This window comes from Cornus florida, unplaced genomic scaffold, assembly GCF_030987335.1.
Source record: "Cornus florida cultivar Cherokee Brave unplaced genomic scaffold, ASM3098733v1 CherokeeBrave_3.0.0_Hap2_Chr02, whole genome shotgun sequence".
Lineage (NCBI taxonomy): Eukaryota > Viridiplantae > Streptophyta > Magnoliopsida > Cornales > Cornaceae > Cornus > Cornus florida.
Genome location: NW_026775572.1, coordinates 33,320,461 through 33,392,549, shown reverse-complemented (window position 1 = coordinate 33,392,549; position 72,089 = coordinate 33,320,461). Strand labels below are relative to the sequence as shown.

The 72,089-nt window shown below is 36.9% G+C and overlaps 1 protein-coding gene, 1 long non-coding RNA gene and 2 pseudogenes across 2 annotated transcripts; 2 read left to right on the top strand and 2 right to left on the bottom strand.

Moving 5' to 3' along the window:
• The first annotated feature begins 11,453 nt into the window (after positions 1-11,453).
• Positions 11,454-11,552, top strand: LOC132298049 (small nucleolar RNA R71; annotated as a pseudogene).
• Positions 11,553-45,019: 33,467 nt separating this feature from the next.
• Positions 45,020-46,942, bottom strand: LOC132296014 (probable LRR receptor-like serine/threonine-protein kinase At3g47570; annotated as a pseudogene).
• Positions 46,943-47,082: 140 nt separating this feature from the next.
• Positions 47,083-48,147, bottom strand: LOC132296013 (LRR receptor-like serine/threonine-protein kinase EFR). Its single transcript, XM_059794265.1, has one exon. The coding sequence runs from the start codon at positions 48,145-48,147 to the stop codon at positions 47,083-47,085; it is 1,065 nt and encodes a 354-aa protein (XP_059650248.1).
• A 922-nt stretch (positions 48,148-49,069) lies between these two features.
• LOC132294603 (uncharacterized) lies at positions 49,070-62,542 on the top strand. Its single transcript, XR_009478121.1, has 5 exons — positions 49,070-49,399; positions 50,727-50,872; positions 61,514-61,565; positions 61,673-61,764; positions 62,260-62,542. It is a non-coding gene; the product is annotated as an uncharacterized LOC132294603 (long non-coding RNA).
• The last annotated feature ends 9,547 nt before the right edge of the window (positions 62,543-72,089 follow it).

Sequence of the window (72,089 nt, the reverse complement as noted above, 5' to 3'; positions counted from 1 at the left end):
AATTGTTCCAATAGTCTTTTAATCCATAACACCTCACAAATTCCATAAGCAACTGATCTAAACTCAACCTCTGCACTGCTTCTTGCTACTACATTATTTTTTACTCCGCCAGGTGATAAGGTTACCTCCAATAAAGGTGCAGTAGCCAGAAGTTGACCGTCTATCAATAGCACTCCCAGCCTAATCCGCATCAGTATCGGCTTTAACTTGCAAATGCCCATGGCTTTTTAACAGTAGACCTCTTCCAGAGTCCCCTTTAAGTATCTGAGAATTCTGTAGACTGCATTAAAGTGTTCTCGTACAGGTGAATGCATGCACTGGCTAACTATTGTGATACCCCTCGGATCCAAGACACGGGTTGATCAGGCCCAGGCCCAAACCAGAGGGAAATATCAAACAATTAAAGTATTTTAAAGCGAACACGGAATACAAAATGAAATAAGAAATAATTAACAGCTGGAAGAAACTAAAATAAAATCCTTTAAAAAATAAATACTTAAATCCGGTAATCCAAAACTTTCAGTAGTTTAAACAACTCGGGAATCCATCTCTAGTGGACCCCTAATAAAACTCCAAACTGAAATGAAACTACTAAAAGAACATTCGGAGTAAACCATGGAGAGAAGTCATATGTCGTCGGAAGAGTGAGTAGTAATCTCTGCTCAGCACGGTCAGGTCTACGTCTAGAACTGACGAGTACCTAAAAAATAGAAATGGGTCAGGCCCACGAACAAGTTCTATCTTACTACAATCCAAGCAGAGACTAGATACGCTTATACATTCTAACCAACTCAACAATAGCTATATAATCCGTATATATATATATATATATATATATATATATATATATATATATATATATCCACACTATGGGACTCTCACTGGACTATGATGAGGGTCTCAACCTAAGTAGAAGGCAACATGTAAAACGCACCTGAGTAGGCATGACTACCTAAGCCTAACAGGGTATACCTCAACCAACACAGTCAGCTACGCATCCTACTGCATATACACTCCCTAACCGTCGACTCTAAGACTCAAGCTCATATCGCGGTACCATAAAAATATATTTAAAGTCCTATCCTATCAATCCACAAGAAATCCAATTAGTTATTCAGCATATACAACTTCTTTGACTTAACATAGATAACAAGCAATCCAGTTAGTCATTCAGCTTGTGCAACTTCTTTGACTTAAGTATAAGTAGGATTTATTTTAGAATCCATTCCCTTATTCCGTGTAGGTAGGATTTAGTATTTTGAAACTAATCCAAACCTAGGCATGCCACCGTCCCATACCGGTGCATGTAATCCAACATCCAGTAGTTGATAATACTAATAACGAAAGTAAATACCAACTAGTCAATAACAAATATAACAAGAATCCATCACAAGTATGACAAGAATAAGCATATGACATGCTTGTTCTGTACTACCGATACATGATTCTCCAATAAGTTTAAAACACAGAGAATAGGTATACTCCATCCTGTAATCCACCATGAGCATAATAATAACAATATTAGAATTAACATGCTCACTTTAAACCATTCCAGATATCCAATAAGTTAATAAGATACAATACTGTATAGTTAGCAACTAAGTTCCCATTAAGTATAACAGAGAATTATCATAATTGGCATGCTTATTTTTATAACACTGTAACATGATTTAATCCATAAATTCCTTAAGTCAATTGCTAATTTAAATATGAGCAACTTGACTCATTCGCATCCAAGCCAACACTCAAACTTTCTGTAAAATTTCCTACTGTTTTCTATATTGGCTTCCTATGGTATCTTACATACTACCATGCCTTCTGAAGCTTTAATAATGGTTTAGACATCACCGTACTCCCCTAGAACAACTCCTAATTCAACCTGGAACTTTAAAAATCCAACCACAGTAGCCCAGAACTCGCAGAAAACCAAAAAGCTGAAAAACCTTGAAGGAGCCTGCTCCAACCAAGTTGGAGCCGCCTCCAAACAAGATGGATGACTGATTCCCAGGTATGCCGCACTACCACCAAGTTTGAGAGTGTGATATTTAAGGCGAGGGTCAAGAGTTTTACATTTATAGAAGCCACTACGACCTTTCACTAAAAATATAGCTAGGGCGAGTAGGGATCGTCCCAAGGGATTGTGAGGGTCGGACAAGGTTGTGGAATCGCTATTAAAGCTAGTTAGTCGAGTGATCAAACAATTGGTTGGTTGGTTGATTAGACTAGAGAGCAATTAAATTAAACTAAGTGATAACAAAATAATGCAATTAAGAGCAAATAAGAGAGAAAAGAGTCTTAGGGTTTAGCGATCTCCACCAAGCAATGCATTTCTATACCATTGACAAGTGATTAATGAGGGCAAATGGTGTGTTGCAATATTGGTGTGTGTGTGTTTGGTTGATTCAACAAGCAAGGATGACTAGTTAAGCATGTATTGTCTAAACATCATGTGAAAGGCACAATATATCTAAGCAATGAAGCATATATTGTCTAAACAACATGTGAAAGGCACAATAGATCAAAACAAGTCATTAATCCTTTCATTAACCTCACAATCCAAATACAACACAAGGATAGGGACATATGTTACTTGCATTCAAAAGCTTGGATCATCAAATAACAAGCATAGATTGTCCTCCCATTTAACACTACACTACAACTACACTACATCTACACTACATCTACACTACTAGTATGAAAATAAACTAGGGGAGAGGCATAATCCATCAAGGAATAAGTATGAACCATCAAGAAAATCACAAGAGCATTCCATTAAGCACTATGTTTTGACAATCTCTAAATCTATAGTATCAATACAAATAGACATGCATCAATAACACAAAATCTAGAGACAAGCATATGAACATCTTTTCTAGCATACATAGACATATGGATAGAATAAAATGATTAATTGGAAGCATTAAACCACATAAATCATTAAATAAATAAGATCTCTATATATCAAAGTGCCAAAACATTAATTACAACACTAATCCCTCAACAATACACAAGATTAAGATATAGAAAGCATGCTTGGGGCTAACTCTATCCCCAAGAGGATATGTAGCCACTCATGGTGATGTTGCTCCAACCCTCAAGGGCTAACTCCATGGTAAGCTGCTCCTTATTGATGAAGAACTCCAATGGTGTCTCTAGCCTCCTCCTCTTTTCTTCTATACTAAGAATAGCCTCTAAAGTTGTATCTACCAAATACTAAGTCTCCCTTCAAAAAGTGCATCATATTCCTTTTATAGGTAGGTTAAGTGACACACTAAATGAGCTAGGGTCGTGTAAAGAATATTCTCTAATGATTGGATAGAGGACGGATTGAATAAGCTAGCTTTTTCACTTTTTCGCACTGGAGGAAGTTCGATTGATCGAACCTTGGACTTTGATCGATCGAACTGGCTAAGATCCATCGAACTGAGGCTGGATCGATCCAACAAGTTAAGCTATTTGGGAAAAGATAAATCCGAGATATTTTGGGAGATATTTTTGGAGAAAGGACAAAAGTAATTAGTGGGTGGTACAGCTGTGGATGAGATTAATCATTTGAATAAGGACAAAAGTGTTCGATCGATTGAAAGGTGGTGTTGGATCGATTAAACTTTGGACTTTTTGCTTTTGGGTCAAGGTTTGGATCTATCTTGAAATGCTGAGATCGATCAGTGTTCGATCGATCGAACCTTGAAGTTGGATCGATCGAACTTTACTGCTTCCCACCTTTGGCTTCATTTGCTTCTTTCTTTCTCCACTTTGCTCCTTTCTTTGTTTAATCCCAGAATTGCTTCAATTAAGCTCTTATTTGGCTGAGTTAGCTTATTTTCGGGATAAGTGCCTAAAAATGAAAATTTTATGAAATCAATCTAAAATGGTAAAGTAAGATAGATAAAGGTACTAGAATGCCTAAGCTTAAGGGGTTTAAATATGTACTTTTCAGCGCTCATCACACCCCCAAACTTAAATATTACTAGTCCCTAGCAATGAACTAGAAAGTAAAAGAATGAAATGAACAACTATACAAGTATGAACTAGAAAATAATAAATGGATAACGCCACTTTCATAGGGAACACGATTGCACTTAGCATATACAACAAGCCTTTTAAACCCCTAGGTTACCCCTAGTAGACGAGTGAAGTCTCGTGAGGATTTCCAGAAATGGTACCCACAAACATTAAGCTCATTCTTTCAAAAGAGGTACCAATATTGCAAACAAGCATTGGGAGAAAACTACCTCAAGTATGCAATTTTTCAAACATTTTCAAGCAATCTCCCAAAATCTCAACATCAAGCAAGCAAGTATGGTCCTCCACACATCAAAAAATGATCATGCAAATCAAAACAACTCTAGAATCCTTTTTGAGTGGACCGGCATCAAATGTGTTTCTATCTTAGCCAACTAGAGAAATGATCACATCTTTACCATCAAACTAGCACACAAATCTAGTACCGATCATCAGGACAAAAAGTGGACCTTTTATTAAAACTTTATTCATCTAGGTGCACTTATTCTTTTCACTCGATTTTTTTTTTTTTTTTTTTCTTTTTTTAGGATAAAAAATGGAAGCATGGTGCAATGTGTTGATCTATTAAGCTTTCTAGTGATTCATGAGATCGAGCGTTAGGTCAATGACTCCCAAACCAGGCGGCTTTAGGGCATTAGGCATTCAAATACCCCTACGGACTTACAAGCTCAAATCAACTATGCTACAAATCAATACAACAACCATCTAATCATTTCCCACTTTTCACCATTTAGGAGAAGTCCTCACTTTTTTATTACTTTTTCAACTTTCTTTTTTTATTTTTTATTTTTTTATTATTATTTTTTTATATTCAATTTCAATTATTAACCTAGAGTTTGTGCTTTCCACCTTTCGGCGCGAGAAGTTCAGTGTTTGATGAGGCTAGAATCCCGGCTACTTAGTGAAAAAGGGGTTGTTATCCACCTTTATCAAGAATGAAAGCTTTCAATGCACTACTAGCTCAATTGGGATATAACCAATTCAATAATCAACAAAGCATGTATCCCATAAATGAATGCTAGTGTGCTCCTGTGCTAGTGTAGAATCCTAGAGTGAATCTCAAAATAATCACAAAATCAAGATGATGTGGACCATAAGTGCAAGCAAGATATCAATCTTTTGAAAAATTTACTCCTAAATGGCTTCCACAAGGCATACAAGGAGTATTGGACTCTCAAGTCAAGCAATTTTTAAATTTTAAGCAATATAGTCCTCAAAAGATCAAAATCATCGCTAGATATGGACCAATCAAAGAAATATCCCTCAAATACACAAGTCATGCTCAAAATATTGAAATTTAAAGCTAACACTGCAAAGCACCATTCCCCCCAAACTTAAATGGCACAATGTCCTCAATGTGCAAGAGAACAAAGGAAAGAGTATACTAGTGCAACTAAGCAAGAATGATCAGGACTGAAGTATCCAAAGTGGGTGGCATGGCCCCCCCCAAACTTGGGATTAACTGTGGTCCTGAAAATTGGCACTTGGATAAACTCATCAGATAACAAAATGGGATAATCGGTGTAAAGTGGACATACAAGTGTAAATGGGATAAACATATAAAGAAATGAGAGAGGTATAAGAGTGGTCCTGAAAATTGGGTAGCACTCTCTCACTGAAGTCACTGTGATGCACCTGATGGAGTCAAACATACAGATATGAGAATATAATCATATGACATCCATAGCAAAAACAGATATATATAAAACAGATAAAGTGCAGGTACAACACAAATATCAAAGCAGACAGACCGGCTACAAAAATAATAGTACTGTATAGTGACAAAAATAAAGTATCAATAGTAGAGAGGGATCATGAGGTAGAAGGAACTGGAAACTCAGGAGGATGAGGTAGGACAAGTAAGTCGGGCTCCGCGGATATCTCTGGATAGATCTCGGAACATAGTCGCGACATCCGTGCGGAAGGCAACAAAATCTGCTCTGTGGGCTATAAGATCAACTCGTATGGCAACACCATCCTCAAGAGTCTGCAGGCGTACTCCAAAGCCGGGGGTCAGATCTGGAGCCTCAGGTATAGATGAATCAGAAGAAAACTCCTGAGTTTGCTCCTGGTCGTGAATAGGCGACCCAGCTGGAGAGTACTGCTCCGTGTCGTCTGCAGGGCGCTCTAAGTCAAAATCTATATACTCAGCAACTAGATCAACTGGTGCATCATCCACTGCGGGATCTGCTGCTGCTGCTACCTGAGCTGCTGCCTCTGCCTCCTCCTCAGCCTCTAGCTCTTCTACAGCCACTACTGCGTGGTCCTGCAGTCTAATAATAATGGCGTTGTAGCTCTTGGTCCAGTCCTTCTTCAGAAAGTGACAGGAACCTCTCTCGGGGTGCTCCCGAGGATGAATCGGGTAGCGCTGGTCTATAAGAATCTGGGTGATGAGGTGGCTGAATGGGAGAGACTGAGCCCGTCCGGGCATCTCCTTGCTAATGTACTCATCATATAGCTTCCTCATCACGCTCTAGATAAGCATGAGAATAGAAAGCTAGTGAACGGTACAGAAGGCGTAGAGGGATGTCAAATAATCTCCCCTGCTCTAAATCTTATGCCCTGTCATATATATGTTCTGGAAGAGTACGAAATCAATAAACCAAAGGTCATCTGGAAGGAATGTCCGAGTGGCGAAAGTCTCGCCACCGGCATTGTGACCTGTAAAAAAAACTGCCATGTCGGCATAAGAAGGCCTGTATAGCTTCGGATATGTCTCCTGAAGCTCTGGAAGACAGCGGTGTGGGCAGTGGTAAGAGCGGGCTAGTGAGTCCACTATGATGGTGATCTGATGGCCATCTACAGAAGTGACCAGCTCTACTGTGGTACGCGGGGATGGTCGGAGGTTCCGGTAGAAGAACTGTACCAGCCGCGGGTAGACTGGCTCTGTGACTGGGACAAGAATAGCTGCCAGGCCCCTCTGAATGATATCATGGTAGGCCGATCGGGTCAGCACCGATCTGGAGAAAAAGGCCGTGCCGAACACTGACTTATGGTAGACTGCCATATGCGCATATCTAGGCACGGGCCTTTCACGCTCCTGAGCTGGCTGGTGTGGTGGAGATGGTACGGGTGAATGCTCAGTTCTAGCACGTGGTGGAGATGGTGATAGTGTAAATGCATGATGAGCCGCAGAGGTAGATGGAATATGATCAACCTCTGCCTCTGCCTTGTGAGATGGTGACTGAGGTGGGGTAGCCAGTGCTGGCTCGTGCTGTGCATGAGAGGGCTCTGCTGGCTCCTCTGTCCATGGTATGATATGGCACTGAGGCCTGTGTTGCCTGTTGGCAATGGTCTTCTTCTTAACCATGGCCTACAAAAAGAAAAAGAAAAACTTACAATGGGAGTTAGTGCCAGAATAAGAAATTTTAAGCACAATATAGAAACATGCATGTCAAATAAGATAGACAAAACATAAATGACATGTATCTATGCAAGTGGCAGGATGTGAAACATGTTAAACAATGTAAATATGAAATGCATCCAATGTGGAATATCACAGGCATTGAGCATATATGAGATAGCATGAACATAAGATATGAAGAATGAAGTGTGTGTGTGAGATCTGTGCAATTTGATCGATCAGAAAAAGAAGTGAGATTGATCACAAAAGTTAGATCGATAGAAAATAAGTGAGATCGATCTCACAACTTCGATCGATCTGAGATATGAGTTCGATCGATCTCTCAAGATCGATCTGAGATACAAGTTTGATCAATCGAACTGTGCGACGAATGTAAACAGTCACAGATCTGTGACTTTGGAAGCATGGGGCCCACACAAACATATTCGTGGGCCCATCAACATAACACATCATCAAATCCCATCACCCAATCATAGCCCATTCTCCCAAAATCAATTCGAAAATTAAAAATATAATAACATATATACACATACATATACATATATATATATATAAACATGCTTCAGGGTCATCAATGGTGGATTTCATCATAAAAATGGCCTGGATTCAACACATAGAGTATGTATGGATGAGATTGAAGCTTAAACGAACATAAGATGCTCAAATCTTACCTCAAATCGAAGGGAGAGAAGTGGATGCGAAGATTAGATGAGAAATCCGAGGTGAGGGAGAGCGTGTAGCTTGGATCTCGCCAAAGATGAGGAAGATGGAAAGTGGATGCGGTGACGATAAGGGAAGCAAGGGTTTGGAGGGTTGGATCGATCTTGAGACCCTCCAGGTCTATTTTAAAAACATTCCTGACAGAGTTCGATCGATCGAACTTCAACTGAGATCGATCGAACTTTGATGAACTCTCCTCAAAGTATTTTTAGATTTTTGAAATTTTTGAAAAATGCAAAACTAAAATTAAAAATTAGAATAAAAATAAAAAATTGTAAAATAAAATAAAATAGAATAAAATATTTTTGGATTTTGGTTTTTGTTTTTGTTTTTTTTTTTTCTTTTTAATTCAATAATCAATAATAATTAAAAGCTAAATAAATTAAAATATTTTTTGAATTTTGGAAAACTTTTTGAAAAATAAAATAAAATGAAATGAAAATTAAACAAAATAAAATAAAAATGAAAATATTTTTGGATTTTTGAAATTTGAAAAGTCAAAACAAAGTCAAACATAAAATGGAGAATTGAGATCGATCGGAACAAGAGTTCGATCAATCAGACAGAGAGCAAAAATATGCAGGTTTTTGGTTCAGAAAATTGGCTAAGTGTTGGAACTTGAAGATCGATCGAACTTGGAAGTTGGATCGATCGAAAAAGTTTAGATCGATTTTGGAATGTTTCGATCAATGAGACAGAGAGCAAAAATATATAGGTTGATGCAAGCTCAAATTTTTTTCTAAGTGTTGAATCATGAGATCGATCAAAGTTTGAAGTTAGATCGATTGAAGGTATCCTAATCGATCTAAGAATAAGTTCGAACGATGGGACAGAGAGGTAATTTGGATGCAGGTTTCTGTAGGTCGAAAATTTTTCTAAATGTTGGATGCAGAATGGAGTTCAATCGATCGAACTCAGGTTTGAGATCGATCGAACTATACAGAATGCTCAATAATGATATGAAAGCTCATACAATCCTAATCTCAGTTCTTATCAATGCATATGAACCAAAAACAAGTATCTAGACTTCGCAAGAAATGAAATTTAAGACAGAAATGGGGGAGGAATAGGGTTTTGACACCCTACGAATGCTTTTCCTAGTCTTTAACGTCTCTAGCAAGACATTAGGCTCTTTTAGCCCGGATCAAAGATCTTATAATGCATCCCCTCCTTGTTGGGGTGATAGATGTTTTGAACTCCACCCAACAAATGGTTCTTTGAAGAACTTGTTGAATTAAGCTCAAAAGAAACTTTTGATTCTTTGTCTATGCAATCACAACTTTTGGGCTTTCATGCCCTTTCAAAGCAAGAATTTGAAACAAGACTTTTAGAATGCAAGGTTGAAGATGATCCTTTGGAAGTTTTGGTCTTACATAAAAGCTCACTTCCTTGACATTGAAGATCATGACATTTATCTACAACATTAACCTCACCTTCATATTTGTCAAATGAATTGGGTGTGGGATTAAAGATATTCAACTTCACCTTCATGTGGCCAAATGAGATCTTCATTATCCCCGTCCTACAATTGATGTTGGCATTAGTGGTTGCCAAGAAAGGACGGCCAAGGATAACGGGAATTTGGCTCTTAGGATTGGGGACCGGTTCCGTGTCAATGACAACGAAATCAACCGGGAAGAATAATTTATCAATTTTAATCAAAACATCCTTAAGGATACCCCTAGGCTTCTTGATAGATCGGTCGGCAAGTTGCAAAACTACCGACATCGGTTTTAGTTCACCTAGGCCCAATTTGACATAAACCGAGTATGGAAGAAGGTTAACACTTGCTCCTAAGTCAATAAGCGCCCGATTAATGATATGATCACCAATAATGCATGATGTAGTGGGTGAACCGGGGTCCTTAAACTTTGGCAAAGTATTATGTTGCAAAATTAAGCTTACTTGCTCGGTCAAAACCACTTTTCTTAGTGCTTGGCTCTTGTTCTTCCGCTTTTGGGTGCACAAGTCTTTCAAGAATTTGGCATAAGCCGGAATTTATTTGATTGCTTCCAAAAGTGGAAGATTGACTTTTACATGCCTAAACAATTCCATGATTTCATTGGTTTTTGCCTTTTGCTTGTCTTTTGAAATGGATCCTTTTAAGGCATCCGAAAATGGAACTTTTGGTTCAAACACTTTTTCAGAATTTTCTTTTAAACTCTTTTTAATATAGGAAGTTTTTAAATCATTTTGTCTCAAATCATTTTTCAGCAAAAATTTTTCAACATTATTTTTCAAAACTTCTTTTTCAAACACATTTTTCAAGATTTTCTCATTCACAAGATCATGTATCTGCAATGAAGGAGGAATGGGATGTGAAACGGGACGGGTGAAAACTTGAGGTTGCACCGGTTCACTCTCTTTATTGGACATTTCAACTTGATTGTCCACAATCCTACCACTCCATAAGGTAGTCACCGCATTAACATGTTCAATAGTGTGGCCTTCCGATGAGGAATGGGTTTCCATAACACATTGTTGCTTAGGTGGGGCATTAATAGGCATCTTTCCCTTCTCTCTTGCATTGAGAGTGCTTGTTATTTGCCCTACTTGGGTTTCTAGTTTCGCAATAGATTGAAAGTGAGAATGAAGCAATTGAGTGTTAGCTTCTAAAGTGCCCAAAACATTCAAAACTTTTTCTTCAAAGGTGGGACTTCTAGTATTTCCTTGGGAATAAGATTGGTTGGGAAAATGAGAATTAACAAATTGATTCCCTTGTGATTGATAAGGTCTATAACCTTGGGATCCTTGGTTTTGAAGTGGAGGTGGAATGTACTTCCTTTGAAAACCGTCTTGGGAAGGGTTTGAGCCCTCTCCTTGGTTTTTCCAAGAGAAATTCGGATGGTTCCTCCAACTTGGATTATAGTGAGTACCATAAGGATTGTTCCCTTGGTTCACAAAAGCTGCATTGACTTGTTTATTAGGTTCATTTTGTATTTGTCCGTGAGGACAATGAGAAGTAGAATGAAGAACACTAGAACAAGTCATACATGTTTCATTTGATGGATGATGAGAATGGTTAGGGAAGGAAGATACTTGGTTAGCCGAGTTTTGGTTAATCAAAAATTAATCAAACCTTTGAGATAAAGATTTCATTTCGGCGGCTATTTCATTTGAATGGTCGACTTGATGTAAGCCAACACTCTTCCTACCTTGTGAATTTCTACAATTCTTGGATGATAATGTTCTATGCAAAGAATTTTCACTCATGCTCTCATAAAAACGTCATATGTCATCCTCATGCCTATCAATGTATGAGCTACCCATGGAAGCATCAACCATACCCTTATAATTGTCCGATAAGCTCTCAAAGAAATATTGAACTAATTGCCATTTGGGTATGTCATGATGTGGACACTTCCTAAGCAACTCATTGAAGAGTTCCCATGCCTCATGAAACGTTTCTCCATCCCCATGTGAAAATTCTCGAATTGAGGTTCTCATGACATTGGTTTTAGAAACCGGATAGTACTTCTTCAAGAACTCTTGTTGCATTTCTGCCCAAGAAGTGATTGAAAAAGGCCTAAGATTGTTAAACCAATACTTTTCCTTGTCTTTTAAGGTGAATGGAAAAAGTTTGAGTCTTAAGACCTCTTCCGGCATGTCCGTATATTTTACGGTGCAACATACTTCAAGAAACTCATCCAAATGCTTATAAGGTTCTTCACTTGGAAGTCCATGATAGTTAGGAAGCATTTGAATGGTTTATGGCTTAATTTCATAATGATGCGCTCTAAATGGAGGCAATTGGATGCATGTAGGTGCATTATACTCATTAGGCACATAATGGTCTCTTAAAGCAAGAGGTGGATTAGCTACTTCAGGTGCAACATGAACACCTTGGTTTTGAATTCCTTGATTAATGATGGGAGGTTGTGGAATATACATTGCCCTTAGCATTCCATATGGAACTTGGCCTTGTTGTTGTGGTGGTTGGTGAATGAATGGCCTAGGCATGCCTAATGGTACTTGTATGTTCTCATTGTGCACATTAGGATGAAGAATACCTTATTGGTCTATGTGACCAAGGTTCTCAACATGATCATTGATAAGCGCCGAATATTGCATATTCAAGCACCCTTAATTGCATTATTTAAGTCCATTGTTTGCTTATTTAATGTAGATTATCCCCATTTGTGTGTTTGTATATATTTTCAGGTCCTTTTGCCAAAAAGGAGTACAAATAAGACTTTGTGGATTTTAGACCATCAAAAGGCACAAGGCTGAATTTCTGGCAGCAGTGGAGTCAGGACTTTGCTTGCCATTTTGACCTTGAAAACTCAAGAACTGGACTTCCATTATAAAATGATATATTTAGAGCTCTGAATTACCTTTCTAAATCTTCAAACGGTTTGTCATTCAGAGCTCGGAGCAGAGAGTTATGGCCTTGTTACCAGAGGTACGCAGAACTGCCTGGCAGCAATGAAATTCTGCCTTGATCTTCATTTTCGACCAACCATCCTTGAGAATTGGATCTCCACCAAAACATGAAGTATTTAAAGCTCTGAATTAGCTCTCCAAATCTTCAAACAGTTCATCATTCAAAGTTTGGAGCGCAAAGTTATGGCTATTTCATCAAAGTAGGTCTGGGCGGAGCAAGTGAAGCGTAGAGCTTTTTACACTAAATTCGAGTGCTCGAGGCCTTGCTTCGAGTGCTCGAATTTTCGGCAGAATGCCCTTCGGAAATGGCTCATTTCAGCCCACTTGCACCTTGGTTTCTTCATTTTGTTTTCCTCTTTAATGAAGTGGTTGGAGATGTTGGTTGGTAGCCTCTTGGAGTGGATAAGATATCTAATAAAGGGAAGCAAGGCCACACAAAATCATTAAGCTACATTTTGCAAGATAGAGGAGAGAGAAGAGAGCAAGAAAAGGAGGGGTTCTTCAAGCTCCAAGAAGGTTGCACGAAAATGGCCATGAAGATGGAGCTTCTTCCTTCTTCTAGCTTGGCAATGGGTAACTAACTCCCTATCTAGGGAGGTGATGAAGCCCTACTTTGTAAGCATGTCTTAGTTTTGGTTTAATCTTGAGAAATATGTATATATATGGCACTTTCATGGTCTAGAGCTTGTATTTGATATAATGAACATAAACTCTTATAAATGATCATGTTGAATATATTATCTTCTTTTAGAGTGTATGTTCTCATGGTTGTATTGCTTTCATTTCCATAGTGACAATGGAAACAAGATTGTGAAAGTGTTTTTATTGGCATGTATTTGAGAATCTTGTTAATCCATAGCTTAGGGTCCCCCTTTGATGGATTTATTCTTGATTCTTAGCTCCATATGCTATCACCATAGTTATTGAGGGGTTTGATAGTCCCTAGCTTAGTGAATATGTGAAGCTACAATTTCATTTAGGTAGTCAAACATGTATAACTTTGAGGGATTATGCTTAAATCTTGATTCTATGAAATTCTTGGAGATAGTGTAGTAATTTTGTATTGCTACATATCATTGCCACATATCTAATTTATTTCCCAAGTTAACCACATACTAGCATATTAATAGAGTAGGTAGTGGATTCATCTCCCTAATCTTTTCTACTTGTATCTCACTTCTTTACATTCCTTGCAATCTACTAGTTTATGCATCTTTACATTTCTAGTTTAGTGACAAACAAACAAACCCTTATTACCCCTTATCATTCTAAGAATGATTCTAGACATTTAGGTTGCCTTAGACTAGCGCAGTCCCAGTGGTTCAACTTACCCGACCAATAGCCCTATTTTACAATGATTCGTGCTATTGCGAAGGTTGATGTATGATTGACCAACCGATCAATCATTATTATGGTCATCCATTGATAGATTGGTTCTATTTGAACTTCATCTTCCCTTAGGATTTCTAATGATGGATTCAAGATGCAAATCTAAAGGGACACGAGTTGGTCTCAATGAACGACGTCCATGCATGCATAATGCAAAACACAACAAGCACAAAGAATGACAAACACTATGCCTTCACAACAATTTCAATTAGATTTCTTCCACAAACACTTAATTCATACTCCCATGCTTTAACAACAATGATGTAAAGAACAATTAAAAACAAGCTTCCACGTAGGCCGATGATTTAACTAAGGGATTAAGTAAAGAAAGTCTGACAAAGGTCCTTTAGCACTTCAACTCCAAATTTAAAGCTTAGCTTAGCAAATTTTTAGAATTTTTAGCTTTTTTCCTTGCTTGCTTAGTTTGAATGCTCCTTTGCTTGCTCCTCTCCAACAATACACCTAGTCAAGTAAAAACAACACACTAAGTAACCAAAAAGAAAAGTAAAAGTAAAATAAAGACACAATCAAAAGAATACTAATCCTAATTGATTCTACAAATCCGACGTTGCCAAATCAAATCAATCCCCGGCAACGGCGCCAAAAACTGACTGATTCCCGGGTATGCCGCACTACCACCAAGTTTGAGAGTGTGATATTTAAGGCGAGGGCCAAGAGTTTTACATTTATAGAAGCCACTACTACCTTTCAGTATAAATATAGCTAGGGCGAGTAAGGCTCGTACCAAGGAATTGTGAGGGTCGGACAAAGTTGTGGAATCGCTATTAGGGCTAGCAGGTCGAGTGATCAAACAATTGGTTGGTTGATTGATTAGACTATAGAGCAACTGAATTAAACTAAGTGATAACAAAATAATGCAATTAAGAGCAAATAAGAGAGAGAAGAGTCTTGGGGTATAGAGATCACCACCAAACAATGCATTTCTATACCAATGACAAGTGATTAATGAGTGCAAATGGTGTGTTGCAATATTGGTGTGTGTGTGTGTTTGGTTGATTCAACAAACAAGGATGACTAGTTAAGTATGTATTGTCTAAACATCATGTGAAAGACACAATATATCTAAGCAATGAAGCATATATTGTCTAAACAACATGTGAAAGGCACAATAGATCAAAACAAGTCATTAATCCTTTCATTAACCTCACAATCCAAATACACCACAAGGATAGAGACATATGCTACTTGTATTCAAAAGCTTGGATCATCAAACAACAAGCATGGATTGTCCTCCCATTTAACACTATACTATAACTACACTACATCTACACTACTAGCATGAAAATAAACTAGGGGAGAGGCACAATCCATCAAGACACAATCCATCAAGGAATAAGTATGAACCATCAAGAAAATCACAAGAGCATTCCATTAAGCACTATGTTTTGACAATCTCTAAATCTATAGTATCAATACACATAGACATGTATAAATAACACAAAATTTAGAGACAAGCACATGAACATCTATTCTAGCATACATAGACATATGGATAGAATGAAAAGATCAATTGGAAGCATTAAACCACATAAATTATTAAATAAACAAGATCTATATATATTAAAGTGCCAAAACATTAATTACAACACTAATCCCTCAATAATACACAAGATTAAGATATAAAAAGCATGTTTGGGGCTAACTCTAGCCCCAAGAGGATGTCTAGCCACTCATGGTGATGTTGCTCCAACCCTCAAGGGCTAACTCCATGGTTGAAATCTGCTCCTTGTTCCTCCTCTTTTCTGCTACACTAAGAATAGCCTCTAAAGTTGTATCTACCAAATGCTAAGTCTCCCTTCAAAAAGTGCATCATATTCCTTTTATAGGTAGGTCAAGTGACACACTAAATGAGCTAGGGTCGTGCAAAGAATATTCTCTAATGATTGGATAGAGGACGGATTGAATAAGCTGGCTTTTTAACTTTTTTGCATTGGAGGAAGTTCGATCGATCAAACCTTGGACTTTGATCGATCGAACTGGCTGAGATCCATCGAACTGAGGCTGGATCGATCTAACTAGTTGAGCTTTTTGGGAAAAGATAAATCCGAGATATTTTGAGAGATATTTTTGGGAAAAGGACAAAAGTGGTTAGTGGGTGGTACAGTTGTGGATGAGATCAATCATTTGAATAAGGACAAAAGTGTTAGATCGATCGAAGGGTGGTGTTGGATCGATCGAACTTTGGACTTTTTGCTTTTGGGTCAAGGTTTGGATCTATCTTGAAATGCTGAGATCGATCAGTGTTCGATCGATTGAACCTTGAAGTTGGATCGATCGAACTTTGCTGCTTCCCACCTTTGGCTTCATTTGCTTCTTTCTTTCTCCAATTTGCTCCTTGCTTTGTTTAATCCCAGAATTGCTTCAATTAAGCTCTTATTTGGCTGAGTTAGCTTATTTTCGGGATAAGTGCCTGAAAATGGAAATATTACGAAATCAATCTGAAACGGTAAAGTAAGATAGATAAAGTTACTAGAATGCCTAAGCTTAAATATGCACTTTTCAGCGCTTATCAATGGAGCCAGCTCTAAACATGTTAGAGCCACCTACAAGGCATTCAAAGCCAGCTCCATGATTCGATGGAGCCGCCTCCTTCCTCCTCTCTTCCTATCTGCTTGTTTTCTTCAACTGCGTCCTCTCCGGTGACATCCAGTTCATCTGTCCTAAATTGCTAAGGCTGCTACTAGTTTAAGTTATGCCCCAGTGTGATCCAAAAATAGTTTAATGCTTTAGTTATTCACTGGCAACAATCGAAACAAGAATTATTCAACAAGTTAGAATGAGCAGTTTACCATTCAAGAACACGCACTGTTCTAAGTAAATCAATCATGCGAACCAGAGTAATATTAAGGCTTCCCAGAGTGTTATAAACTAATTCAACTCTTTATACATCAGTTTACATGAATATACATCAATATTAATGCAAGGAAGAATTTAAAACAACATTATGAAATTTGTGAACACATTCAGTTTTAAACATCACAGACCACAACCGAGATTAATTTTTAAATCTTTTAACATTCCTGGAATTGTGTTAGACATGCAAAGAACACGAGCTAAAGAAAAACAGTTAAGATTAGAACTTGCCTGTAAGATCGTGAATTAAAATCTTTACGTCGTCTTCCTAGATTTCTCGGCGGTTCCTACAGTTCCCGACCCTTCTGTTGCCCTCTGTTTCTCTCAGTCTCACTATATACGTTAATAGGGTTTTTGATGTGTAAAACCTTAAGCCAACGTCCAATGATATATTTATATAAGCTTAAGGAAACCCTAGTTCTATTATATTAGGATATAGAACCCTCAACTAAATATAACCCTAGTTGGCTAAACCGTGAAACATAAAAACCCTAGAGTTATAATGAATACGAAAACCCTAAATAACAATTTAATAATTAATAAAACTAATTAAATCAATTAAACAATCAAGACATTTAAATAAAAGAAATACTACAATTCCCAATTCCCATGAAACAATTAAATCAAATTTCCACGCAAGCATATATGTAAGACAGAAAATAATCAAAACAAATACGCAATTGCATAATTCAAATAAATACCATAATTAAAACAAATAGGCAACCAGCCAAATAAACACATAAAATGCAAAAATTACAATAAAACCATAAAATAAACTACTGAGACTATCCTTTTAAAATTAGGGGTATTACATTCTTCCTCCCTAACAAAAGGAATTCCGTCCTCGGAATTCGGTCTTACCTTCTTCCAATATTTCAAGAAACTGCGAGTGAACTACCTCTTTCCGTTCCCAAGTAGACTCGGCCTCATTGTGATGACTCCACCGAACACTAACCAAAAGAATAACCTTATTACGAAAGATTTGATCCTGACGGTCGACAACACGACACGGTGCCTCCAAATATGTTTCATCCGGCTGCAACTTAATCTCCCCAACATCGATATGCTGATATCGATCCTCATCTTGCAGAAATTCCCACAACATGGAAACATGAAACACGTTGTGTACGCGATCCAAATTATCCGGATGTGCTAACCGATAAGCAATAGCTCCAACTCGATCCGTAATCATGAATGAACCAAAAAACTACAGAGACAACTTCCCTTTCTTCCTAAAGCGCATTACACCCTTCATAGGCAACACTTTGAGTAGAAACTGATTCCTAACCTGAAACTCCAGTGCTCGTGTGCGACGATTCGCATAACTCTTCTTCCTATTCTGGGCAGTGCACATGCGATCCCTAATAAAAGCTATCTTCTCAAAAGTATACTTGATGAACTCAGGACCCAAGAATCTACTCTCGCCAACCTCCATCCAACAAACAGACGATCGACATGGTCGGCCGTATAACGCCTCAAATGGTGCCATCCCAATAGTGTTCTGAAAACTATTGTTATAAGCAAACTCCACAAGCGATAAATAATCCTCCCAGTGGCCCTTGAAATCAAGAACACACGACTGAAGCATATCCTCCAGAATTTGATTAACCCTCTCAGTCTGTCCATCAGTCCGAGGATGATAAGTAGTACTAAGGTGTAAATTAGTACCCAAAGCCTGCTAAAAACTCTTCCAGAATCCGGATACAAAACTTGAATCCCTATCCGATATAATAGACAATGGAATTCCATGCAGCTTTACAATCTCGAAAATGTAAAGTCTCGCCAACTGCTCTGACGTGAATCTGTCCATGATAACCCAAATAGAATTGTGATCCTTAAAGAAACTAGGCAATCCCGCCACAAAATCTATTGAAATGCTTTCCCATTTCCACTCTGGTATCGGCAGTGGCTGTAGAGCTCTTGGCGGCCTCTGATGATCAATCTTGACCATCTAACAAGTACTACATCAGGAGACAAAAATAGCAATGTCTCTTCGTACCTGCCCACCAAAACTGCCGCTTCATATCCTAATACATTTTGTCTCCTCCTGGATGAACAAAAAACTAAGAGTGGTGGATCTCAGTCATTATATCCTTCCTTAGCTCATCAGCATAAGGTACCACTAACCGTCCCTTGTACCGCAAACCTCCATCAATCCCAACATAGTAAAATGGGACCTCATCGGAAGCTATCTCTGTAACTTTGTCAATGCACTGCTGATTCATGAGTTGTGCCTTCAAAACCTTGTGAATTATAGAAGGTGTAACTACCATGCAAGCCATAAAAGTATCCAACAATTCATCTACCTTCTTCAAAGCATTCCACTCAGTGGTGACTAAAGCAGAAAGACTACCAATAGGTCGGCGACTAAGTGTATCTGCCACTATATTCATTTTCCCTGGATGGCACTGTATAGAAAAATGATAGTCTTTCACAAACTCTAACCATTGGCGTTGTCTCATATTTAGCTCCCGCTGAGTGAACAAGTACTGTAGGCTCTTGTGATCGCTGAATAATCTGAAGGACTCACCCAACAGATAATGCCTCCAAATGCATAAGGAAATACCACAGCTGCTAATTCTAAATCACGTGTTGGATAATTAAGCTCATAAGGCTTAAGTTTTCGAGATCCATACAAAATCGGTCGCTCCTCCTGCATCAAAACACATCCAAGACCCTGCAATAAAGCATCTGTGTAGATAAGATACTCTATCCCACTCTATGGGGTAGACAAAACTGGTGCAAAAGTCAACTTAATCTTCAGCTCATCAAAAGATTTCTGACAATATTCATCCCACGTAAACCGTACACCCTTTTTGGTCAGATGAGTGAATGGTCCCGCTATCTTTGAGAACCCCTGGATGAACCTACAGTAATATCCTGCCAATCTGAGGAAACTCCGAATCTCGGTAGGTGAAGTAGGTTGTCCCCACTCAACCACTGCTAAAACCTTGGCTGGATCTACCGCTATCCCCCTTTCTGACACTACATGACCCAAAAATTTCACTTCCCGCTGCCAAAATTCACACTTCTCAAACTTGGAGTATACCTGGTGTTCACGAAGCGTCTGCAACACTATACAAAAATGTCTAGCATGATCGTCCTCTGACTTAGAATAAATCAAGATGTCATCAATGAAGACAATGACAAACTAATCTAAATAAGCCTTGAAGACTCTATTCATCAAATCCATGAAAACCGCTGGTGCATATATTAGTCAACCCAAAAGGCATCACCCGAAACTCATAAGATCCGTATCTTATGAGAAACGTCATTCTCGGAACATCCTTTTCCCGAACCCAAAGTTAATGATATCCAGACCGCAGATCAATCTTAGAGAAATACGTAGCTCCTTTTAACTAATCAAAAAGATCATCGATCCTGGGTAACGGATACTTGTTACAAATAGTAACTTTGTTTAATTCCCTGTAATCTATACACAGCTAAGTGAACCATCCTTCTTCTTCATAAACAGAACTGGTGCTCCCCAGGGTGAAGTACTTCTACGAATAAAACCCTAGCTGAGTAATTGCTGAATTTGATCTCTCAGCTCTCGCATCTCCACTAGTGTCATCCTATACGGTGCCCTAGCAATAGGCATAGTGCCTGGAGCTAAGTCAATCACAAAGTCGATCTCGTGACTAAGCGGCAACCCTGGAATCTCCTGAAATACATCCGGGAAATCCTGTACAATTGGTATGTTACCCAACGATACAGTAACCCCCTCCTCTGTTTCCTCCTCCACATGGAACAAATAGGTGCTAGTGACCCCGTTAGAACGTGGCATAGTGACGACGTATATATCCTAACCAGGTATGGTTAAAACAACAGACCTATCATAACAATCAACTTGGGCATGGTAATGAAATAACCAACCCACCCCAAGTAACACAGCATAAATGTGTACGTCCAAAACCAAAAGATTGGCTAGAAATCTGAGCTACCCATATCTAGTGTCACAGGCCCATCACTCTCATGAAAAGTGGTAGTATTGCCTAACGGTGTAAAAATATCCTGAGGCTATTGCATATATGTGTCACCAACTAATCTATGAAAAACCCATGTTTCTGAATACTCCGTAAAGCAAAACACATAAAGTAAACAAAATACTCCGCAATCTTCCCATTTATAGATTATCGTTCTATTATAGGAATTCCTCCTTTTAAACCAAACCTACCATATTGATTTACACTAGTTCTTTTATTAACTCATTGGTAATCATCATATCTCAACACAACGTACCTACAAGAAAATATTTGTTTGCCCATTCAAACCTAATCACGCTACTGTGATATTCATCTATCAACGCAGCATACACATCCTAATATAGTCTAATAAAACCACATGTGTATATATCACAAAAATGCTATCTCAAAACCCAATAAAGATAGCCAAAACCGGTAGTTCACTTTAGTAAGAACTTTTCCAAACCATAAACTGTCAAACGAATAATTGTAAGATATTCTTTAACAAAATACCAATGTATGTGAGTAAATCCGTACTATGCTTTTAGTAATATCTCCACTACTACTAGTAATTAAAAATACTCTTAAAAGAGCATTCATCCTTGAACGCCGGTGCCCTCCATCTTGGATGCTCTGGTATCTCCTCCAACAGATAATGCCTCCAAATGCGTAAGGCAAAGACCATAGCTGCTAATTCCAAATCATGTGTTGGATAATTAAGCTTATGAGGCTTAAGCTTTCGAGATCCATACAAAATCGGTCGCTCCTCCTGTATCAAAACACATCCAAGACCCTGCAACGAAGCATCTGTGTAGACAAGATACTCTATTCCGCTCTGTGGGGTAGACAAAACCGGTGCAGAAGTCAAGTTAGTCTTCAGATCATTAAAAGCATTCTGACAATATTCATCCCACACAAACCGTACACCCTTTTTGGTCAGATGAGTGAGTGGTCCCGCTATCTTCGAGAACCCCTGGATGAACTTACGATAATATCCTGCCAATTCGAGGAAACTCCGAATCTCGGTAGGTGAAGTAGGTTGTCCCCACTCAACCACTGCTAAAACCTTGGCTGGATCTACCGCTATCCCCCTTTCTGACACTACATGACCCAAAAATTTCACTTCCCGCTGCCAAAATTCACACTTCTCAAACTTGGAGTATACCTGGTGTTCACGAAGCGTCTGCAACACTATACAAAAATGTCTAGCATGATCGTCCTCTGACTTAGAATAAATCAAGATGTCATCAATGAAGACAATGACAAACTGATCTAAATAATCCCTGAAGACCCTATTCATCAAATCCATGAAAACCGCTGGTGCATTAGTCCACCCAAAAAGCATCACCCGAAACTCATAAGATCCGTATCTTGTGAGAAATGCCGTCCTCGGAACATCCTGCTCCCGAACGCGAAGTTGATGATATCCAGACCGCAAATCAATCTTAGAGAAGTACGTAGCTCCCTTTAACTGATAAAAAAGATCATCGATCCTGGGTAACGGATACTTGTTACGAATAGTAACCTTATTCAATTCCCTGTAATCTATATACAGCCGAAGTGAACTATCCTTCTTCTTCACAAACAAAACTGGTGCTCCTCAAGATGAAGTACTCCTATGAATAAAACCCTGGCTGAGTAATTGCTGAATTTGATCCCTCAGCTCTCACATCTCCATTGGTGCCATCCTATACGGTGCCCTAGCAATAGGCGTAGTGCCTGAAGCTAAGTCAATCACAAAGTCGATCTCGCAACTAGGCGGCAACCCTAGAATCTCTTGAAATATATCTAGGAAATCCTGTACAATTGGTATGTTACCTAAAGATACAGTAACCCCCTCATCCATTTCCTCCTCCACATGGAAAAAATAGGTGCTAGTGACCCCATTAGAACGTGGCGTAGCGACGACGTACATATCCTGACCAGGTATGGTAAAAACAATAGACCTATCGTAACAATCAACTTGGGCATGGTAATGAAATAACCAACCTACCCCAAGTAACACAGCATAAGTGTGTATCTCCAGGACCAAAAGATTGGCTAGAAATCTGAGTCTACCCATATCTAGTGTCACCGGCCCATCACTTTCATGAAAAGTGGCAGTATTGCCTAACGGTGTAAAAATATCCTGAGAGCTATTGCATATATGTGTCACCAACCAATCTATGAAAAACCCATGTTTCTGAATACTTCGTAGAGCAAAACATATAAAGTAAACAAAATACTCCGCAATCTTCCCATTTATAGATTATCGTTCTATTCTAGGAATTCCTCCTTCTAAACCAAACCTACCATATTGATTTACACCAGTTCTTTTATTAACTCCTTAGTAATCATCCTATCTCAACACAACGTACCTACAAGCAAATATTTGTTTGCCCGTTCAAACCTAATCACGCTACTGTGATATTCATCTATCAACGCAGCATACACATCCCAATATAGTTTAATAAAATCACATGTGTATATATCACAAAAATACTATCTCAAAACCCAATAAAGATAGCCAAAACCGCTAGTTCACTTTAGTAAGAATTTTTCCAAACCATAAATTGTCAAATGAATAATTGTAAGATATTCTTTAACAATATACCAATGTACATGAGTAAATCCGTACTATGCTTTTAGTAATATCTCCACTACTACTAGTAATTAAAAATACTCTTAAAAGAGCATTCATCCTTGAACGTCGGTGCCCTCTATCTTAGATGCTCCGGTATCTCCACCATCCTGATCTTCTTCGGGGTTTTCTTCTCCACTTGGCCAACTTCAAGCACCACCGAAGTTGTGTTAGGTCCACAGTATAGTGGCCAATCTCGCACACCTGAAACCTTCTTTGCTTTATACTTCGAAGCAACTCTTATTGGAACCAATTTCTTAGTCTCCAATTCTGGCTTCTTGGTCGGCCTTCACATGGGAAACGTCGGAGTAACCTTCTTCTTTCTTGGGTTCTTCTTTGCTTTTATCGAGGACCGCATCCTTTTCCTAGTGGCAAACATTCTAAAATTACAGAATAAACTTGACATCAGTACCTTCTAAACGAACCGTAAAGGAATTCAGTGAATCCTAAACTTAAGCTCTAATCAAGAGAAAACGCTACGCGGAAGTTTTAATACAAAATACCCTAAAGACACTTGAACCTAGAGTGCTCTAATACCAACTGTGATACCCCTCGGATCCGAGACATGGGTTGATCAGGCCCAGGGCCAAACCCGAGGGAAATATCAAATAATTAAAGTATTTTAAAACGAACACGGAATACAAAATGAAATAAGAACTAATTAACAACTGGAAGAAACTAAAATAAAATCCTTTAAAAAATAAATACTTAAATCCTGTAATCCAAAACCTTCAGTAGTTTAAACAACTCGGGAATCCATCTCTAGTGGACACCTAATAAAAATCCAAACTGAAATGAAACTACTCAAAGAGCATCCAGAGTAAACCATGGAGAGAATTCCTACGTCGCCGAAAAAGTGAGTAGTAATCTCTGCTCAGCACGGTCAGGTCTAAGTCTAGAACTAACGAGTACCTAAAAAATAGAAGTGGGTCAGACCCACGAACAAGTTCTATCCTTCTACAATCCAAGCAGAGACTCGATACGCATATACATTCTAACCAACTCAACAATAGTTATATAATCCGTATATATATATATATATATATATATATATATATATATATATATCCATACTATGGAACTCTCATTGGACTATGATGAGGGTCTCAACCTGAGTAGAAGGAAACATGCAAAACGCACCTGAGTGGGCATGACTACCTAAGCCTAACAGGGTATACCTCAACCAATATAGCCAGCTACGCATCCTACTGCATAGACGCTCTCTAACCGTCGACTCTAAGACTCAAGCTCATATCGCGGTACCATAAAAATATATTTAAAGTCTTATCCTATCCATCCACAAGAAATCCAGTTAGTTATTCAGCTTGTGCAGCTTCTTTGACTTAACATAGCTAACAAGCAATCCAGTTAGTCATTCAGCTTGTGCAGCTTCTTTGACTTAAGTATAAGTAGGATTTATTTTAGAATCCATTTCCTTATTCCGTGTAGGTAGGATTTAGTATTTTGAAACAAATCCAAACTTAGGCATGCCACCATCCCATACCGGTGCATGTAATCAAACATCCAGCAGTTTATAAGACTAATAACGAAAGTAAATACCAACTAGTCCGTAACAAATATAACAAGAATCCATCATAAGTATGATAAGAATATGCATATGACATGCTTGTTCTGTACTACAGATATATGAGTCTCCAATAAGTTTAAAACACAGAGAATAGGTATACTCCATCCTGTAATCCACCATGAGCATAATAGTAACAATATCATAATTAACATGCTCACGTTAAACCATTCCATATATCCAGTAAGTTGATAAGATACAATACTGTATAGTTGGCAACTAAGTTCCCATTAAGCATAACAGAGAATTATCATAATTGGCATGCTTATTTTTATAACACTGTAACATGATTTAATCCATAAATTCCTTAAGTCAATTGCTAATTTAAACATGAGTAACTTGACTCATTCACATCCAAGCCAACACTCAAACTTTCTGTAGAATTTCTTACTATTTTCTATATTGGCTTCCTATGGTATCTTACATATTACCATGCCTTCTAAAGCTTTAATAAGGGTTTAGACATCACTGTACTCCCCTAGAATAACTCTTAATTCAACCTGGAACTTTAAAAATCCAACCACAGTAGCCCAGAACTCGCAGAAAACCAAAAAACTGAAAAACCTTGAAGAAGCCTGCTCCAAACAAGTTGGAGCCGCCTCCAAACAAGATGGAGCCGGCTCCAAACATGTTGGAGCCACCTCCAAGGCATTTAGAGCCTGCTCCATGATTCCATGGAGCTGCCTCCTTCCTCCTCTCTTCTTATCTGCTTGTTTTCTTCAACTGCGTCCTCTCTGGTGACGTCCAGTTCATCCGTCCTAAATTGCTAAGGTTGCTACTAGTTTAAGTTATGCCCCAGTGTGATCCAAAAATAGTTTAATGCTTTAGTTATTCACCAGCAACAATCGAAACAAGAATTATGCAACAAGAAGTTAGAACGAACAGTTTACCATTCAAGAGCACGCACTATTTTAAGTAAATCAATCATGTGAACCAGAGTAATATTAAGGCTTCTCAGAGTGTTATAAACTAATTCAACTCTTTATACATCAGTTTACATTAATATACATCAATATTAATGTAAGGAAGAATTTAAAACAACATTATGAAATTTGTGAACACATTCAGTTTTAAACATCACAAACCACAACTAAGATTAATTTTTAAATCTTTCAACATTCCTGGAATTGTGTTGGACATGCAAAGAACCCGAGCTAAAAAAAAAAGAGTTAGGATTAGAACTTGCCTGTAAGATCGTGAATTAAAATCTTTACGCCGTCTTCCTAGATTTCTCGGCGGTTCCTACAGTTCTCGACCCTTCTGTTGCCCTCTGTTTGTCTCAGTCTCACTATATACGTGAATAGGGTTTTTGATGTGTAAAACTCTAAGCCAACGTCCAATGATATATTTATATAAGCTTATGGAAACCCTAATTCTATTATATTAGGATATAGAACCCTCAACTAAATATAACCCTAGTTGGCTAAACCGTGAAACAAAAAAACCCTAGAGTTATAATGAATACGAAAACCCTAAATAACAATTTAATAATTAATAAAACAAATTAAATCAATTAAAACAATCATGACATTTAAATAAAAGAAATACTACAATTCCCATGAAACAATTAAATCAAATTTCCACACAAGCACATATGTAAGACAGAAAATAATCAAAACAAATACGCAGTTGCATAATTCAAATAAATACCACAACTAAAACAAATAGGCAACTAGCCAAATAAACACATAAAAATGCAAAAATTACAATAAAACCATAAAATAAACTACCGAGACTATATTTTTTAAAATTAGGGGTATTACAACTATGCTGACTGCAAAAGCTATATCTAGACGTGTATATGACAAGTAGATCAGTCTTCCAACAAGTCTTTGATACTGCTCTCTATTAAGAACTTCTTTATCTTTAAAAGGCTGCAGCTTAAGGTTGGGCTCAATGGGTGTCTCGGCTGGTTTACATCCTTGCAGATCTATCTCACTAAGTAAATCAAGAACATATTTACGTTGATTCACAAATATACCTTTTTTGGATCTAGCAAACTCCATTCCAAGAAAGTATTTTAATACACCCAAATCCTTGATCTCAAAGTCAGCTGCAAGTCTCTTTTTTAGTCTCTCCAATTCTTTATTGTCATTACCTGTCAAGACTATATCATCCACATAGACAATTAAGACTACAACCTTGCCTTCTCTACTGTGTTTGTAGAACATAGTATGGTCAGCTTGGCTCTGAAAGTAGCCACAATTCTTCACAGCTCTCCTAAATCTCTCAAACCAAGCTCTAGGGGACTGTTTAAGACCATATAAATATTTTTTCAGTCTACAAACTTTATTAGGTCCCAAATTTCTCTCAAAACCAGGTGGTGGATTTATAAAGACTTCCTTCTCAAGATCTACATTTAAAAAGGCATTTTTTACATCTGACTGGTGTAATGGCCAGCTGAAACTCACAGCCAAAGTTAACAAAATTCTGATTGAGTTTATCTTGGTTACAGGAGTAAATGTTTCCTGATAACCAATTCCATAGGTTTAGGTAAACCCTTTTGCTACTAGTCTTGCCTTGTACCTCTTTATGCTACCATCAGCTTTACATTTCACAGTAAAAACCCATTTGCAGTATATTGTTCTTTTCTCCTTAGGTAAATCAACTATCTCCCCAGTACAACTTCTTTTAAGAGCATTCATCTCTTTCAAAACTGCTAACTTCTAATTCGGATCATCAAGAGCTTCCTGAATGTTTCTCGGGACAAACAAGTGTGAGATTTTTGAGTTAAAAGCCCTATGAGTATGAGAGAGTTTCTCATAAGAAAGGTATTTGGCAATGGGATATTTTGGATCTGAATATTTGATTCGAATACCTTTCCTAACAGCTATAGGAATATGAAGGTCTGATGGTTCTTGGTTAGGAGAAACAACAGGAACTGAAGATGAGTTTGGAACAGAATTACCTGTGATGCCTGGAGGTCCAGTTCCCGGAGGTCGAGGTTGATCATTTCTAAGAGGAATAGGTTGACTTTGACTCTTTTGATGAGGTATTCTCCGAGTATAAACCAGAAGCTCAGTATTGGGAACTTTTGTGCCCGATTGTAGTGATTCTTCCCCTGTTTCAGATACAGTAATGTTTGGCACTATATGACTAAGATTCCCTTAATTGTTTTCATTGGTTTTATCACATTGTTCCTGACTTTGAATTTCAGGAATAACAGTAGGATAAGGTGAAGTAGTCAAAATCACATTTGGTAAAGAAGTATGAGATAAATTGTAATACCCCTGGATTTCTGGATACGGGTTGGCCAGGCCCACGCCCGATTACCCGAGGATACCAAACCAATTAGCAAAAAACGAACACAGAATACAATTAAGAAAACAGGAATAAATAAATTGCTGAAAAGAAACTAGAATGATAACCCAAATACTGAAACCTCAGAATAAAATTTTATTAATAAAGAATTATTCTGATACATCCAAATTCTCCATTTCTAATACAACTCGGGAATCCATCTGGTGGACCCCTAATAAACTCCAACATTGAAATCAACAACTGAAGAACTCCAATGCTAAATCCCAAATAAACTCCTACGTCGTTGGTAGAATGAGTAGTCGTCTCTGCTCAGCACGAACCAGCTCTAAGACCTGGAACCGTCCGTTACCTGAAAAATAATAGTGGGTCAGGCCCATGAACAAGTTTTATCCTAACTACAATCCAAACAGAGACTCGATACGCAGATACATCCTAGATGTCTCAACTATATCTATATAGTCCGTAATAGATAAATATATATCCACACTACATGACTCTCACTAAACTATGCTGAGGGTCTCAACCTGAATAGAAGGCAACATGCAATACGTACCTGAGTGGGCATGACTACCTAAGCCTAACAGGGTATACCTTAACCAATATAGCTAGCTACGCATCCTACTGCATATACGCACCCTAACCGTCGACTGATTTTTTTTTTTTTTCCTGAATGGGGGGATTTTATAAATAAGAATATACATTACAATAATTGAAAGGAGGTATACCTCCTTTTGACAAACTCAAGAGCTAGAATAAGCCCATTTCCAGTAGATGCTAGACATCAACAAAAACTTCATAAAGAGGAAGAAAATACAATCAAAAGATCCTCTAATCTAATATTGAGGAAAGTTAGAACATCCCAAATAATAGATTGCATAACAAAATTAGCACTATCTTTGCAGTTATGATGAAAAGCAGAGTTGCGCATAGACCAAATTTTCCAAATAGTTACTGAAAAAACAACACACAAGATCTTGGACTTCATTGATTTAACACCAGTTTGCAACACAAACCATTCGACCAATTGATCCATTGACTGAAAACCATTATATTCCAATTGAAGAATGCTGAACATATTACTCCAAACTTCTTTAGCATACACACAGGTGCAGAATAAATGATCATTGGTATCCAAATTACCAAAACAATTATGGCAAATGGCAGTTACCATGATTCCTCGTTTCTAAAGATTGACAAAGGATAAATTCTTATTATGCAGGATGATACAAACCCCAGCTGCAATCCTTGGTCTGCAATGCTTCCAAATTAATCTACTCCAGATCACAGGTTGCTTTCTTGATCTACATATCTCCCAAGCAGCCTTCAATGAAAACAAACCATGTTTCCATATAATTGAATCTTCTCCAGCCTTAATAACAAAATTTTGAATGAAGTTCCTCACCTCAGCAGAAAAATCAGTAGGTACAGCCCATGTCCCATTTGCAATGAAAGCAGCAACACATTCTGTTCCATTAATTTGCCTAAACAAAGTAGCTCCAAACTGTTGAATTAAAGTTAAATTTCCACACCAAGGATCTGTCAACAATTTGAACTTCAAACCATCCCCAACCTTGAATTCAACATTATCTAGAACCAACTGTCTAACTTCTAAAATCTGTTTCCAAATTGGAGAATCCCCGAACCTTGGACTCACATTCCAAAAAGAAGATCTTCGTAAATAGACTACCTGTAACCATCGACTATGACACTAAAGCTCAGATCGCGGTACCATAATAATATATTTAAAATCCGTTGCTATCCATCCATAGGAAATCCAGTAAGTCATTCAGCTTATTCAACTGCACAGACTTGTATAAGAGATCTAGTAAGTCGTTTAGCTTATTCAACCGCACAGACTTAAATATAAGGAGAATTATGTTTTTATAATCCGCACCCTTATTCTAAACCAATGTAGTGCCACTCAACTGTTCGTCGCTCGAGACACAATATTTAATCAGGATTTAAAAATTTTAATTAAATCCCTATCCTTCCTGATACAGAAATATAAACAACCATCCAGTATGATGTTCAACTGTTTTAGTTGACAGGACATGAAACCATGTAGGATTTAACTATTTTAGTTAATCCATTCCATATGTATGAATGGGTAGGAATTAGCGCTGTGACCTAATCCGTCCCACCGTATGACACCGTCCCATACCGGTGCATACATACAAATGATCCATAAATGATGCAACATTTTATACTGTACACCAAATAAAGTCCACATTATCCATATAGTTGATAAACACAGCATTTGAAACAAGTCATCAACTAAAAATCCAGAATCCATCCATGTAATTAAATGAGACAAAGTTTACTAATTCGTCAAGTTAAATTCCAGCATCCATCCAGGTAATTGGCAGAAAATATATATTTAATTCTTCAATAATTCCAAGCCAACATCCAATTAGACTGATAACTAGGTTCTTTCAATCTAATGCCAAACCCTAATCCAAGTAATTGCAATGTAATGCTTAATATTACAACAATTAAAATTCCAAGCTTAAATCCATGCATTGCAGAAAGGAATTTAGCATTTCAACCATTAATATCCAATTATGCACAGACCAAACTTGTTAATTAAATAATCCTAGTGAGCAACCAAAACAAGATTTAAAAATATAAACATATTCTGTTAAATAGCTAAAATTAAATTAGGCAATTGAACTCCTTCCATCTGTTAACCACCTGTACCGTGGTACACTTTCCTACGGTTAAATCCATGAGTACTAAGACCTTAATTTATTAAAAGTGGCTCTAATACATCATGATATAAAGTTTGGAATCCATGTTCCAACCCTTTTTGGTTGCTAGACACAGTTTGCACAATTACATCCTTCCGGCCCGTTAAGTCCGTAACCTGCCTCTGACTTGCTTTAGATTTTCCTATGGTTTACAACATTAGTATATAGATAGATTAATGCATCCTAGGCCCTTAATAATCCATGAATTAAGGTTTAAAACCATCACAGTAACCCAAACACAGCTGAAAACAACCCAGTTTGAACCAACAGTGCATAACTAAACTTCTGTAATGCACAAAACCACAGAGCCTTCTCTAAAAAAAACTGGAGAAGGCTCTAAGCTACCTAGAGACGTCTCCAACTAAGAGAGAGCCTTCTCTAAGTTTCAAGAGCCTTCTCTAAGTGGATTGAGCCTTCTCTAAGTTTTCAAGAGACTTCTCTAAGTTTTTTAAGCTTCTCTAACACACGCTATAACACCCAAAACCACAGAGCCTGCTCTAAAATCCTGGAGCAAGCTCAAATCAGCCTAGAGCCGGCTCCCCTTGCCTAGAGCCGACTCTCTCCATGGGAGAGCCGACTCTCTCTCCTTTAAGAGCCTCGGTTTGTTTATTCGCCGTTTCCGATGATCTGCTCCATCTCCGACCCTTTCCTACCCCTCTGTTGCTTCTTAAACCTGGTCTTAAGAGTCCTAGAAACATCCAATAACATCCCTATGACTTGTTCACAATAGTTCAATTCAATTACGGTGATTAAATTCGTTACCGATTTAACATGCTTTTAACGCAGACTAAAACACAGAGATACAAGAACTATAACAGAACAATTCCATGCATACAGATATCTGAATTGGCATATAACAAGCATGTAAAAAAAAATTAGTGATCCATTAAAACCCTAGAGACAGTCTAAGGATGCACAGAACACAGGCAACGAGAGAGAAAAAGGAAAGAACTTGCCTAAACCGTCTCTGAATTTTCCGATGAACTCTCCGACGACTGTTCCACCTCTGTTGCTCTTGGTTTTATCCACGAGCCAACCACTACTCCTCCTCCTCCTTGGTTCAACCCTAGCCTAAGGCAAAACCCTAGACTTCCTTCCTTTATCTCTCTCTGTAATTCTCCCAATAACTCTCTGTTATTCTCTTTGTTTTCTCTCTGTACGTGTATAGGTTCTCAACCCTTTTTTTGAAGAAATACTACAATATATATATAGGCACTAATAAAAACCTTAATCCACCATGGAAAACCTAATTGAGGCCTAGTTTAGTCAACGTGAGGTAGTAAAAGACTAAACCCTAAATAACATTACAATTTAAATGCACTAATAATTTAAACCTAACTAACTTATTTAACTAAACTCACTAAACATTTAAACAATTACAAATGTATTTAATTCAATTACAGAAAAAATAAATAAACACATAAATCATTTAAAATCATTTAACAAATAAATTTAATTCATAAACATTTAAATTCACCCAACACTTAATTTAATGCACAAAAACACCTAGCCACGTAAATACCAAAAACAAATAAAATAAATAATGAAAACAATAAAATAAATATTAAAATTCCAATTATAAACCTTTTAAAACAAGGGGTATTCCCAAAAAATTTCTTCTATCACCTTATTCTCCCCTCGAAGAGAATTTTTGTTAAAGTAAGATGTATTTTCAAAGAAAGAGACATCCATACTCACATAAAATTTTCTTGTTTGGGGATTATAGCACTTATATCTATTTTGATTAGAAACATACTCTATGAAAACACATTTTTCAGCTCGAGGATCAAGTTTGGATCGAGTATTATTGGGTATATGAACAAAAGCTATGCAGCAAAAAATCTTTAAAGGTAAATCCGAGTATATCCTTGATAATGGAAAAAAAATTTTGAAACATTTAACTGGCGTGCTATATTTTAAAACACGTGTAGGCATTCTGTTAATCAAATACGAAGCTGTTAAAATAGCTTCCCCCCAAAGATATTTTGGAACATTAATTGAAAACATTATAGCACGAGCCACTTCAAGTAAATGTTTATTTTTTCTTTCAGCAATTTCATTTTGTTGAGGTGTATTCACACAAGTAGACTAATGATGGATACCCTTTTCTTTCAAAAAAACTCCCAAAATTTCATTAAAATACTCGGTTCCATTATCGGTGTGAAAAATGCTAATTTTTGCTTGAAACTGAATTTCAACCTCAGACTTTTCATTCATCAAATAAACCCAACATAAACGGGTATAATCATCTATAAAAGTAACAAATCATTTTTTCTTAGAGGTAGTAATGACTCTTGAAGGTCCCCAAATATCACTATGTATTAAATAAAATGGTTTTGAAGAAGTATAAGGTTTTGGCAAATAAGTAATACGATGACTCTTAGATAAGCAACAACTTTCACAATATAACGATAAACAATCCAAACCTTTAAATAAAGTAAGAAACAAATGTTTAAGAGATGGAAAGCTAGGATGTCCTAGTCTTAAATGGCAAAACATTATTTGTTCATAAATAGAGTTAGAACTAATACTTCTAAGGCCCTGAGCCTTTTTATTACTGGAGAAGTCCCCATCAAAGTAGTAAAGTCCATCTATTATCTTAGCACTGCCAATCTTCTTCCCCGAGCTCCGATCCTAAAATTCACAGTAAAAATCACAGAAAATTACACGACAATTAGAGTCTTTGGTTAGTTTACTCACAGATAAAAGGTTACAGGCTAGTTTAGGGACATGGAAAACAGATTTAAGATTTATATTCTCGGATAATTTCATCAAACCTTTTCATGCAACAGGTGAGAAACTACCATCTGCAATTCTAATTTTTTCAAGACCAGAACATGGTGAGTAAGTGCTAAAAAGATTGGAAAGGTTGGTCATATGATCAGAGGCTCTAGAATCGATGATCCATGGAGTAGAATTTAAACAACAAGAAAGGGCATTAAGTGCACTACCTGCTTGTGCAAGAGAAACACTAGGAATACCAGATGAGGAATTAAATTTCAGCACCTTCAGAAGGTGATCCATTTGCTCCTTGCTTAAAGGACTTGTCTTAGCTTTATTGGCAGTAGGAACCACACGCCTATTTCTGTCACCAAGCTTGCTACTCTTCCAATTCGCTGGTTTTCCGTGGATTTTCCAGCAGTTCTCCCTAGTATGGCGCTGTTTGTTGCAGAAGTTGCACCAGACCCGTGGCTTCTCTTCAGGTTTTCGCTGAAAATTGACTACTTTATTAGCGGCAGTCTCGACAACAATAAGGGCAGAACTCTCAACAGGGCCGCTGCTAGTTTTCTCCCCCAACATTACATGTCTAGATCTGCGGCTCTCTTCTCTTTGAACCTCAGCAAACACCTCACCAATTGGAGCAAGTGGAGTCCTGCCAATGATCCATCCCCGTACTTCATCAAATTCTACATTGAGCCCAGCAAGGAATTTGTAAATGCAATGAGCCTCCACGGTTCATTTGTAGTGATTGGCATTTTTAGTAGATTTTTATTCATAATTATTGAACAGATCTATGCATGTCCTGCTAAAGGCGCTTCAATGAATTGAAATACTTGGTGACTGAGTCTTCTCCTCGCCGAATCTCACCAAGTTTTAGAGTCAATTCGTATATCTGAGACTGATTTCCCAAATCAGAGTATATCTGATTCACGTTGTCCCAGAGCTCCTTAGCCTTGGAGTAGCGCATGTAGTTGGAGCTAATATCCTCGTCCATGGAGTTCGCAAGCCAAGTCATCACCATTGAATTTTCTACATCCCAGGTTACGTATGTTGGGTCCTCTGATGCTAGTGCCTTCTTATCTCCCGTCAGGTACCCAATCTTTCCCCGCCCTCTGACGTACATCCGAACGGACTGGGACCACCGTAAATAATTGTCACCATAAAGGCGAATATTGGTGATCTAAACCGAGTAAGAATCGGTATTGGGGGATTGGGTTGTAGGATTGGTTGGCTGGGTTGTGACAGACGAGGTTGACATGGAGGAAATGTCAGACATGGCTGATCAGCGAAGAAATTGTGCAGAAAAGAAAAAAAAAAATTTTTTTTTTTTTTTTTTTCCCTTAGGGTGGCTCTGATACCTTATAAAATTAAAAGGAAAGAAATATGGAATAAACCTTTTTTTCTGTATTAACACACAATTCACAAGTTTACACGGATTCTCTTTATAGGAGAGAATACACACACAAAATCAGAAAACTGATTACAATAAATAGTTGGCCTAATTAATAATTTCCTAATTTACAGCATTTGACCAATATTCTATTTATAGTAAATATCCTCAAATATTATATTTGCAACTAATAATATTTGGTAGTATTACTACCAAATCTTTCCTTTTCAACATATATATATATTATAAGGTTATGTAACTAATTTTGATGAATCACCATCCTATCATTTAAAACAGAGCTGTCCTACATGTAAAAATGTTTATCCATGTAAAAATGCTTACAAGAAGGTGACGACGTGCGTTTTTATCCGAGTCAACATTACCAATGGTGTAGTATGATTGGGCACCCAATATATTCTCCTTTACATGTCAGTTAAAGGCTAATTTTAATACTAGAATTAACAACTGATGAGCACTGAAAAGTGCGCATTTAAACCCGTTAAGCTTAAGCATTCTAGTACCTTTATCTATCTTACTTTGCCATTTTAGACTTATTACGTGTTATTTATATTTTCAGGCACTAATCCCAAAATTAAGCTAACTCAGCCAAATAAGAGCTTAATTGAAGCAATCCTGAGATAAACCAAAGGAGGGAGCAAAGTGGAGAAAAAAAGGAGCACAAAAGGAATCAAGTTGTGCAGCTGAAAAGTTCGATTGATCCAACTTAGAGTTCGATCGATCGAACATCTATGATCGATCACAGTACTTCTCGATAGATCCAACCTTGGCCTTTGCTGAAATTCCAAGTTCGATCGATCGAACATCACCTTCGATCGATCGAACCCTATTTTGTCCTATTCAAGTGATTGATCTTATCCACAGCTGTATGCCTACCAACCACTTTTGTCTTTTTCCCCATAAATATCTTGAAAATATCCCAGCCTTGTCATTATCCGGAGGAGTCAGACCACTTCGATCGATCCAAGATTCAGTTCGATCGATCGAACCCATTTTTGATCGATCCAAGTTAATGGTCGATCGATCGAACTTCCTCCAGCGAGAAAAAGTTAAAGTCCAGCTCATTTATTCCGTCCTTCATCCAATCATTGGAGAATATGCCTTGCACGACCACAGCTCATCATGGGGTGTATTTGACCTACCTATATAAGGAATATGATACACTTTTTGAGGGAGTCTCTAGAGTCTCTTGTCACACATTGAAAATCATCTTGGAGGCTATTCTTGGAGAAGAGGAAGGAAGGAAGCTAGAGCACCATTGGAGGAGATCTTCACCAACAAGGAGCAGCCATGGAGTTAGCCCTTGAGGGTTGGATCATCACTACCATGAGTGGCTAGACATCCTCTTGGGGCTAGAGTTAGCCCCAATCATGCTTTCTATACTCTAATCTTGTGTATTATTGAGGGATTAGTGTTGTATGATACATCTTGATATTCATGTATATATAAATCTTGACTATTTCATGGTTTGCATGGTTTAATGCTTGCAATTGACTATTCTATTCTATCCATATGTCTATGTATGCCAGAGTAGGATATTCATGTGCTTATCCCTAGATTTAGTGTTTTTGATGCATGTCTATGTGTATTGATGCTATAGATCTAGAGATTATCAAGATGATATGCTTAATGAAATGCTCTTGTTATGTCTTTTGATGGTTCATACTTATTCCTTGATGGATTGTACCTCTCCCTTAGTTTATTTTCATGCTAGTAGTGTAGTTGTAGTGTAGTGTTAGATGGGGGAGACAATTCATGCTTGTTCTTTGATGTTCCATGCTTTTGAATGCAAGAAGCATATGCTCTAATATTGTGGTGTAATGGAATTTTGAGCTTAATGAAGGATTAATGACTAGTTATGATATATTGTATCTTTCACATGTGTTTAGACAATTTATTCCTCTCCCAATAGATATATTGTGGCCTCTCACATGATGTTTAGACAATACATGTTTAACTAAGTCATCCTTGTGAATTATTTGGACTATGAGCTTATTGAAATGTTTAATGACTTGATTTGATATTTTGTTCTCTTCACATGTTGTCTAGACAATATATTCCTCTTCCAATAGATATATTGTGGCCTTTCATATGTTGATTGAGACAATTTGTACTTGTTGAGTCACCCTTACCAATTGAATGTCTTTTACACACACAACATTGTTGCAACACATTCATTTCCCTCATTAGTCACTTGATTATGGTTTAGAATAGTATTATTTGGTGGTGATCTCTACACCCCAAGACCTCTCTCTCTCTTGTTTACTTCATATTATTTTATTTAGTTGAATTCAATTTAGCTTAGTCAACCAACCCACTTCTCTTTTGCAATCATTTGGTACGCTAGAGTCGAAGTTGAAATTCCAACACGTATAATCCCTTGGTACGATCCCTACTCACCCTTGCTACGTTAGTAGTGGTGTTGGTAGTGGTTTTTATAAATTTAAATTTGACATAAAAGGCTTTTCTTGAACCACACATTCACTACATTTAGTTTGGCGTATTGGAACAGCCGTCGTCAGATTTTGGCGCCGTTGCCGGGGATTAACGGTTTTGTTGGAATTAAACTAGACAATAGTGTTCATTAGATTGCTTCTATTTTTATTTTATTTTCCATTGTATATTCTTTTGTCTTGATTCTCATTATTATTTGTTCAATTAGGTACTTGACTACAAGGAAGGCGAACTTTGGAACTTAAAGCAATCATTGGAGCTTAAAAGCTAAATTTGGAGTTGAAGTGCTAAAGGACCATTGTGAGCAATTCTTGGCACTCTTGTATTTTAATTGTTTCTTCTTTGTATGCTTGTGATAGCCCTTGTTGAGGCTCATTTTATTGCTAAATTTTTGTCTAAGCATAGGCCCTTGTTGAGGCCAATTTTTTCTTGCATTTGGGTTTTAATTGTGAATGGAGGAATTGTTTGATCCAAGTTTGGGGGGGAATTACATCCCTTCACCTTATGCTCCTCCATCACATTTTAATCCTTGTGAGATTGAGTCCAATTCATTTCATGCATCATCTTATTATGGACTTGATCACTCATTTAATCCTTCTTATGACTATTGCCCTCCACCACCATTTTATGATGAATCAATTCCACCACCTTCTAAGTACTCACCCGAATTTGAAGAAAAAGTGTTAGCTTTACTTGATGTGCATATTTCACACACTTCACTTATTAATTCTCATTCTCAAGCTTTAGCCAACTTAGAAGCTCAAGTTGAGCAAATTGCAAGTACTCTTTCTCATCAAGAGGAGGAGGAAGAGGCAAATGAAAAAATGGCAAGAACTTCAATGTATATAGATGAGGATGATGAGAGTGAGGAGAATGAAACAAGTGAGCTAATGCCTAGCACTCTATCTTGTATAGAGGAGGAAGTGGCAAGTGAGTTAGTGGCTAATCCAATAGAACATAACATGATTAATGAGGACTTTCCTTGTTTTGATTATGATTTTATCTCGGACATGGCTACTCTAGAGAGTGAGGAGATGTTGACCACACTTGAGGTAGGAGAGAAGGAGGAGGAACTTATTGAAGAGGGCCTTCCTTCTATTATCTCTAATGACCCTCTTGAGGAGTGTCTTTTGGAAATGTATAAAAATTGTGGTTTTGACTTTAAAAGCTCTAAAAATGAAATAAACTCTCTAATGGACTCCTTAGTTTACTTAGAAGGTGAGGAAATGGTAATTTATGAGGAGGAGAAGAGGGATGAAGAGAGGGTGTTTCTTATTAATCCAAATGAGTCTTTGAAAGACAATGCCTCACCAATTATCAATATGGATGATCATTTGAATGTGTTTCAAGAACACAACAAAGAGGCAAGCCTAACCATGATTGATTTTGTTTTCAAGACCGTGGATGAAAGGAACAATATCATCTTTTTTATTTCTTTTCAAGTCATTCTTTTGGAGGATGATTTCATTGTCATAAGTGGGACATTAAATGAGAAAAGTGAAAAGAGGGTCAATAAGGATGTTTCATATCCAGTTTTTGATTCATTTGATTAGTGAGTTGACCTAACGTCTTGCTAGAGACGTTAAACACTAGTATTTGTAGAGTTTCACAACTCTATTCCTCCCTCATTTCTTTTTATTTTTCATTCTTGTGTACATTCTTCCATCTATTTTTCAAATTTTCATTCTTGTTACCATCATTGGGGCTTAGCATAGGATTTTCTGCACTTTCAGTTCAAAATTAGGCATTTGGTGCCAGTTCGATCGATCACAAGAGCACCTTCGATCGATCGAATTGTTCTTCGATCGATCCAACTATGGATTCGATCGATCGAACTCCACTTGAGTCCCAACACTTAGAAAATTTTTGGACCTGCATCCAAATTCCAAAATGCATGCTCTCGGGATCTCCAAATTTTTGAAAGTTCGATCGATCGTAAACCATTTCGATCGATCGAACTATCTTTCGATCGATCCAACATGTGGTTCGATCGATCATGAGTCCCAACACTTAGAAAAATTTTCAGGCCTCATCAATTTTTCAAAAATGTATGCTCTCGGGATCTCCAAAATTTTACATGTTCGATCGATCAAATTTCATCTCGGATCGATCACAGCTATGTTCGATCAATTGAACTTCATCTTCGATCGATCACAGTTTTGCCCCTTTGACCCTTTGACTTTTTCCTATTTCTATTTTTATTTTATATTATTTTATTTTTTATTTTCTTTTATTTTATTTAGTTACTTCTATCTTGGTATTAAAAATAAAAATATATATATATAAAAAAATAAAAAAAATAATAATAATATTTCTTTTCTTTTATTTTATTTCCTTTTATCTTATTTCCAAAAATCCAAAAATATTTTGTTTAACTTTAATTTTTAATTTCGAAAAAAAATAAAAATAAAAAAAAAATTTGCATTCTTTATTTCCTTACATTTTTACTTCTTGCATTTTTATTTTTATTTTTATTCACTTGTCTTTTTATTTTTGTTTGTGTACATATTTGTTTTGTCTAAAAAAATAATAATAAAAAAAAAGACGGTTTTTCAGAGAAGCATTCCGTCTTGCTAGAGACGTTAAACTTAGCACTCATTTTGCATATTTCTTACATTTTTCATTTTTCTTTGCATGTTTTCACATATATATATATAAATAAATAAATAAATAAATAAAAAATGAAAAATAAAAAGTAAGAAAATTTTGTATACTTGCATTGTACATATTCTTTCCATTTTTTTTGCATTGTACATGTTCCTTTTCATTTCTTGCATTGCACATATTGTTTTTTATTTCTTACATTGAACATATTCTTTCATTACATTTTGCCTTATTTAATTTTCTTTTTATATTTTGTTCATGCATTTTATTCTTTGTTTTTCTTGCATTTTGTATATACTTGCTTTCATTAAATGAAAAATATAAAAAGATTCATCATTGTGCCCTTATGTTTAGTCATGCATACTTTATGCTTTAGTTAGGGCTTGATCTTATATCTCTCTTGCATCATGTGTTGCATTGCCTTAGAATGCTTGATTTGATTATTCTTATCCCATTTGATATTTGATATGAGTTTGCTAGCGTGGTTATTCAAGTAGGTTGTTAATTCCAAGTTTGGGGGAGACGTCTTTCGAATTGGATCATGACCGGGTTTCATGTCTACACCACCACGGTATACTTTTTCCATCTTTTCCATTATTCTTATTACACATTGAGGACAATGTGCGGTTTAAGTTTGGGGGTAAGGTGTCTTGTTGCATTCTACTTAAGATTTGAGCTTTAAATGCATGATTGAGATTTGAGATTGATGTTAGCTATGATTTTGATCTTTTAAGGACTATATTGCTTAAAATCTAAAAATTACTTGACTTGAGAGTCCAATACTCCTTGTATGCCTTGAGGATGCCATTTAGGAGTAAATTTTTCAAAAGATTGATATCTTGATTGCATTTGTGGTCCACATCATCCTGATTTTGTGATTGTTTTGAGATTCATTCTAGGATTCTACACTAGCACCGGCGCACGCTAGCATTCAATTGTGGGGTACATGCTTTGTTGATTATTGAATTGGTTATATCCCAATTGGGCTAGTAGTGCATTGAAAGATTTCATTCTTGATAAAGGTGGATAACAACCCCTTTTCATTGAGTAGCCGGGATTCTTGCCTCATTAAGCAGTGAACTTCTCGCACCGAAAGGTGGAGGGCCCAAACTCTAGGTTAATAATTGATTATTTCAAAAAAAAAAAAAAAATTGCAAAAGCAATAAAAGTGAGGACTTCTCCCAAAAGGTGAGAAGTAGGAAATGATTAGATGATTGTTGTCTTGATTTGTAGCCTAGTTGATTTGAGTTTGTAAGTCCATTAGGGTGTCTTAACACCTAATGCCCTAAAGCCATCTGGTTTGGGAGTCATTGACCTAACGCTCACTACATGAATCTTCTAGAAAGCTTAAGAGATCAACACATTGCACAATATTTCCATCTTTGATCCTTAATAAAAATAAAAAAAAAATAGAGTGAAAAGAATAAGTACACCTAGAAGAATAAAGCTTTAATAAAAGGTCCACTCTCTTATCTTGATGATCGGTACTAGATTTGTGTGCTAGTTTGAGGGTAATGATATGATTACTTCTCTAGTTGGCTAAGATAGCAACACACTTGATGCCGGACCTCTCACATAGTTTCTAGACTTGTTTCGATTTCATGATCATTTTCTTGATATGTGGAGGACCATACTTGCTTGCTTGATATTGAAATTTTGGAAGATTGCTTAGAAACGGTTGAAAAATTGCATACTTGAGGTAGTTTTCTCCCAATGCTTGTTTGCAATATTGGTGCCTCTTTTGAAAGAATGAGCTTAATGTTTGTGGGTACCATTTCTGGAAACCCACACGAGACTTTACTCGTCCACTAGGGGTAACCTAGGGGTTTAAAAGGCTTGTTGCATATGCTAAATGCAATCGTGTTCCATACGAAAATGGTGTTATCATTTTACTTGCTTTCCAGTTTATACTTGTATAGTTGTTTATTTCATTCCTTTACTTCTTAGTTCATTGCTAGAGACTAGCAATATTTAAGTTTGGGGGTGTGATGAGTACTGAAAAGTGCGCATTTAAACCCGTTAAGCTTAAGCATTCTAGTACCTTTATCTATCTTACTTTGCCGTTTTAGACTTATTACGTGTTATTTATATTTTCAGGCACTAATCCCAAAATTGAGCTAACTCAGCCAAATAAGAGCTTAATTGAAGCAATCCTGAGATAAACCAAAGGAGAGAGCAAAGTGGAGAAAGAAAGGAGCAAAAAGGAATCAAGTTGTGCAGCTAAAAAGTTCGATCGATCCAACTTAGAGTTCGATCGATCGAACATCTATGATCGATCACAGTACTTCTCGATAGATCCAACCTTGGCCTTTGCTGAAATTCCAAGTTCGATCGATCGAACATCACCTTCGATCGATCGAACCCTAATTTGTCATATTCAAGTGATTGATCTTATCCACAACTGTACGCTTACCAACCACTTTTGTCTTTTTCCCTATAAATATCTTGAAAATATCCCAGCCTTGTCATTATCCGGAGGAGTCAGACCACTTCGATCGATCCAAGATTCAGTTCGATCGATCGAACCCATTTTTGATCGATCCAAGTTAAGGTTCGATCGATCGAACTTCCTCCAGCGAGAAAAAGTTAAAGTCCAGCTCATTTATTCCGTCCTTCATCCAATCATTGGAGAATATGCCTTGCATGACCACAGCTCATCATGGGGTGTATTTGACCTACCTATATAAGGAATATGATACACTTTTTGAGGGAGTCTCTAGAGTCTCTTGTCACACATTGAAAATCATCTTGGAGGCTATTCTTGGAGAGGAGGAAGGAAGGAAGCTAGAGCACCATTGAAGGAGATCTTCACCAACAAGGAGCAGCCATGGAGTTAGCCCTTGAGGGTTGGATCATCACTACCATGAGTGGCTAGACATCCTCTTGGGGCTAGATTTAGCCCCAAGCATGCTTTCTATACTCTAATCTTGTGTATTATTGAGGGATTAGTGTTGTATGATACATCTTGATATTCATGTATATATAAATCTTGACTATTTCATGGTTTGCATGGTTTAATGCTTGCAATTGACTATTCTATTCTATCCATATGTCTATGTATGCCAGAGTAGGATATTCATGTGCTTATCCCTAGATTTAGTGTTTTTGATGCATGTCTATGTGTATTGATGCTATAGATCTAGAGATTATCAAGATGATATGCTTAATGAAATGCTCTTGTTATGTCTTTTGATGGTTCATACTTATTCCTTGATGGATTGTACCTCTCCCTTAGTTTATTTTCATGCTAGTAGTGTAGTTGTAGTGTAGTGTTAGATGGGGGAGACAATTCATGCTTGTTCTTTGATGTTCCATGCTTTTGAATGCAAGAAGCATATGCTCTAATATTGTGGTGTAATGGAATTTTGAGCTTAATGAAAGATTAATGACTAGTTATGATATGTTGTATCTTTCACATGTGTTTAGACAATTTATTCGTCTCCCAATAGATATATTGTGGCCTCTCACATGATGTTTAAACAATACATGTTTAACTAAGTCATCCTTGTGAATTATTTAGACTATGAGCTTAATGAAATGTTTAATGACTTGATTTGATATTTTGTTCTCTTCACATGTTGTCTAGACAATATATTCCTCTTCCAATAGATATATTGTGGCCTTTCACATGTTGATTGAGACAATTTGCACTTGTTGAGTCACCCTTACCAATTGAATGTCTTTTACACACACAACATTGTTGCAACACATTCATTTCCCTCATTAGTCACTTGATTATGGTTTGGAATAGTATTGTTTGGTGGTGATCTCTACACCCCAAGACCTCTCTCTCTCTTGTTTACTTCATATTATTTTATTTAGTTGAATTCAATTTAGCTTAGTCAACCAACCCAATTCTCTTTTGCAATTATTTGGTACGCTAGAGTCGAAGTTGAAATTCTAACACGTATAATCCCTTGGGACGATCCCTACTCACCCTTGCTACGTTAGTAGTGGTGTTGGTAGTGGTTTTTATAAATTTAAATTTGACATAAAAGGCTTTTCTTGAACCACACATTCACTACATTTAGTTTGGCGTATTGGAACGGCCGTCGTCAACAACTCTCACGACATTTTATGTGATGAGTTAAGATTCTAATTCAAATTTGGTGGTTAAACGAGAAAAAAAAAATAAAAATTTATATGCTCTATATGAAAGATAATAGTTAGATAGATGCAAGTAGAACAAGCTAAATTTTTTTAAGATATTGCAAAAAAATTTATTTATAAACTATTAAGTTAATTGCTTGGAAAAAAAATATATTTTATTAAGTTACATCGATCATGTATGACCAACTTCAACATAACATGATATATTCTACTATAAGACATTACTTCCTCGAACTCATAATTAAAGAACAAATCAGAACTACTTGCAGACACACTTTATTCAAGGCCTCATTAAAATTTCAAGAACTATGGTTTTGAACTTCTTGAGCCTAACTAGGGCATCTTCCATGTTAATCCTCTCCTCAGGTAACTCTGATGTGCATTCTAGAGCCAATTTGAAGATAGATGGCAAAATTTTTTGTATGGCAGTAAAATTTTCTTCCTCTCCACTCACTAAATTAGCATCCACAACATCCATCACTGCACTTGGAAAAGACTCAGATACCCAACTCTTTAAGCTCACTTCTCCCACGAATAGATCATCGGTCGGTTTCTTTCTTGTAAATGTTTCCAACAACAGGATTCTATAACTATAAATATCACCAGCAACGGACACTATTCCAGCTAACCCGTACTCTGTGACATCACTACTCATGGTCAACTCAACAAAGAAATAACACATTATGTATAGAGAAGAAAAGAACGATAAGCAAAATACACGGAGATACTTAGCCCGAACAAGAAAAATGAACTAGTTAATATGTATAGTAGTTCTTATCTTATTATTACCCCTTATGTCCCATAATAATTGGGTGCTTTGGGAACTGTGACTCACAGCAGAGGGAGTATTATTTATGACAAATTAGCATATACAAATAGAATAAAAACATTGAAACACAAATGTTTATATGCTCTCCGTGGTTTTTTTTTTTTTTTTTCATATTTCAGGAGATTGATATATAGAGCTAAAATATTTAAATGATTGTGTGTAGCATATCATTAGAGAATGAATTAAGTTTACCTGGTGCCATATACCCAATGGTGCCCAAGGTCTTTGTGTGTGTTATTGACTTGTTCTCTGCCAAGAGCTTTGCTATGCCGAAGTCAACTACATGCACGACCATGTCTTCATCTAATAGGATGTTACTCGGCTTTAGGTCACAATGCACAACAGAGGTTGAGGAAACCACAATGCAGATACTCCAAGGCAGATGCCACATCTATCATAATGCCTAATCTTTCGACAATATTCAAAAAGTAGTCGTGAGAATAAAGCCAATTCTCAATGTTCCCCTTAGGCATGTATTCAAGCACCAAGGCTTTGAAATCGAGGTTTGAGCAATTGCTGATTATCTTGACAAGATTTCGGTGGCGAATGTTGCGAATTACTTCACACTCTGCATCAAAACTCGTGAATGCTCTTTGCAATTCTAAATCAAAGACCTTTACAGCATCTATCATCCCATCAGAGAATGTCCCTTTGTATACTGTGCCAATGCTTCCCTTCCCAATCAAATTTCCTTCACTAAAATGGTTTGTTGCATAAAGAATCTTATGATATGAAATTCTTCTATGTGCTATGCTAATTGGTGGATCAACTTGAATCGGAATTTGCTTATTTTTGTTTCGGAATTGTAGCCACCAAATTAAAAGAGCTACTACAACTACCACTACTGCAACAACTGATGGTACAATTAATTTTAGGACAATTTGAATCTTTCCTAATTTTCTGTGACTTTTACATGCTTTGACATGGAACTGAGGTGCGCCGCACAACGCATCATTTTGCTTGAGAGACTCGGGGGTGAAGTTGGCAAAAGGTCCTCCAGTGGGGATTTCTCCGGTTAGTCTATTGAAAGAAACATTCAAATATTTAAGATATGAAAGTTTCTCCAACGACTTGGGGATCACACCAGAAAGATCATTCCGAGAGAGGTCCAAGGATATCAAGCTTATCAAATCTGAAAATGACAAGGGTATGGGGCCTTGAAATCTATTCTGACATAGATTTAAGCATTCCAATCTCTGGAGTTGACCAATGGTGCTTGGAAGTTCACCTGTGAACAGATTTTCTGACATAAACAAATTTCTAATGTATTTCAAGTTGCCAATTTCTGGAGGTAGACAGCCGGTTAGAATATTGGAGGATAAGTCTAGAGTAATGACATTCGCAAGGCTCCACAAAGTTGGTGGTATTTTTGAAGTCAGTGCATTGGAGCTTAAATAGAGGATTCGTAATAAAGTTACTAGTCCTAAACGGTTTGGAATTGGGCCAGAAAGTTTATTTCTTCGCAAAATCAACCTACCTAGGTTTGTCAAATTGCTAAAAGAGTTGGGTATCAACCCCTGTATTAGATTTTCAGATATTCCCAAACGTTGGATTTTGTTTAGCTGCCCGAATGTATTAGGAATTGATCCTGTCAAGTGATTACCTGCAACTCCAATAACACTAGGTTGCTCAAATTACCAATTTCACTAGGAATCATGCCTCTTATGCCACTAGAAAGTGCATAAAATTCTTGGAGTGAAATGGACAAATTTCCCTAGAACTTTGGAAGAATGCCATTCAGGGGATTACCTTCTATAGCTAAAACCTTCAAAAGCTTGCAATTGGTCAATGAAGAAAGAAAATCTATTTCAGGGCCAGAATTTGTCAAGTTATTCAATGCAAGGCTGAGATCTTGGAGGTGCTGTAAATTCCCAAGAGTCATGGGTACACTACCGTTGAAAAAGTTATCCTTAAAAGAGACTTTAGTTAGTTTTGAGGCATTTGAGATAGAGCAAGGAATTGGTCCACTGAATTGGTTACTAGAAAGGGAAAAAAAAACCTTTAGATTTGGAAGCCAAAGGCCTATAGTTGACGGAAGATTCCCAAAAAAATGATTCGTAGAGAGGGAAGGGCTTCCAATGTAGAGATGTTGAAAATTAAGTGTGGTGGTGCACCACCAAGGTTGTTAGCTGACATGGATAAAAAATTTAAATTCAATAGTTGTCCCAATGCCCGAGGAATACTGCCGTGGATATTGTTTTGACCAATGTCGATGGCCTCTAAGTTGGACATATTAACAACCGAATGTGGAATCTTACCTGTCATGTTATTCCTGGCGAGTGCTAACAGTTTGAGCTTAGTTAAGTTGCTGATCCCCATAGGTATGCTTCCTGTGAATTCATTGACTGATATCCCTAGAACTTGAAGTTGGGTACATTTGTGTAAACTGGTTGGCAGTTGACCACTTAACTGATTCCTTTCAAGATTCAACGCTTGCAACTTTAGACGATTGTTGCACATTTCCAATGGTAGGGTCCCATATAGGCTGTTATTATTCAACAAAATCACCCGCAAGGAGGAGATATTGAATATGGTGGAAGGAATGAATCCTGAGATAGAATTGTTAATGATGGCGAGTCTCTGTAAACTATGAAGAAAACCTATCTCTCGGGGAATAGATCCCGTGAGATGATTGTGAGACAGATGCAGGACTTGTAGCTTGATTAAGAACCCCAAACTTGTAGGCAAGTCCCGAGAGATCTCATTGGAACTCAAATCTAATGATTTCAGCCTACGCAAGTGGCCCAATTCACGAGGGAGATTGCCACCGAAGTTGTTAATACTGATGTTGAGAAAATTAAGGAATGAGAGGTTGCCGATTTCTTTGGGAATGGTACCTCCAAGACCCATGCTTGGAAGATTCAAGGGCGTCACTCTTGGGCGCCTAGTGCTGCAAGAGATGCCGACCCAACTGCAAAAAGAGGTTCCTTCTGACCAGTTGCTTGCTATGATGTTATTGGAGTCGGAAGTGATATGAGATTTGATGGCTATAAGAGCAGATTCATCTGTGAAGTTGCTGCTTAAAGACACAGCCATCAACAAGGGCATTACCAACAATAACACTACTATTACATTCTTATTTCCCATAATGGTTCTTTAGAGAGAGAAATTAGAAGAGAGCGAGTCTATGATGGCTTTGAGAGATCGAGACAGAAGTAGAAGAAATTTATACGCTCATTTTGTTCTAAAGAGATTTGAGCCTTGATATAGAGACCATTAGACTATGACCCTTTCTTATATAGATAGATGTAGGAAATTCTTTAAAACATAGTCTTTCCTGTAAGGTTCTCCTTCCAAGTCACACAAGTATAATTTCATTGTGTCGTGTTTTCTGGGTTAGAAAAGATAATAACATTTGGAAAGTCTTCGTGGAATAAAACATCTAATAATTTCATTGTGTCGTGTCTTTAGCGTTAGAAAAGGTAATAGCATTTGGAAAGTCTTCATAGAATGAGAGTGTCTTACGGGTTAGAAAATTTAATAATAGCATCTGGAATGAACTTCTAATGACCTTAGTGTCAACCATTGGAGAAAAATTTCCTTGCGCTAGTTGCATCTTGCAACACACGCATTGGACAGTTCAATATGAATGGTTGGTTGTGCCCGTTGCAGAAGGAAGTTTTGAATATAGGACCGGTAGGGGGACATGGTCACAAGTCTACAAGACTTGTAGAAGACACTACAACAAAAGTGACTTTTTGTGACAAAAATTTAGGAACAAAATTTATTTCATCCCTAAAAGTAGTTTTTTGGGGACAAAATATTAATTTGTCATTATTTGTATATGTTTTCAGGGACAAATTGATTAATTCGTGACCAATTGCTTAGCGGGAAAAGTTCCCGGATGATTCTTATTTTATTTACCATTTTTTTTTTAGTGTCCTTCAGATATTACATACAACCTTATCTTAATCCCAAAAACTTTGTGTAAATACGGTGCCGTTTTAATCATAAAATACCCTAAAATAAAAAATGATTTCATTATTGGGTATATCATAATCTCCTTAACTATCTGCTCCCATCACTTTATCCCACTGCCCCCTTCTCTCTCCCAATGTCGATCAAATTAACCTACTTCCCCACTACTTTGCCCGCCATTTTCTCTCACTACTTTGTTCGCCATTTTCTATCACTGGCTGCACATAATTTTCTCAAACCTAGCGTTGCCATCTCCATCAACAGCCGGCTGCCTTTGCCATCTCCATCAACAATCGGCTGCCCTACCACCGGAAGATTTCCTGTCTTGCTCCTTCAAAAATTGACTTCTCCTTAGAGAGATATAGAAAGAGAAGAGAACTCGAACTACCTATAAATCACTGCATAAAGCCCTAAAATCTCTGTAAGTTCAAATCTCAAACTGATATCTCTCAATCAATTGACAAATTGTTCCTTTTTCTTCTTGGTATTTTAAAATCTAATATTGCATTTTGTTGATTAGGGTTTTTGGAAGTGATTAATTCTGATTTAATTTACAGCAAACCCTATCTTTTTGTATGTGTTCTTGTTAATTTTCTTAGTTATTGTTAATTGATTGGACATGCTCCAACAATGCATTGTGTTAAAAGAGGATCCTGAGAGCAAAAAACAATCAACAAGAACATGCTCAATACAAGTTATTTTTTTATTTTATTTATTTATTTATTTATTTTTTTTTTTTTTAGCTTTCAGAAATTTGTTAATTAAATAAAAAAATTTGAACTATTTTATTTTTTCAGTTCTTTAAGAATAAAAAATTATTCTCGGACTAACTCTAAGGCATTTAGATTTCAAAGATACAATAAAAAATTTGGGAAGATAAATTCTCAAACACCAAAATATCATACTATCTATCAAATTATTAAGTCAAATATACAAATAACTAAGGATTCTTTAGGTTTATATTGATTGACTAAGTAGTTCCAGGTACTTAATTATCTTTCCAAACCAAAACTGTTTTAAAACTCCCTGTACAATTGAAAAACATCAATCTCCCTGTACAATTGTATAACTATAGCAGGGACTTTCCTATGAGAACCACACATTTGGTTGGGTTAATGTTAATCATTCTATAAGTTAAAAAAAAAAAATTTAATTTTTTGCAATCAGTTAGATTATAAAACATAGAATAAAATTTGATAACTATGGTAGCGACTTAGCTACGAGAACCACACATTTGGTTGGGTTAATCATTCTGCAGGTTATAAAACATAGAATAAAATTTTATCAATCAGTGAACATGCTAATATGAAGAAGGTAGAAAATTTTCTAACTTTATCAGGGACTAGCTATGTGAACCACACATTTGGGTGGGTTAATCAAATTATTAAGTTAGCGAGTTCATGCTTGCATTTTTTGCATAAACTGGGCATGTTTCCCTTCCACCCCAGACTTGATTTAATTGGAGTTACAAGTGAAGCGCTTGTAAATAAATAAAATATTTTAGGACATGCAGCTTATTTCATTGCAATTGATCTTTTGTTTTCTAATAATTTGTGAACCTTTTGATTTTTGGGAACTTTTTATTTTTGGGATCTAAATAAATAAAATATCTTAGGACCGATGCTCTTAATGCTCTCTATGAGAAGGTAAACTCACATTGCCAACACTTAAAATTTAGTTTAATATAATTATGTTTGATGCATTTGCTTATTTTCTTTCTTTATTATTATTATTTTTTCTATTTGCAGGGTCGAGTAAGGAAAGGCTTTTAACCAATGCCGACTTAGTTTTGTTAGTGTTGACTAGTGGAATCATTGGAATTGATGGTGCTAAAACTTCAAAAGAGCCAAGATAGAATTCTGATTCTTCAATCACTACACCTATCGGGCTGTGTGTGAGTTTTTTAAATTTATCCTTTTGTATTATTTATATTTTACTTTATAATCTATAAATGTTTATTTTAAAATTTTGAATTAAAATATTCTCTCTACTTCTCTCTCTCTCTCTCTCTCTCTCTCTCTCTCTTTAACTTTGTGAGGGTATGTTTTCAAAAATGAGAAGCGGCTGAAATTATTTTTTGTCTTTGTTGTTTCTGTTTTTGTGATACCCCTCGGATCCGAGACACGGGTTGATCAGGCCCAGGCCCAAACCCGAGGGATATCAAACAATTAATATGTAACCGAACACGGAATACAAGATAAAATCAGAATTAAAAATAATAAGCTGAAAGAATTTAGAAATAAAATCCTTTATAAATAAATACTTAAAACCTGTTAATCCAAAACTCCATAAGTTTACAACTCGGGAATCCATCCATTGGACCCCTTATTAAAAATCTCCAAAAGATACTGAAAAACCATAAAAATAAAATCCAAAACTAACATAGAGAAGACTCCTACATAATCGGAGGAATGAATAGCTGTATCTGCTTACACGTCCAAACTCTAACCCTGGAACTGACGAGCACCTGAAAAATAAAGAAGTGGGTCAGGCCCCACATGCAAGTCCTATTCCAACTGTAATTCATACAGTGCCCGATACGCAGATACACCCAAGATACCCTCAACATAACTACGTAATCCATAAATCTACATATATATATCCACACTAAGGACATTCACTGGACTATAGTAGAGGTCTCAACCTGAATAGAAGGCAACATGCGAAAACGCACCCAAAGGTGGGCATGAGTACATAGACCTAACAGGGTACACCTACCGACTATATCCAGCTACGCATCCACTGCATATACGCACCCTAACCAACGACTCTGAGACTCACGCTCATATCGTGGTATCATAACCATATATCTAAAGTCCATCCGAAACCATATTATGTCATTCACCTATTCAATGAAGAGACATACCAAATACCGTCTAGATAAGCACTCAACTTATTCAGTTGAAGTGACTTAACCACAACCAATTAATCCAAGGAGTCATTCAACCTAGTCAGTTGATTTGACTTAAGCACATTGATGGATTCAATAATTTATAATCCATTCTTTCCATCCGGTAGGTTAGTTTAGCGTTTTTAAGCTAAACCATCCTTAGTATGTCATCGTCCCATACCGGTGCATACAATCCTCCATATCCATGTAAATTACAGCGTTTAATTCATAACTGAATAATTTACAGTCTAAACTAATATCCAAATAATTGCATAAAAGGTTTTGTTGATCTAGCAATTTAAATCCAACACTAATCCATGTATTTGTAGAAAGAATTTACCATTTCAAAAATTAACATCTCAAAGCATGTATACAGCAAAATAAATATACAGATGGTAAATTTTAGTTCAAACTAACATCCAAAGAATCGCAGAGACGTTGATTAATATTCTAACAATTAAATTCCAACGGTAATCCAAGTAGTTGCTGAAAAAGTTTAATAATTCGACAATTAACATCCCATTGCATGAATAGATCAACATAAATACACAGAGAACCCTACCATGCATTTAAAATAGGTTTTATAACCATCCTACTTCCCATTATATTGCTAAAATTTAATTAAGCGCTTAATCCACCTTTCATCCGTTAACCGTATACATAGTTTCACTAAATTGTTACTGTTTGTTCCAAGTAATTAGAACTGAATTCTAATTAGTTTTAAGTCTTAGTAATGCCCAAAACCATCTTCCTAATCACCCTGTACAACCCCAGATTAAACAGAATAATTTTCATGCTCCAAATATTAACACACAGTTCGTAAAAACACAAAAAAAAAAACATATCAGTGTGCAAAATGGAAGAGGGAGCCTGCTCCAAATTTTGGGAGCAGGCTCTAGCAGCCTAGAGCCGGCTCTACCTCTCCTAGAGTCGGCTCTTTGATGGGGGAGCCGGCTCTCTGCATTCCAGAGCCGACTCTCTCCTCCTCCTCGAGCCTCCTTCAACCTCTGTTCCCTTTTGTAACTTTCTGCAGTGTTTCCGGCCATTCACAATCTGTCCAGTTGGTTTTAAATTGATCCTAAGAGTTCCATCTAAGTCCAGTATCATTCTCAAGATGTGTTTATAGCAATTACATACAAAAACAGAGGATACAGATTTATAAGATTTTCATGCTTCAAGAAACAAATAAATCACAGACACGCACAAACTGTAACTAGATAAATTCCCACACATACAGAACATCGATATACCATCAAATATACATAAGAAACCCAGTTAATTCTTAATTAAATCCTAGAGACCACCTAGGTGCACAGAACACAAGCAAAGGGAAAAAGAAGGAAAAGAACTTGCTTGTTGTTTTAGACTCAAAACTTGTCGCCGTCGTCTTAACTTCTGGCAACAACTGCAACACTGTCTAGCCTCCTATTACTTCTGATCTAATCCACCAAAATCCTCCCTTGGTCCTCTCTGTTATTTACTCAAGTTCCCTCTCTGTTTCTCTACTCCCACAATTCTCTATATCACTGTATACGGGAATAGAGTTTTACGTATTTTTTTCCTCCAACTCTAAACCCACATAAGGTCATATATATAGGCATAGTAATCCAACCCTAATCCTTGTATAATTTGAGCCCTAATGCAACACTTAGTCGGCCGAAGAACAACCTAAGTTATAACCTATGTCGGCTAATACGTGAATATACAGAAAAACACAATCCTAATTTAAACCAATTTAATTAAATAAAACCAATTATCAAGTCAAATAAAACATCATAAAAATAATTTAATTTAAAATAATTTAATAAAAGAAAACAAAACAATATAAACCATTAATTAAAACAAAATCAAATTTAAATAACCATGGAAGAAACACACAATTAAAATAACCAATTTATAGAATAACACGCAATTAAACAATTAAATAAAAGATTAAACAATTAAATAAATGCCACGACTATCCTTTTAAAATTAGGGGTATTACATTCTTCCCCCTAATAAAAGGAATTCCGTCCTCGGAATTCGCTCTTACCTTCTTCCAATATTTTAGGAAACTGCGAGCGAATGACATCCTCCCGTTCCCAAGTGGACTCAGCCTCATTGTGATGACTCCACTGCACACGAACCAAAGGGATAACCTTATTGCGAAGGATTTGATCCCGATGGTCAACAATACGACAAGGTGGCACCAAATAAGTTGCATCCGGCTGCAACTCAATCTCCCCAACATCGATATGCTGATATCGATCCTCATCGCGCAGAAATTTTCGCAACATGGAAACATAAAACACGTTGTGAACGCGATCCAAGTTATCCGGCAGTGCCAACCGATAAGCAACAGCTCCAATTCAATCCGTAATCATGAATGGACCGACAAACCGCGGAGACAACTTCCCTTTCTTCCCAAAGCGCATAACACCCTTCATAGGAGATACTTTAAGAAGAACCTGATCCCCAACCCGAAACTCCAAAGCACGAGTGCGACGATCAGCATAGCTCTTCTGCCTACTTTGGGCAGTACGCATGCGCTCTCGAATAAGAGCAATTTTCTCAGAGGTATCCTTGATAAACTCAGGACCTAAGAATCGATTCTCTCCAACCTCCATCCAACAAACAGGTGATCGACACGGTCGTCCGTACAACGCCTCAAAAGGTGCCATCCCAATAGTCTTCTGGAAACTATTGTTATAAGCAAACTCCACAAGTGGTAAATATTCCTCCCAGTGGCCCTTGAAATCCAGAACACACGACCGAAACATATCTTCCATAATCTGATTCACCTTCTTAGTCTGTCCGTCAGTCTGAGGATGATAAGCAGTACTAAGGTGTAACTCCATACCTAAAGCCTGCTGAAAACTCTTCCAAAATCCAGATACAAACCTCGAATCCCTGTCCGATATAATAGACAATGGAATGCCATGTAACTTCACAATCTCTGAAATGTAAAGCCTCGCCAACTGCTCCGAAGTGTAGTCAGTGCAAATAGGTAAGAAATGAGCTGACTTGGTCAACCTATCCACAATGACCCATATGGAATTATGCCCCTTGAAAGAATTTGGCAATCCTTCCACAAAATCCATAGAAATGCTCTCCCATTTCCACTCCGGTATCGGTAGTGGCTGTAGAGCTCCTGGCGGCCTCTGATGATCAATCTTAACCATCTGACAAGTACTAAGAAACAAAAAGAGCAATGTCCCTCTTCATACCTGCCCACCAAAACTGCCGCTTCATATTTTGATACATCTTATCGCCTCCTGGATGAACAGATAACTCAGAGTGATGAGTCTCAGTCATCACATCCTTCCTCAAACCATCAGCCGAAGGTACCACTAACCGTCCCTTGTACCTTAAACCTCCATCAGCCCCAACGTAGTAGAATGGAACCTCCCCGGAAGCTATCTCTGCGACCTTGTCGACACACTGCTGATCGGTGAGTTGTGCTTGTAAAACCTTGCGAATGATGGAAGGTGTAACCACCATGCAAGCCATAAAAGCATCCGATAACTCATCCACACTATTCAAAGCATTCCACTCAGTAGTGAATAGAGCAGAAAGACTACCAACAGGTCGGCAATTGAGTGCATCTGCCACTACATTCGCTTTCCCTGGATGGTACTATATAAAAAAAAATGATAGTCTTTTACAAACTCCAACCACCTGCGCTGTCTCATATTCAGTTCCCGCTAAGTGAACAAGTACTATAGACCCTTGTGATCACTGAATAATCTGAAGGACTCACCCAACAGATAATGCTTCCAAATACGCAAGGCAAAGACCACTGCTGCCAACTCTAAATCATGTGTTGGATAATTAAGCTCATGAGGCTTAAGTTTCCGAGATCCATAAGAAATCGGTCGCTCATCCTGCATCAATACACATCCCAGACCCTGCAACGAAGCATCCGTGTAAACAAGATACTCTATCCCGCTCTGCGGAGTAACCAGAACCGGTGCAGAAGTCAGCTTCCTTTTCAACTCATCAAAAGCTCGCTGACAGTGTTCATCCCACACGAACTGTACACCCTTCTTGGTCAGATGAGTGAGTGGTCCTGCTATCTTGGAGAACCCCTGGATGAATCTCCTGTAATATCCTGCCAGACCGAGAAAACTCCGAATCTCAGTAGGTGATGTAGGCTGTCCCCACTCAACCACCGCTAAAACCTTGGCCGGATCTACTGCTATCCCCTTTTCTGACACCACGTGACCCAGAAATTTCACCTCCCGCTGCCAAAATTCACACTTCTCGAACTTGGTATATAACTGGTGCTCACGAAGCGTCTGAAAGACTATGCGAAGATGTCTAGCATGATCGTCCTCCGACCGAGAATAGATTAAAATGTCATCAATAAAGACAATAACAAACTGATCCAAATAAGCCCGGAAGACTCTATTCATTAAGTCCATGAATACTGCAGGTGCATTAGTCGTCCCAAACGGCATAACACGAAACTCATAAGAACCATATCTCGTGAGAAATGCTGTCTTAGGAACACCCTGCTCCCGAACCCTCAGCTGATGATACCCAGAACGCAGATCAATTTTGGAGAAGTATGTGGCTCCCCTTAACTGATCAAACAAGTCATCAATCCTGAGCAAAGGATAATTGTTACGAATCGTAACCTTGTTCAACTCCCTGTAGTCTGTACACAGGCGAAGCGAACCATCCTTCTTCTTCACAAACAGAACCGGTGCTCCCCAAGGTGATGTACTTCTACGAATAAAACCCTGACTGAGTAACTGCTGAATCTGATCCCTCAGCTCTCTCATCTCCACCGGTGCCATCCTATAGGGTGCCCTAGCAATAGGCGCAGTGCCTGGAGTTAAGTTTATCACAAAATCAATCTCTCGACTAGGTGGCAACCCTGGAATCCCCGAAACACATCCGGGAAATCCTGTACAATCGGTATGTTATCCAATGGCACAATAATCCCCTCCTTATATTCTCCCTCCACATGGAACAAATAGGTGTTACCGCCCCTTTTAGAATGTGGCATAGCTACTACATACATATCATGACCAGGTATGGTAAAAATAATAGACCTATCAAAACAATCAACTTGGGCATGGTAGTGAGACAACCAATCCATCCCAAGTATCACATCATAAGTGTGCATGTCCAGGACCAATAGATTGGTTAGAGATCTGAGTCTGCCAATATCTAGTGTCACAAGCCCATCAGTCTCATGTATAATAGCTGTATCACCCAATGGTGTAGAAATACCCTGAGGTCTAGTGCATACCCTCGTCCTCATCCCAGATAAAGTAACAAAAGTCCTAGTTACAAATGAGTGTGTAGCACCTGTATCAAATAAAACACGTCCATGCAAACCATGAATAGGAAACTTACCCTCAATAGTCTGAGGTGCCTGAACATCCTGTGGTATGGGGTTATACACCCTGCCATAGTGCAACTGTTATAGTGCCTGTCCCTGAGTTTGCGGTGGTACCGGTAAAGCCAGATGTGTCTGTCCCTGAATCCGTGGAACCTGTGGAGCTAGTAGAGGCACTGGCGCCTCTGTCCCTGCTGCACATACTGTCTTTGTCCCTGTCCTTGTCCTACTTTAGGACACTGCCTGGTGGTATGACCATACTCTCCACAAGTGTAACAACTACCCTGGAAAGTACCAAATGGCCTCCTTTGTCGGTTAGCCTGTGGCTGACCCTGTCCTGCCTGTGGTCCCCCATTCTGTTGCCTCTAAATAGGTGCCCCATTCCGATGAGCATCTGAACCACCCTTGTGCTTCTTCCAAGGCTGTTGTCCCTGGAACTTGCCTTTGTCATTCTGCTAGTGACTATTGCCATTCCCCTTTTCAGCTGACTGATTAGTAGAGTCTTTATCTCCCCGCTTCTCACCACGAGCCTGTCTGATGTCCACAGTCAACTGATACTGTTGTAGAGCGGCGTCTACCACCTGAGCATAGGTAGTATAGGCTGGACTACCTGTAATAGCTCTCTTGATAGACCACATCAGTCTCTTGACGAAACTGTTACGCTTCTTCTCCTCTGTATCCACCTCCTCCGGTGTAAAGAGAGACAAGCGTGTGAACTGCTGCTCATACTCCGCCACTGTCATGTTTCCCTACTGCAGACTTAGAAACTCGGTCTTCATAGCTGCCCTGACTACATAGGGAAAATATTTCTCATCAAAGCGAGCACTGAACGCATCATAAGACAATGTCATCCTTTCCTCTGAGGTGGTAACTGACTCCCACCACTGTAGTGCATCCCCAACTAGCTTGAAAGTAGCAAGCATCTGCTTCTGAACCTCCGTGCACTGAACCAAACGAAGATGACGCTCAATGTCCTGTTTCCACTGGTGAGCTGCTCTCGCATTGGTTGAGCCTGAGAACACAGGTGGACTCCCCTTTGTGAAAGAGCTTCTAGCCTTTCCCCAAGAATCCGTCTGATCAACCGGTGCTGGTAGCAGTGCCAGCTGTACCTGAGGCTGATTTCGAAGTGCAGCTGTTACCCCAGCTTCTATAGCCCGAGCAACGAGGTCATTGAGGTGAGGAGGAATCTCTGGATCTCTGACCAGACCCTGAACTTATTGAACTTCCTCCTGCTCCTCATGAAACCCTGGCATTTGCTGCTCTTCTTCCATTTGCCGACGTTGTAGACGTTCCTACTGTCTACGTGCCGCTCTCCTCTGTCGACTGTTCATGTTCTGTCTTCTTTCAGTGTTAACCATGCTATTAACATAGAAAGACAGACATCAGTACGAGTTTAAACGAACCGTGAAAGAATTCAACGAATCCTAAACATAAGCTCTATACAAATAAAAAAAAAACGCTACGCGGAAGTCTTAATACGAAACGTCCTAGAGACACTTGAACCCGGAGTGCTCTGATACCAACTGTGATACCCCTCGGATCCGAGACACGGGTTGATCAAGCCCAGGCCCAAACCCGAGGGATATCAAACAATTAATATGTAACCGAACACGGAATACAAGATAAAATAAGAATTAAAAATAATAAGCTGAAAGAATCTAGAAATAAAATCCTTTATAAATAAATACTTAAAACCTGTTAATCCATAACTCCATAAATTTACAACTCGGGAATCCATCCATTGGACCCCTTATTAAAAATCTCCAAAAGATACTGAAAAACCATAAAAATAAAATCCAAAACTAACATAGAGAAGATTCCTACATAATCGGAGGAATGAATAGCTGCATCTGCTTGCACGTCCAAACTCTAACCCTGGAATTGACGAGCACCTGAAAAATAAAGAAGTGGGTCAGGCCCACATGCAAGTCATATTCCAACTGTAATCCATACAGTGCCCGATACGCAGATACACCCAAGATACCCTCAACATAACTACGTAATCCATAAATCTACATATATATATCCACAGTAAGGACATTCACTGGACTATAGTAGAGGTCTCAACCTGAATAGAAGGCAACATGCGAAAACGTACCCAAAGGTGGGCATGAGTACCTAGACCTAACAGGGTACACCTACCGACTATATCCAGCTACGCATCCACTGCATATACGCACTCTAACCAATGACTCTGAGACTCACGCTCATATCGTGGTATCATAACCATATATCTAAAGTCCATCCGAAACCATACTATGTCATTCACCTATTCAATGAAGAGACATACAAAATACCGTCTAGATAAGCACTCAACTTATTCAGTTGAAGTGACTTAACCACAACCAATTAATCCAAGGAGTCATTCAACCTAGTCAGTTGATTTGACTTAAGCACATTGATGGATTCAATAATTTATAATCCATTCTTTCCATCCGGTGGGTTAGGTTAGCGTTTTTAAGCTAAACCATCCCTAATATGTCACCGTCCCATACCGGTGCATACAATCCTCCATATCCATGTAAATTACAGCGTTTAATTCATAACTGAATAATTTACAGTCCAAACTAATATCCAAATAATTGCATAAAAGGTTTTGTTGATCTAGCAATTTAAATCCAACACTAATCCATGTATTTGTAGAAAAAATTTACCATTTCAAAAATTAACATCTCAAAGCATGTATACAGCAAAATAAATATATAGATGGTAAATTTTAGTTCAAACTAACATCCAAAGAATCGCAGAGACGTTGATTAATATTCTAGCAATTAAATTCCAACGGTAATCCAAGTAGTTGCAGAAAAAGTTTAATAATTCGACAATTAACATCCCATTGCATGAATAGATCGACATAAATACACAGAGAACCCTACCATGCATTTAAAATAGGTTTTATAACCATCCTACTTCCCATTATATTGCTAAAATTTAATTAAGCGCTTAATCCACCTTTCATCCGTTAACCGTATACATAGTTTCACTAAATTGTTACTGTTTGTTCCAAGTAATTAGAACTGAATTCTAATTAGTTTTAAGTCTTAGTAATGCCCAAAACCATCTTCCTAATCACCTTGTACAACCCCAGATTAAACAGAATAATTTTCATGCTCCAAATATTAACACACAGTTCGTAAAAACACAAAAAAAAAACATATCAGTGTGCAAAATGGAAGAGGGAGCCTGCTCCAAATTTTGGGAGCAGGCTCTAGCAGCCTAGAGCCGGTTCTACCTCTCCTAGAGCCGGCTCTTTGATGGGGGAGCTGGCTCTCTCCTCCTCCTCGAGCCTCCTGCAACCTCTGTTCCCTTTGTAACTTTCTTCAGTGTTTTCGGCCATTCACAACCTGTCCAGTTGGTTTTAAATTGATCCTAAGAGTTCCATCTAAGTCCAGTATCATTCTCAAGATGTGTTTATAACAATTGCATACAAAAACAGAGGATACAGATTTATAAGATTTTCATGCTTCAAGAAACAAATAAATTACAGACACGCACAAACTGTAACTAGATAAATTCCCACACATACAGAACATCGATATACCATCAAATATACATAAGAAACCCAGTTAATTCTTAATTAAATCTTAGAGACCACCTAGGTGCACAGAACACAAGCAAAGGGAAAAAGAAGGAAAAGAACTTGCCTGTTGTTTTAGACTCAAAACTTGTCGCCGTCGTCCTAACTTCCGGCAACAATTGCAACACTGTCTAGCCTCCTATTACTTCTGATCTAATCCACCAAAATCCTCCCTTGGTCCTCTCTGTTATTTACTCAAGTTCCCTCTCTGTTTCTCTGCTCCCACAATTCTCTATATCACTGTATACGGGAATAGAGTTTTACGTATTTTTTTCCTCCAACTCTAAACCCACATAAGGTCATATATATAGGCATAGTAATCCAACCCTAATCCTTGTATAATTTGAGCCCTAATGCAACACTTAGTCGGCCCAAGAACAACCTAAGTTATAACCTATGTCGGCTAATACGTGAATATACAGAAAAACACAATCCTAATTTAAACCAATTTAATTAAATAAAACCAATTATCAATTAAGTCAAATAAAACATCATAAAAACAATTTAATTTAAAATAATTTAATAAAAGAAAACAAAACAATATAAACCATTAATTAAAACAAAATCAAATTTAAATAACCATGGGAGAAACACACAATTAATATAACCAATTTATAGAATAACATGCAATTAAACAATTAAATAAAATATTAAATAATTAAATAAATGTCAGGACTATCCTTTTAAAATTAGGGGTATTACAGTTTTCCTAGTGAATAACCATTTATTCTTCTTGCAGGTAGAAAGAAAGTGAATTTCTACTTCTATATTTTTTATTTTGTGATAAAAAGGTACCATATACCTTGTGTCCTAGTTTATTTTTATTGAGACGCTTACTTTCCATTTTCCACTTTTGACTATGGTTTTCTCATGATGTGAAAACATAAAATCGGTGAAGAAGCATAGAAGGATTCCCAAGTGTGTGTTACATCTGGAAATCATTATGGAGGAGTTACTTGCAGCTGATATCAATAACAATGGTTTTATCATGTAAGAATTAATAGGTTTTTCATTACTCTTTCACTATTTAATATATCATTCACAAATTTCATTCATTCTTTAGAAACTATCAAATAACACTAGCCTATAATTAGAAAATAAATGGCCATCCAATTGATTTAAGTAGTATTATTAATTGATTTATTTAGATTGTATCCTCAGATTAATCTTGTTGTGTTCATAAACTATAATAATGAACTTGTATTTGATGAATATCATATTCTAATGAACATTAACACTTTGAAATAAAAGAATGGATTGAGAGTACACTCTATCCCAAATTATTATTATTATTTTTGTATGCACTCTTGGCCTTACATATGGTTTGTGGAATGCCTTGTATGGTTTGTGATGTCATGAACAATACTCACTTTGAAAAGGGACATTGGCATTGCTTACACATTTTTAATAGATTTAGTTTTGTTTACTTATTTTTATTGCATATACTTTTTTTTCTTTTTTCCTTTTTTCTGTTTTTTTTTCTAGGGCGGAACAAGGGAATGCTTTGATGCCTAATGTCCTAAGAAAGGTTTTGCTCTATGAAAGTGGTAGCATAATCCTAATGGGGTTGGTTTCACAACTTATTCATAATGGTGGTCATCATGTTACGGCAAGATCGAAGACTTGTATTAAGGCATGGGAGTTTGATTTATTTTTGTCGGTTTGAATTTGTATTGCACAATTGGGGAGTTACTTTCATTTTGTAATGAACTCAAATACTGTAATGTAATTTTTTGATGAAATTTGATATTTTATTCAAATGTGTCAATTTTTGGTGTTAAAATGAGTGGAATTTAGTTACAACTTTAATTGAATGGTAACATATCGATTTGATTATTAGAAGGTCACAAAAAGGCTTTGCGATGAAAGTCGGTCGTCGCAACTAGTATCAGCAATCAAAAAAATTGTTGAAACTAGCATTTAGCTACAAAAATTGATCGTTACTAACTGACGAATAGCTTCATCACTAAAGCGTATACATTAGCGACAAATACAAATTGTTGCAACCACTATTAGCAACAAAAAAAAAAAAAAATGTTGAAGCTTGTATTTAGTGACAAAAAATTGATCGTAACTAATTAGATATTTCGACGAATAGATTTGTTGCTAAAGATTCGATGTTAGTGATGAAATAAATTCATCACTAAAGCTTATATATTAGTGATGACAATATTTCGTCACTAGAAGTGCATGATTTAGCTACGAAGATACTGTTTGTCGCTATAGGTTAATAGTGACGGCTGCATAGGAACGAACTTGGACGAAATAAGTTTCGTCACTAAAAATCTTTTAGCGACGAAAGCTGGACCTTTAGCAACAAATTGTTTCATCACTAAAGGCCTTCTCTGTTGCAGTGAGAGAGAGCCAGTAACAAATAAAATCTTAAGAGAGAGATATTTACAGAAGTAGAAAAAATTCATTGTACGTTGGAAAAGATATTAGCTTTGGAAATAACTTCATTGTGTCGTGTCTTCTGGGTTAAAAAAAACAAGATGGCATCTGGAATGAACTTCAAATGAACCGTAGTGCATGTCAAATTTCAACCATTGAAATATAGGGTCGAGGTGGGGACAAGACATGCATTGAAGTTATTGTAATAAATATATATAATATTTATTGTATACGAGAGACTTATAAAAGAGAAAGCCAGTAACAAATAAAATCTCAAGATATATATATATATATATATATATATATATATTATATTATATGGTCCATATGGATATCTACGGAGAAGTAGTTTTCATGGTCCATATGGAAATCTATGAAGAAGTAGAGTACTAAAACTCTTAGATTATCTTGCTGGAAGGATGCAAAGCTAAAGAGAGAGAGAGAGAGAGAGAGAGGTGATAACTAATAACACACCCGGTTGGTTGCTAAGATGTGAATGGGGTCAGAAGTGAAAAATAAATAAATAATATATATATATATATATGTATGTAAAGGTTATCCCTATTGTATTTTAGGTGAGGGCAGCTTTTACTTAGAGAGGGGAACAGGGGTGGTGTTGTGCTCTATAAATTAGGAGTGACAAAGTTCGACACGATTCATTAACACGACATGAGATAAACGGGTTTGGATTGTAAACAAGGTAACACGACTAATTCGTTTAATTAATTATGTCGTGTTAAAGTTGAGGGGTTGAACCCATATATACCCATTTAAATAAATATTTTATAATCATGTTATTTAGACCCAATTATTATAGATAATTAAGACATTTCAACACATTCTAACAAAAATATACATTCACTGCTTGGTGTCATTTCTTTTCGGTTTGATTCATGCTTTATGATTTTCAAGTGATTAGAATTGTTTAAACATTTGTTTTAAGTCAAGTTGGGTACACGGGTGTTTAATGTTTTTATTCTTTACCTTAAATATTTAGATTCTCTAATAATTATCTAAACTTTTTCTTTTAATTTACTATTTTGTTAACAGACTATCTAGTAATTTGGTTAGACTGAGTCTACTATTTTTTTTTTTTTTAGTGTTTATTGTTTTTTAGTAGTTATTGTAAATATGAAAAGTTAATGGTGGACATGAAACCGAAGTATTTACCCAAAAAAAGAAACCAAATTGCCTTACATAATTTACATTAATCAATATGTTATCCTTTTGAGGACTCAAATGGATTATTATATTCATCTGAGAAAAAATTGCTAAAAATAAATAGTAATAATAATAATGATTTGTGTGAAATGTATTCACATTATTGAAATTTTTTTTTTCTTTTTTTTCCTTCTAAGACTTAAAAGTGTGATCGCCGTACACTCATTTTCCTCACCATGCACTTTGGACCCGAAGACCCTCGATTTTTTTCCGACTTGAAGAACTGAGATTGTCTCCACAAATGTTAACATATATAGATATACATATACATATATATACATATATATATTTTATCTCATTAACATAGTGTCATAATTTTCCATAAGAATTAGCACGACAATATTTACAAGACTCGGGAGAAAAACCCAAAGACGTTTATATATTAAATTTTATAATACAACCCCTGGTATTAATTTATTCACAATTACGTTGCTCTTATAATTGTAAATCAAATGTATATATAAATAAAAATCAATAATAAGAAATCACATTCCAAGGTGATTCATTTAGGGCCCTTATTACTAAAAGGAACTAATTTTTACTTTTCCTGTTAAAAAAAAAGTTACTAATAATAATAATAATAAAGGGGTAAGCACAAATTCTCAAACGGTTCTTCAATGTGTTGGGCTGGTTCCCTCCTATGTGGAGAGCCCGATAAGTCTCACATGGTTCAACCCACTTGGATGTGCAAAGCTTATGTGGAAGCCCGTATTTATATCCTCCTTTAGTAGAGATATAGGGTTAATGAGAATAAAGAGATTCGGTTCAGTCAATAGAAGGAGGAGTGGGTGTTTTCTTCATCGTGAGAGAAGAGAGAGAGATTGCGGATGACCATAGTCCGCAACTCTGCAAACCAGTTGGCCATTAAACTTCGATAAAGGTGTAGCTTCAAGGGAAGGTTGCTAGCATTGAGAAGATCATTCTCTTTGGCCAGGTTCACCGTTTATCTCTATTTTACGTTCTGCTACACCGGGTTAAATTACTTATCTTTGTTGTTGATATCCATCCTTTTTTTGGATGACATTTCATTATGGTATTAGAGGATTTGACTTCCCTTTGAAGAATCTCTGATTTGTAAGCCCATTATTATTGTTGACAGTTCAAAATCTAGAGAAGACCAGTTGTAACCCCATTATTATTGTTGATGGTGGAAGATTATTCGGAGTAGGCCTTTACTATTCAATCTGAAGGGTTTTTCACGTATATCTTGGTGTTCATTATGTAATTGATTTTATTGATTGCTTGCCATCTCTGTTCTATATTTGTAAATCTTGAAAGTTTGCACAGCGAGGGAAAAGTTTCAGTTCTAGGTATTCCGCATTTGACTTGGGTATTGTATTTGTTGCATTGCCCTGTTATATATTTGTTTTTCCACAACAAAATGGTATTAAAATATCAAATTTATCCAAAATAAAATAAAATCTCTCAAACAAAGTCATAATTTTTTTTTTTGGTAAGTAACAAAGTCATAATTTCCCAATCAAATGATTGCAAAAGAGTAAGCAACATGGTAAGATAAGAACAATGCCACAGGAAACCCTAACATTAACTGAACTACAGACGACACAATAAGAGAGTTTCTTGGATAAAGAAGCTGGCCTCATCAATCTTCCTCTTCGCCCTCGTTCTCAGCAATGTTGAAGGACCTCAGTTCATAAACATTTCGGTCTTTGTTGGAAGCAGTCACCCGAAGCCAATCCCTCACATTGTGTTTCTTTAGGTATTTCTTGGTCAAGTAGTACTTCAACTACCTAAACCACGAGCCAACATTCATATGAAATTACACCCACAAATTACACCTATCCATTTTGTTCTGATAAAGCAAACATCCATAAGATATTATGTCTCTATTTTCTTCCTATATATATTTTGTTTTTGACAAACAGCTTATGGTTTTAAAAAAATACACAATTGGACACCCCGGACACCGATGGGACACGCTAGAGGACTTTTCTTGTTTAAATAGAGAGGAAGAAGATGAAGAGGGGGCCAAACTATTGTGGAGAAGATTGGATTGATAGTTATGTGGGTATCATACATATCCAAATTGATTTTGTGTCTGTAAATACACACATATATCCAAATCATATGTATATATCTATTCAAAGAGAAAAAAATATGAAAATTGGGAAGAGATGGAAGGGATGAGATAGGATCGGCCAGAAGAGAGGGAGCAGAGAGACGTTTAGGGGATGAGAGAGAAGAGAGTGTGATGTGCAGAGAGGGGGGGAGATCTAAGATAAAATTTCCATATTATCTTCTTTCACAACTTGTTTAGCCACAAGGAACTTTATTTTGTCAAAAGAAACATGGGCTGGCCTAAATATATTATTTTATAGTTGTCAAAACTCGATTACATACAAATTTAAGTGGTCCTGATCTCCAACCTTTGCAACTTAATGCAATAGACAGAATCACAACATGATCAGTTGTTATCCATATCAAACTCACAATGTAAACATATATAATAACTAAACAAAAAGTTCGGTAACCCAAAATCAATTAAATTAAATTAACCGCATGTAATATTATTTAGAAATAAGTACAGAAAACATCTTAAAATATACTTTTTGTAACACTTTTATTTCTATTTTAAAAAGTGTGCAATAAACACCGAGCAATCATCCTCCTTTGCCATCCCATGCTCGCCGTCTCCACCTGTCCATCCGCTTAGAGAAAGGGCTTCTTTTTATATATAATAACCAAAAACAAATGACCAGAAACAAAGAGGACAAACAAGACCTTATCCAAATTATTATTATTTTTTAAAAAATATTTAATGTTTTGGGATCATCATGAATCACTTCGAATATAGATGGGCAAACTAGAGGGGAAAGAAAACTCCTGAGACTGAATCATTTGGAAAAACATCATGGAAAGAATAATAATAATAATAATAAATAAATAAATAAAAACTAATTTAACAAATACGATTTGCTGCATCATAGAAATCCACAGGACTAACTTTTGTCTGGATCAACAAAACCAGCTTGTGTTTGTGGAAATGTAGTGGTCAGCACACCCAGAGCAACAGAGGCCTTTCAGAAGGCTCTCAAGAAGCCAGAGTAGAGAAAGACCCAGAGCAATCGGCCTCAGAACATTGCCACAGAGGATGGTCTCCACCGGTGCCGTTCACCGGATTCACCGTCGGCATCGTGGCTCAACATCGTCTGGAGGAAGAGTGGGGCGGCCCGAGGAATCGACAGTGCTATTCGCATCATGACCGCCGCCATCGCCGCATCTTCCTCCGCCTCACCCACATCCCAACTCTCACAGGAGAGAAATTTCCCGGTGAATGGTGGTCTAGGATGGTGGGGTTGTGGTGATTATTGACTAATTTTTTGGTTGCGGCATTAATTGATTCTGGTGTTGGGTTGTGGAGAGCAGATGGGGTAGTTGTTGAAGATGAATAATAGAGAGAGAGGATAGAATCATTTGAAAAAATTAAAAAAAAAAAATCTCACAGTGGGTCTTTGTGGTTGGGTGAGGATGCTAACTGGTTGTGGCAGACTTCCACCCAAGTCAAAGACAAGAAGCAAAGGGAAAGAACAACCACATCTTGTGTGGGGAGCAGGAAGAGGAGGCCGCGGCAGAATCGAAGAGATGAAAAGGGAAAAATAGTGTCCTTTTTTTATCTTTTAACAAAAAAAAATTTATTTTTATATATTTTATAAAATTATTCAATAATTGGTCAATTTAGATTTTAAATATGTCAAGAGACTTAATTGTACCAAATTAAAACTTGAGGAGTATTTTTACATGTGAAGGGTGTGAACCATAAGCATTAATTTGCGGTGTGAATCATAAGCATTAATTTGCTTCAGGAGTGTTCTCTGCACTTGACCCTATTATTTAAACATAAATCCTAAATCAAACATGAATAAAAAGAATGGACGGAATGTTCTTAGGAATAATATATGCAAATGTCCTCATGGAATTTAAAATTCAAATCAATTATCAATTTAGTAAATAAAAATATTATAGATTATATTTAAATTTTATATTTCAATGTCTTTGTTCAAAATAATATATTGTCCACACTAGAGTAAATTAATGGCTCCACTGTACGTTACACACAAACACCCAACCTACAAACAATAGAATACTTGATGAGCAATTCCACCTACCATATCCATTATAATCAAGGTTAATGTGAACATAATTACAAAAAAAATTTGTTAACCCAAAAACAATTAAATTAAATAAACCATATGTAACATTCAAGCATAAACTCTCAACCAAGCAACTGATCAAGTTAAAAAGAATGGATGGAATGGTCCTAGAATTAATACATGCAAATAATTTACCTACTTCACTACATACCAAAAGAAACAAAGATAAAAGTTAAACGGTACATTGCAGTTGCGATAAAATGTCATGAATAAGCCTTCTCGTCATAATCTTGTAAGCCTCTTGTGTCGAATGAACTCCATCCCAAGTGATGAACTTGTTCAGGTCATCACAAACCCGAACATCTGGAGCTCCACACATTCTTGTCAGATCAAAATTATAGTCACCCCCAGTTCCACAGCAAGCCTTTTGCATATTCGTCGAATTAAATCCAGTACACAACAGAATAGAAAAGAATTAAACATTAAGATTAATTTCTATTATCAACTTACATATACTGTGTCTTTCTTATGTTTGTGAAGTGTGAGAAAGACTGACTAACCAAGACTTGGAGCGTTTTGAAAAAGCCATTGGAAGGTGTTATAGTAATCTCCATATACAATGATTGTATTAGAATATTCTTTCTTCAGTTTTTCAATGGCTTTCTTTAGATGATCATTGTGATATGTTGAAAAGTCGTTTAACACTGTGAGACAATGGTGTTTGTCATAAGCTGATGAGTCGCTGGTTCTGAATCCAGTGCGATAAATTGGAAAACAACCTGGCGGAAAGTTACAGGGAACAACTACTCGGATTGCACCATAATAAGAGACATACCAATGCAACATTATTTGTTTTCAATTATAATCACTCATGTGCACTCTCTCTGACAATTTCTTAATTTTGTGACCAATATTGTTTTAAAATGTAATTTATAATTTATTAAATGCCACATATTTTAACCAAAATTTTATTTTATTTTTTTATAAAATTAAATTAAAAACATACAATATATTCAAATTATTTACAAAATTTTATAATACCATAAAGTATGATATGAATAATCATTGGTCCACGTTTGAAAATAGTTAATGTCAGGTGCGTTTGTCACTAACAGGCATCCAGTTGTCGTCGAATATCAACACTTGCACATGAAAACAAAACAAACACGTTGGTTGAACCTGAAATCTCTTCAGATTGTGAAGTTATCTCATCCCGGTAATCAATATGACAAAACTATCAAACAAATTATGTCACATCGCAAAGTGAAATTTGTCAACACGTAAAACTACGGATTACTAGCATGTCACATCCACTGAAGTTCAATTACACCACAAAACTCATCCAACTCCATACCAGCGAGCACGTGCATCGCACATGTATTTGCGATGCACGTCCATCTGACAATTTCTTCATCTTGCGCCCAATATTATCTTAAAATGTAATTTATAGTTTAATTAATGCCACATATTTTAACCAACTTCTTAATTTATTTTCAATAAAATTAAACTAAAAACATACAAATATATTTAAATTATTTGTAAAATTTTAGAATATCATAAATTATGATATGAATAATCATTGGTCCACGTTTGAAAATAGTCAATATCACGTTTGTCCGACACACGTTCACTCGTCGCTCAAAGATCACCACATTAGTCGAACCTGAAATCTTTGGATGGTCAAATTGTCTCATCCTAACTGATAATCAACATTACAAAACTACTAAACAAATTATGTCACATAACAAAGCAAAATACGTCAAGACGGAAAGCCACGCATTTTCAGCGTGTCACATCAACTAACGTTCAATCACGTCATATAACTCTTCCAACTCCATATCTGCGAGCACGTTCATCACACGTGTATTTGCGATACACGTCCATCTACCTATTTCTTAATCTTGCAACTAGGAATGGCAGTAGGGCAGGTTTCCCATGCCCCATCCTCGTCCTCGTTTAATTTTGGTACCCCCAAAACCGCCCCCATAACCGATTAAAATCTTACCCCCACCCCTATAACCGCCCCCGCTTCACTATCGCTTGCCCCGTCCCCGCCCCGCCACAACCCCGTCCCCGATTAAATTTTAAGGTTTTTTTGGATTCTTATTGTTATAGATTCAAACTGTGAAAAGAGAATCAAAATAAAACTAAGGATGATTTTACTGTGAAAACAAAACCCATGATAACAAAAGGAGAATCAATATGTGAAAAGGTATAACTTGATATATATATATATATATATATATATATAGCATTGATCAGAGATTAATGACTGGAGAAGAAAAGAGAGAAGATGGTGAAGGACTGAAGGAAGCCGCATGAGGGTGAGGGGATGAGAAGTGGTGTCGATTCACTTCATCGCTCGGCTGAGGCTGTGGAGATCAAAGGCCAGAGAACAAGAGAGAGAAGATGAAGATCTGAAGATGGTGAAGTAGTTCGTATTACATTGGCTTCGTCGCTCACTGACAGCTTCGTTCTCAGTTGGGATGGCTCTCAAGCTTTGTATGGCTGCGCCTAGAACTTAGAAGATAGGAATGCCTGAATAGGGTTTCCTTATAAGTGTATAAAATATATATATATGTATATATATATATATATATATATATATATATATATATATATATATGTCTATATATAAAATGAACGTTAATTTGGTAAATACAATAACAGGGCAAGGCTAAACTATAAAACTATTAATACTAATTTCATATCTAACCGGGGTGGGGGTACCCATCCCCTGTCCCGAAACGGCAGTTTTTTTTTTTTTTTTTTCAATTCCCATCCCTGCCCCATTTAAATAAACGGTTCTCCAAACCCGCTTTAAATGGGGCAGGGCGGGGCGGTTCCCCAACGAGTTGGGAAAAATTACCATCCCTACTTGCAACCAATATTATCTATAATTTATAATTTGTTTAATGCCACGTATATTAACCAACTTTTTATTTATTTTTTTTATAAAACTAAATTAAAAACTTGTATTCAAATTATGTGCAAAATTTTAGAATATCATAGATACACATTTGAAAATAGTTAACGTCAGGTATGTTTGTCACCGATACACGTCCACTCGTGGCTCGAACATCACCACTTGTACATGAAAACAAAAAAACATGTTGGTCGAACCTGAAACCTTTGGATTGCAAGTTATGTCATCCTAATCAATAATCAACATATCAAAATCAGGGGTGGCAAATTACAACACGACACGAGGTTAGCGGGTTTGGGCTGGCCTTAAATGTGTTCGGGTCATAAACAAGTTGACACGATTAACCCTTTTACTTAACCGTGTCGGGTTAGGGTTGAGAGTTTTAACCTGTGTAACCCGTTTATTACCCATTTAACTCAACATGTTATAATCGTGAATATGACTTATGTAATATGTTACCTGTTTAAACCCAATTACTATGAATAGTTAAGTCATTTCAACATAAACCTTGTCTACGTCTTATAAATTTTTTTTTTCTTTGAATATTTGGATTAATTCTAACATAATTTTTTTTTTATTATTTATTATTTGATTAAATATTAAATGTCTCACTTTGATAGGTTAATACATTTATCCGTTTAATAAATAGGTCGGGTTTGTGTTTT

Excerpts from the sequence above, each read along its gene's own strand:
- LOC132296013 (XM_059794265.1), bottom strand. The coding sequence starts at position 48,147 with ATGGGAAATAAGAATGTAATAGTAGTGTTATTGTTGGTAATGCCCTTG.